At 42.5% G+C, this 57819-nt stretch overlaps 3 protein-coding genes across 6 annotated transcripts; 1 reads left to right on the plus strand and 2 right to left on the minus strand.

Moving 5' to 3' along the window:
* Nucleotides 1–9692: 9692 nt before the first annotated feature.
* On the minus strand, nt 9693–11204 carry foxl1 (forkhead box L1). The gene has a single exon (XM_034132907.1). The coding sequence runs from the start codon at nt 11056–11058 to the stop codon at nt 9910–9912; it is 1149 nt and encodes a 382-aa protein (XP_033988798.1). The 5' UTR covers nt 11059–11204; the 3' UTR covers nt 9693–9909.
* A 6834-nt stretch (nt 11205–18038) lies between these two features.
* On the minus strand, nt 18039–20401 carry acd (ACD shelterin complex subunit and telomerase recruitment factor). The gene has a single exon (XM_034132853.1). It carries the CDS (start codon nt 20090–20092, stop codon nt 18281–18283), a length of 1812 nt encoding a protein of 603 aa, XP_033988744.1. The 5' UTR covers nt 20093–20401; the 3' UTR covers nt 18039–18280.
* Nucleotides 20402–20815: 414 nt separating this feature from the next.
* gan (gigaxonin) lies at nt 20816–37001 on the plus strand. 4 transcript variants are annotated; one of them, XM_034132937.1, is made up of 13 exons: nt 20816–20967; nt 22072–22268; nt 22435–22549; nt 22672–23022; nt 25697–25765; nt 25929–26080; nt 26969–27090; nt 27234–27346; nt 27858–28007; nt 32207–32343; nt 34863–34997; nt 35586–35695; nt 35794–37001. In XM_034132937.1, exons 2-13 carry the CDS (start codon nt 22084–22086, stop codon nt 35964–35966), a joined length of 1812 nt encoding a protein of 603 aa, XP_033988828.1. In that variant the 5' UTR covers nt 20816–20967; nt 22072–22083; the 3' UTR covers nt 35967–37001. The 4 variants fall into 4 exon arrangements, with proteins under 4 accessions (XP_033988828.1, XP_033988832.1, XP_033988831.1 ...); XM_034132941.1 differs by having other exon boundaries at nt 20817–20967; nt 22120–22268; XM_034132940.1 differs by lacking the exon at nt 20816–20967 and adding an exon at nt 20984–21092 and having other exon boundaries at nt 22120–22268.
* Nucleotides 37002–57819: the final 20818 nt, after the last annotated feature.

Consider the following 57819-nt stretch of genomic DNA (forward strand, 5'->3'; position numbering starts at 1 on the left):
CCTGTGGTGCAGCTCCACTTCCTCCTGGATTAAGTGTTAATTTCAGGGTGGTCCCAGTGTGGGGGTGGTAATCCTGCTGCTGTGTACAAGTCCTTCTGCCAGTGTTCGTATACACGCATACATATACACACAAGCCTCATGAGACTGAGTATTTATTTACAGTTCGTGAAAGCAAAGCAGCAGAATGTTGAAAAGTTTGATGAGAGCAGAGTTTGAGGGGGGAGTCGCCTCGTTAGTCCAGCATGACGCCATCGTCTGCAGGATGGACAACGTTTGGTCTTTAGGGTTTAGTTTCCAGCTTTGACTGCAACACACTTGAAATGAAATAAATACTTGTTTCTGTGTATTGCACTACGACCAGGGGTGGAATGTAATAAAGTTAATTTACTCAAGTGAACTTCGAGGAACTTGTACTTTGATTGTATGCTACTGTACAGTATACTTTAACTCCACTACATTTGAAAAAGTCAATATTGTAATTGTAGTCCTTCACATGTATTTAACAGCCTTAGTTATAAGTTACTTTACAGATGCAGATTATTAGCTAAAACCAAATATAAACCACTAATAAAGAAACATTGTCATATCATTACTGGTTCAAATATCAAGCAGCAATATATCAAGTAATTAAAATGAACTCCACCTTTACCAGCTGTGATGAACACATTAATGCATCATTAAATATAATGCAGTAATTTAATATATATGATATAAAGGTACTTTTTTATGGTTTATGCTGATACTTTTTTACTTTTACTTAAGTAAGATTTTGTATGCAGGACATTTACTTATCACAGAATGTTTTTTTAAAAGTGGTATACTTTACTTAAAGGAAACCTATCATGCTATATTTAAATGATATATTGTAGGGCCATACCTATATAAGGTATATTTATACGTTTCTGTTTTCAAAATACCAAACAGATCATGCATTTTAGCCATGCCTCATTTCGCTCTATGTGCTGTTTGCTGTCTACGGGTCTGATTCTGCTGACCACGCCCCCCTGCAGGAGAGGGGAGACGTGCTCTGATCAGCTGCTGGGCTGTCAGAAGAGGGGGAGAAAAAGAGATCTCCGTCCTCCGTGTTTTATTATATAGAGTCGTTATTCATTTGTTTTAAAGCTCAATAAATAACAAAGAAGACCTTTGACCGGCACTTTTCTAATTTTGTCCGGAAGATTTAAACTTTAACGGACATCTTGACCGGCGAAAGAAACTGAAACTCTGCCGCACGGTCCCCTCGTTCCTTGGAAGAGGCGGAGAGGTGGGTGTTTGTCATCTGCTGGTGGACTAACTGGAGAGAATTACAGTGCTTGCCTCGACGGGGAGGGATTGCATTGAATTAAAGCAGCAGGAGCAAACGCTTGCCTCGGGGAGGGAGAAAGAAAGCCACAGCGGAGAATAAACAGAAGGGTAACCATGGTAACCATGCGCTGGAAGTCTTCTTCGCTGCTTTTGTGGCAGACTACAGCGCCACTTACAGGCCTGGCATATGTACTACAGCGTCTCCAGCGCTTCCGAGCGGCAATGGCCGGCCGTGGCCCAACCCCACATTCCCCTGATAGGTGGAGAGTTGGCCCAATAGCCGTAGCGCCACCGTCCTGACGTCAGGACAGTGTTCAAATCTGGATCAGTTTTTATCAGATCCGTTGCAGCCCCTTTTTTAGAGATTTGGGTATGGAGGAAAATAGAGAGGGTTGTGTTTTCTGACACTTGGTGAGTTCCCTGGAACACCGGGGACACATATTCATGTATAAAAGACGTACAAAAGTGCATTTTGCATGATAGGTCCCCTTTAAAGAAAAGTAATTTTTCGATTGCTGACTTTGACCATGTGTGTGTGTATTGAATATGCAGGTATAAAATATAATTAACAGTTTCGCCTAACAGGCGGAAAAAAAGACAACAGCTAGAGACTGCAAGTAAACTAACCATCAAATATGAGAGACAAAGCACGATGAATAAACTGACATATATTGTTTATATATGGTGATGACTAGAGGTCATCTTGGGATCCCACCAGCCAAAACACCATAGGGGGGGGGCAATGGCTTCCTCCCCAATTACTGCCCCCTTTGTCCTGCGCTCAGGTGACACTCATGGTGGAACTTCTTTTTGATCTTTTGATGGGACACAGTAATAAAGAGACCTAGGGGGGGGGGTCGGTCAGCTCACCTGTCTGTCTGACTGTAGGCTTCCTGCACAGCTTCATCCTGTTTGTTTTCTCCTCTAGCAGTAAACAGATGTTCAGTCACAGCTCCATGTGTGGTCTTCCCTCGGTTCAGTCTGACCCACATTTGGACCAATCTTAAAGGATTCCTAAAATAACTAATGAGAGGGAAAGACATGAATGTCCATGTCAATTGTTGCTCTTTTTAAGGTGTAAATTGTCATGTGATCAGTTCAAAAAGGATAAAACATCTACATTAATTGATATAGCGCTTTTTTAAAGACACACAAAGATGATTTAGTCTTATTTAAATGAATGTAAAAACGAATGATGTTTTCCTCTCCATGATATTGAAGGCCACGTTAATGTAGCTGTGAGGGGTTGACTAATATCTTCTCAAGCTAAACCCTGTGTAAAGCTGTTTTGTTGTTTCTTTCTTATCTATCAAATCATTCAACTATTTTAATCATATTCTTTGTTAGTCTGCATTGTTTCCTTCTCCTTTTAATAATCAGTCACATTTAAGTTGAAAACATCATATTTTGTTAATTAAGATGTTTTTGACCATTTTGAACTTGATGGGTCAGCTGGTAGAAAGCATAACTTGAAGTAACTCTCCCACCTCTACTCAGCCCCCGACCATCAGCTCACAGACATCTCTCACACCAGCTCCTGTTTCTTCTCCCCCCGCAACCCCCCCACCCGCTGACGACACCTTGTCCCTCACAACCAACCAGGTGAGGAGAAAGCTGCAGAAGTGTAAGGCGAGGAAGGCGGCGGGTCCAGATGGCATCAGCTCGAGGCTCCTCAAATCCTGTGCGGACCAGCTGTGTGGGATTGTGGAGCTTCTATTCAACCTGAGCCTGAAGCAAGGGAGGGTACCTCAACTGTGGAAGACGTCCTGTGTGGTACCTGTGCCAAAGACCCCTCACCCCAAGGACTTCAACAGCTACCGGCCGGTGGCGCTGACATCACAGCTGATGAAGGCCCTGGAGAGGCTGGTCCTTGGGCACCTTCGGCCCCTTGGGAGCCCATCGATGGACCCGCTGCAGTTCGCCTACCAGCCTGCCATCGGGGTGGATGATCTAGCATCTACCTGCTGCAGAGGTCCCTCTCCCACCTGGAGACGGCTGGGGGCACTGTGAGGATCATGCTCTTCGATTTCTCCAGTGCCTTCAACACCATCCAGCCCCCGCTCCTGGGAGACAAGATGCAGCTCTTGGGGGTGGATCACCAGCTTACCTCCTGGATCCTGGACTACCTCACCAACCGCCCACAGTACGTGAGGACCCGGGAGTGTCAGTGTCAGCGCCATCGTTGACTTCATCTCCAACGAGGACGATAGGGAGTACAGGGAACTGACGCAGGACTTCACCCTCTGGTGCCAGAGGTCCACCTCCAGAGAAACCACCTCCAGCTCAACACAGGGAAGACCAAGGAGCTAGTGGTGGACTTCAGAAGGCGCCAACACTACACCAGTGAACATCCAGGGAGCGGACATAGAGATTGTGAAATCGTACAAATACCTGGGTGTTCATCTGAACAATAAACTGGACTGGACTGATCATTCTGCTGCTCTATACAAGAAGGGACAGAGCAGACTGTACCTGCTGAGGAGACTGAGGGCTTTTGGGGTGAGGGGGCCCTCCTGCAGACCTTCTATGACTCTGTGGTGGTCTCACCCATCTTCTATGGTGTGGTCTGCTGGGGCAGCAGCATCTCTGCTGCTGACAGGAAGAGACTGAACAGACTGGTAAGGAAGGCCAGCTCTGTCCTGGGGAGTGCTCTGGACACTGTGGAGGTGGTGGGAGACAGGAGTCCTCTGGACACTGTGGAGGTGGTGGGAGACAGGAGTCCTCTGGACACTGTGGAGGTGGTGGGAGACAGGAGTCCTCTGGACACTGTGGAGGTGGTGGGAGACAGGAGAGTGGCCGCCAAGCTGTCCTCCCTGCTGGACAATGTGCCCCCCCCCCCTCCAGGACACCCTGTCCTCACTGTGCAGCTCCTTCAGCGACAGGCTGCTGCACCCCACCTGTCGCACGGAGAGATACCGCAGGTCCTTCCTTCCTGCAGCGGTCAGACTATATAACCAGCACAGCCCCTGGTAGACCCCCACACTCACAACACCACAGACTATGCAAACACCCCTTGTTGTTAAATACCAATGTGCAATATGTGCAATATGTATATATATATATATATATATATATATATATATGTATATGTATATATATATATATATATGTATATATATATATATGTATATATATATATATATATATATATATATATATATATATATATATATATATATATATGCTGTTAATAACTGTGCAATATATACCTGGCTGCTATATCTTTAATATTTTGTTATGCATGCTTCTTAGTTAACATTAAGCTGTCTTTGGCTGTTTTCCTCTCCGTGGGACGAATAAAGGTATTCTGATTCTGATTCTGAAGAACATTAAAGTACTGATGTTTGTTTCATAGGGGCTTTAGTTTAACAGACGTAATTAGTTTCATTTTTTAAATGTTTCTTACAAGAGCAACTGTGACTTTAAGCCAAACCATAATTGACATATACAGATTGGTAACAAATGAAAGAAGCTGCAGGATGATGCAGCCTCAGAAACAGCATACTGTGTGAAGATCCTTTTTATTTAATGTCATGATACGTTACAGATGTTCATGCTCTGTATGCATGTCTCTGTGTGAGGTTGTGAACAGCATCAGTCCTGATCTGCAGGAAATGTGAGGCACATAATGATGTATAGAGCTCTGTGCCAGGAAACCTAACTTGATTAGCAGCTAATGTGGCCTGAACCGAGCCCATCAATCTCCATCAAGGCCCTGCCCTCCCTCTGTGCTGAGTGTGTATTTGGACAAGTGCAGCCGGTTTATGTAGAGAGTGAAAAAATATAATAAACACATGGATTAGGAGGCCTTTTGAACCATTGAGACTGTTATGCAGCTTTGAGCCGGCAATGACACTTTCCAAAGTTTAACTCTGTGGCAGAGAGGCTCTGTCATGATGAAGGTGTTCAGCTCAGAACAGAACTGCAGGTTCCCAAAGGAGCTCCACACAGGATGTAGAGGAGATCACTTACTCTGTCTTCCCTCTTAACAGCACTGAACTTTAAGTTTTATAAGCAAAACACAGCAAAAAAACTATCAGCTATCGATTTTTGCTAAAGCTTTTAAGTAATTAATACAAGTTGAATCATACTGGTAAGTTTTCAAACTACAAGTGTGATATTTAAACTTGTAGTACTGGAACTTCAAGTCATAAGCACACACTTTATTTTTAAAGTAAAGAAAAATAAGACTGAAGTTTAATCAAGAGAATACAGCAATGCAACTGTTTTATGGATTTTTTGTTCGGAAAACAAACAATTGAGATCCAGACAGTCAGCGAGATGCAGGCAGCTAGAAATACAGCAACGTTTAACATTTAAAGGGGCCAGAGATATAAAATACATAGCTAGCCAGATTACAAATGACATAATGATGAGAGACATTTGTACCAAAAAAGGAACGGCGAAGGGGAAAACACACAACACAGATTTGCATACAAATGAGTGCATACAAATTGGTCAAAATAGGCCTTAGAACTGTTTCAATTAGGAAAATACATTTTGGACCAATAGCAGTTAAATAAAAATGTCACTTGCTTTGGAAGATGTCTTAAATCTAACAGGCGAAACGATAAGAAACTACATTAAGAAGAGATTTGCTCTAATTAATAAACTGAGCATACTCCAGAATGTCTCTGCAGCCGGCTGTGTTGCTGCTGCATGTTACAGATCTGTGATCAGTTTGTTTTCAGATTACAAATAAAAGTGAGAGGATTTCCCTTTTGTCTGAGTTGCTTTCCCATGAGGATTTGTTACTGTTCCAACAGAAACCATCAGATGACTAACATTTATTAACTCACTTAGCTTTGAGAAGACTTCAGAGATCACTGGAGGATGAAGAGCCAGTGGAGCCAATTAGAGAGCTTCATGTATTCAAATGAAATGCTCCGGAATCCCAGAGACAAAGTGTTCCGTTAAACTGATCCTTCTTTCTCCTTCCTCGCCTCCATTCCTTCCCTTCAGATGTTTTATTTACACGTCTGAACAAAAGAATCCTATACACAGGAAATGCTTGTGATTGTGAGTTCCTCTGCTCAAATGTGGGGAAGTTTATTTATTTCAACAAACATTCCTGATTTGCAGAGCTTGGGCCCCGCACAGTCCAGCTTTTTCAGGAGACGTGTGTGGAAGCTAGAGGCCTATATTTAGACATGGCTGCTCTGTTTGTAATGATGCTGTCAGCAGAGCCCTCTGATTTCATGCAGGTGTCATTCTTCAACAAATGAAAGCTCAGAAAGGCTCATTTAGGACTGTAAAAGCCATCAGACCGTATAAGATTAGAAAAATAGAAACATAAAAAGACACTAAGGCTTTTTCAAACTTGACTGGATTTAGAGGGGGAACGTTTATTTTTGACCTTCAGAACTGTCTGATATAAAATAATTTGCATCTGTTGGTCTATCTCCTATGCAGTAAACTCCAACCAAGGAACAACACAACATGTGGTTAAACACTGAAGCAGAGCTAGTTCGTGGACCTTTAGATTTCCTTCTGGGTCAGACGAAGCATTGCCGCTCTCAACATGGTAAGAGTCAGTATTGCCAGTATTAAAATACATTATATGTGAGGTGCACCTCAGTTATAGTGCAGATATAATACAGATTAATTGACATTGAAACAGGTTATTTATGGGAATGACTGAAACGTGTGAATCCAACCGTTCACATTTGACAACTGAACGCAGCACTCCTTCAGGGAGGATTCATGAGAGTCACAACTGTCCTCCATGTTCTGAACTGTCTTCATCTTTGAATGTTTGCTCATATTGAATTTGGGTACCACTTTACAATAAGACTACCCTTATAAGGCAAGATGACTAAGCCTTATATTGGCTACCTAGCTTACTTCGTCTTCTTCATCAGCCAACATCCTTGGTATCTGTTGTTCACTGAGTTGATTCTCCCCCCATCCATCTTGATGTTTCTTGGCATCTCTTTATGACCATTTATTTACGAGTTACTAACATTTATAATTGGTAAAAGGGAGCCTTGTAAAGTGTAAAACACATTCCCATTTATTAATGAGTTACAACCATGTATAATTGGAAAAAGGGAGCCTTATTGTAAAGTGTTAAACAAATCACCATTTATTAATGAGTTACTACCATTTATAATTTGTTTAAGTTATATTAAGCCTTAAAGTTATGCTGTTGTTAACTTCCTGTCGATCTGCTAGCAGCTCCGTGATGCTACAGGGACTCAGCCTGCTCAACTCATCCGGGGAACATAACTTGAACTCGGCCGTGTTTGTTGTGCTGGTGCCTTGTGGACTATTCTTCATGCTTATGCATCGCTAAGGTTAATTTAAATTTGCTATGATCGATTATGTAGACAAGCTAACGTCAAAGTAGTGTTGAAGAGTGGCGTAGTGTATGTGAAATCAACCTCACAATAAGATGTGTGTATATTACAATTATTAATGTCATATTTCCAGATGATTACTTAGATATTACAATATGGTTGGTTGAGCTGGAGTTCATTATTGAGCTTACACGTTAACGTCACAGTCATCTGAAGAACGAACCCAAACCGTGTTCTTTTTATTAATTGTATTACCAAATTGGTAATAAATAGTAATACCAATGCTGATAAAGTAAACTATTTTATTTGAGTATTTGTGTCTGGGAGAAGGTACTGTACCCAGTTCCTATGTTCGGCAGTTATAGACTGGGCTTTCTTGTACAAGAGAATACAATTTTTTTTTTTTAAATCAATATGTACCATTACTGTATAATTATCCTTAAATGATGTTATACAATGCACCTCATAAACAAGTATGGCATTTTGAAACATAATGTGCAACAATTTTTACTGTAACTTGTGTGCATTTTGCTGTTAACTAAGATGATGTTATGATTTACTTTTTGTTAGTATGCATGTGGACGCTTTGGACATACCTGGAGAAGGAAGAAATGGGTCTTCGGAATGATGGGAGTTAAAGACAAAAGGCGGAGACTAGTGTTGAAACTAGTGGAGAAAGGATCAAGATGCCACCTTGTCCCTCTGATTAGACGGCATGTTAAGTCAGGAAGTAGCATTATTAGTGATGAGTGCAGGGCATACAGGAGAGTGCTGAGTAACATGGGGTACAACCACTACACCGTAAACCACAGCAGGTGGTGTGTGAACCCCCAGACTGGCAGTCATACCCAACATAATGAAAGAGCTTGGTCGACCGTCAAAGGACATGTCCGTAGACTGAGAGGAGACCGTACAGAGAGTTTGTTGGAGGAACACCTCAAGGGTCTTGAATGGTCATCTTGGCTTGGCTCAGCTCACCCTGATGGACTGCTTGGACGCTTGTTCAAGGATATACACAAAGCCTTTCCAGTCTGAGTACCATTATGTCCAAGTCTTTCACTTATATCTGAGAAAAGCTTTTATGTTTAAATATGTGTATCAGTCATACTAAACACAGTCATTACTTTGAGTCCTGATTTTCTTCATGTGTGAATACAATGTTTTGCTTGGTTCTGTTGCATCTTACTTTGCATTTCATGTGAAAAATTAGGTAAGCGTGAATGTTATAACTCATTCATAAATGGACATGTGTATTAAACTTAAAAACAACGCACCCTTTCAGTAGTTATAAATGTTAGTGACTCATCAATAGATGGTGATGTGTTTCACACTTTACAATAAGGCTCCCTTTTACCAATGATATGGTAGTAACTCATTAATAAATGGGAATGTGTTTTACACTTTACAATAAGGCTCCCTCTTGGCAGTTATAAATGTTAGTAACTCATTCATAGATGGTCATAAGAGATGCCAAGAAACATCAAGATAGATGGGGGGAGAATCAACTCGGTGAACAACAGATACCAAGGATGCTGGCTGATGAAGAAGACGAAGTAAGCTAAGTAGCCAAAGCTTAGCAGTACAGATAAATGTGGGCTCACTATTTAGCAAGCAACCGGTCACAGTTGCCCTGTTTATCTCATGTCTTATAAAAGCTTATTAATGATTTATAAAGTGTTCACAACCTAATTCATAAATGAATTACAAACTATTTGTAAGCCCTTTATAAGGGTAGTCTTATTGTAAAGTGGTACCTGAATTGGTGACCCGTGACTTTATTTATGTAATGATGATTCTGATTATGTTAATTTGAAGATTAGACAACTACACAAAAAGATTATGTGAACAAACTTCTATTTCTTTTCAAACCCTTCTGATAAATGTTATTATTTAAATAATAAGTAAATCTATGCCAAACTGAACAAGGCTCAGTCTAGACAAGGCCTGGCATTCTTTAAAACATTATGGGATGAAAAAAAGATGAAGAAATGTGAAGGTTATCTGTTTTATAAAAACAACTTTTAATCATAAGACAAATTCAATTCAAATAGCAACAAATATTATCGTAGCAAATTATTTGTACTCAAATCTTTAAATAAATCTTTTTTTTTTAACTATCCTAAACGTTGTGGCACATGGAATTCAAAGCAAAGCAGTATGATGAAAAACTATATCTGAATATTAAATGTTATTCTCACATTGTGCTGAGTGCATCACAGGCCCAGTCCTAACGCTCAATATTCTTTACTGATTGTCAGAAAAACCCACAAAATGTTTTCATCATCATTAATGAAAAGAGAAATATTCATTTCAGATGCAGCACTTTGTCGGGGTATGTGAGTGACAGGTAGGAGCAGAAGGGGAATCCCATGTGGTACAGCTGATGTGGTCGCGTGCCGAGCACAACGGAAGAACTGAACGCGGGACTTCCACGCTCTGCGCACGTGTCCGCGGACAAATCGAGGATGCTTCCGCGCGCTTGGTCTTCACTTTTCGATAAGATGCTCTCGATGCTGAAACCTTTCGATTTGTCCCTGCTCGGTACCGTTTCTCTGGGTCTGTGCTGTGCTACTGCAGCCGGGACTGTGGTGCCTGCGCTCCAGACGGCGCAGATCGGGCTCCTCTCCTCTCCTCTCCCGCTGACCGCTGACAGGCTTCCCTCTGGCTCGCCGTACATCCACCAGGCAGAATGTCTTGGAGCGGGACATGTCCCAGGCTGAGGGGCGTCCAGCTTCCTTCCGGTGCATGCAAGAGCGTCTCTGTTGGGGGACCCATTAGGTCTCAGTTTGGGGGGGTGCTGTGACAGCTCAGCCTGGTTCAGCTCGACCAGCACCGCTTTTGTGTCAGGTTGTGTCTCCACTCTCTCTGCATGGTGCCTCGCTGGATCCTCCGCTATCCCCGGGCCAGTCCGGTGCTTATGGGAGGACTGGGGGTCCCTGGATGGCCCCGGGCCCTTGGTACGTTTGTGTCCACCGGCTTTGGATTCCATGGCATCCTGCTGACTCTTCGCCTTCCTCTTCCTCCGACGGTAGTTGCCATTCTCAAACATATCCAGGCACTTGGTGTCCAGAGTCCAGTAGCTGCCTTTCCCCGGCCGGCCTTTCTCCCTGGGTACCTTGATGAAGCAGTCATTCAGCGACAGGTTGTGCCGGATGGAGTTCTGCCAGCCCTGCTTGTTGTCGTGGTAAAAGGGGAAGCGGTCCATGATGAAGTGGTAGATGCCGCTGAGCGTGGCGCGCTGCTCCGGCGCGCTCTTGATGGCCATGGCGATGAGCGCGATGTAGCTGTAGGGGGGCTTCTGCGGGGGCTCCTGGCGGGCCGGCAGGAAACTCAAGGCAGCGGGCACGACCCCTGCGCTGTCCCCTCCATAGAGATAAATGAGCGAAGCACCGGAGAGACTCAGAGCCGAAGATGGCACTCCTAGAGAGGGCAGGCGGCCGTGGTAGAGCGTCATGACGCCGGGGAGGCTGGAGTGTGTCCTGGGTAAAGTTGAGCCGTCTCCCGGAGCTGCTCTCCTCCACCGACTGACTCCCCAGCCTCATGAGGACCCCAGAAAATGTTAATAATTGTTTTACGTTTGCTGTGTTGTGTTGACTTTGCACTGGGAAATAAATTGTCCATCATAAACAGTCGGTGGTGTTCTCAGCCCACCCACATTAATTAAAATTTCATTGCACTGAAACTCCCTTATGTTCCCCCTCTTTTCCTAACAACCAATGAGGTGGCGGGTTATTTCCTCATCTGTTTATAGAATTAGTCGCTTGATAAGTCTGCCCACCCAGGTCGAATCAAGCTGTGTTTATTTGGAAAAAATTCCGGGCACCCAATACATAAACGCACTGATGTGCTGTTTGAAATATCACGTCCACCCTGACGCTGAGAGTTGCTCACACAGAGAGAACAAGCAAACACTGCGGAGTCTTTATGGGAGTTGCTTTGGGTTTGCTCAAATGAAAATAAAGTGTATAAAAGTGAAAATAACTTTAACAATTTCTTTTACCTCGTGTCAGGCCCCAAAACACTTGTATCCAAAGAACTGAGGACACAGTCATTGATGACTGACGGGATATTATCACAAGTCGATGCCACAACCTCAGCTGGTTTATATGCATTTTTCATCATTATCCTATTATTTTTATTATAGCTTTTCTTTGTTCATACGCCATGAAGTTTTGTAAAATGTTAGATTTTCCTTTCAGATTTGTATTGAACGATTCACTTATAATTTCCATTACCGGTATATCTTAGTCATACATGAGGGATTTAAAATATAATTTAGACTCAAATCAAATGTATCATCAGCAACGGTGGACTGTAAAACTTCGACATGGTCATGCAATATTAAACATCACTTTGATCTTGCAGTCCCTGGGCAGGGCACGATTAAAACGTACACAAGGACAGAGCTCAGCTATACAGGCGATGACACATAAAACACATAATGCTAAATTACACAAAGCAATACGTATCTAAAAGGTTCTGGTGTACCTTTATCTTCTTTTATCTTTCAAAAATAAAAAAGGCCTCTGTTGTAGAGCAGAAATAGCCAACATTTCACTCTGTGGTCATTGTTTTAAAAAATAAGAGTAATGGAAATTGAAACAATTATCAGCTCAAACACCATCCGGATCAATAACTAATATATATATATTTTTACCCCCATCATAATTTTTGCACCATGCATAATAATGTATTGGCCAGCAGCACAAACTCAATATGAACTGAACACACATCTCAACCAGAAACTGGACATCATTAGCTTCATAAAGGCCATATGAACATGTTTGTTATTGATGGCCCCTCTGTTCTTATGACTTTTTGATCTAAGTTGAATAATAAGCATAAAGAGCATACAGTCAACATACAGTCCAAAAAGAGCATGTGAGGAGATTGGGTGGTTGGATGGTCCCCTGAAAACATGTTGTCATCAAAATTAAAAAAACCACACTGATCACACACACAGAATGTATGAGCTGCTGGGCTGCATGTTGTAGATTTTGGCTCTATTTGTATCACAGCTGAGCTAAATGAAATGTGTTTTGATGCCCATTGGGAAGCTGCAGAAAGGCACTAAGAAAGGTATTGCCTTACAAGGACAACATGGACAGTGTTATTTGTAGTTTCAGCATGATGCTTTATATTATGTATTTTCCTGTTTATAGGTCAAAGGAGGATTATAACAACTTTACAAGTGCGCACAGCTGGCCCCTGCTTACATTAGGGGTTTGAAGCTTTCAGTGGATAAACTCAGAAGTTGGTCTTTTCTCTGTTTCTCTCAGCAAATGGTGATTCATTAGCACAAAAAACCCAGAAACTAACATGTAACGGGTATCAGACGTGTACAGGATTTTAACCCATTTCCTGGGCAGCTGCTGGGAAGACCTTTCTGTAGAATGTAGAAGACACATGTTAAGTGATATTAATACAAGAGCGCATCAGCTGTATTGGAGCATAATGTGAGCAGCTTTGGAGCGGCTGATAAACACCAAGGCTGTAGCACACATGCACTCAGGTCAAGAGTTTTCATTTACCAAGCTCCATGTTTTTTTTAAAATGTTGGACACCATACAACTAACAACACTGACTTGTGCACATCATGATTAACATTTAAACCCCTTAATGATTCAAATTAATTAACGATAGATTACTGTTTTTCATGTTTTAATTCAGCGTCACAGCTCACTGTACTCTTAAAGGATGTGCAAAGGGTCAGCCTGTGACCTAACAGTTCTAACTAATCATGACCTTAGAGGGGGAGCTCATCATTTCTTTCGAAAATGTCAACGATCTTGCAAATGTATTCCCCACTTTGCATGCTCCAAGTTTATTCATGCTTCGCTGTGTGACGTGCTCATCTCAGTCTATCGTTAGTTTCCCTCCAGGCGTGTTTTACAAAAAAAATTCCGATTTTAATAATAAATTGTCTTATTTGTTTTTTCTATTTTGTTTCGAATAATCTGGCTAAAATTAATCAAATTGACAGCTAATGCCCCTGCAGTTAAATTCCAAAATGTACGAATATGCAAATATTTTCCTTTTTATGAACAACATGTTTTTCTTCACAGAAAGGTCCTTCCTCATTTCATGGTGGAAGGGGAGTTCTCCCTTCACACTTGTATATGTTGCTTCCAAAGTTGTCACAACATCATGTTTGTACATTTAATGTGTGAGAAGACAGACATTCCCTCTTAGCAGATGAATGTGACATCATTGTTACATGCATCATTATGCAGAGTGAAGCTCCAACATGCAAGGAAGGAACAACAAGCAAAAACAGAGGATGACTTTAGGAATCCTTATCAATAAAGTTTCATACACCTCAGTGCAAACTATTTAACCATGAAGGACATTATTTTACCAGTGGTCTCTGTCCACAATAGGCTTGTACAATTATGACAATATATTGTTGTCAGAAATGTCCAATTTCAGTCAGACAACTCACGTGTTTCTTAATATGTTTATTAGAAGCAGCATATAGTTTGAGTGTGGCGTCTAGGCTCGGGCCTCATCACTCCACAGATTTACAAATAACATTGAGTGATGATTAGATAACTATCCCCCGAGCCTACAGGTGGAAGCTGGGGTGGAAGCTGGGGTGGTGGGGGGGGGGCAGGCGAGCAGCAGCAACATGAACACAGTGGCAGCATTAGCGAGGCAGAGGCAGCAGACCTGGCAGCTTAAATAGAGCGGCATGTTTAGGAGAATGTGTTTGGTTGGTTGTAAGAGGGACGAGGCGCGTCACATGTTAATGTATCATTGGTGCTCGAGTTGACTGCCTGAACTAGCTCGGAGCCTTCGCTTTGTTATTACAACAGTCACAGTGTGTATCAGAATAAAGATGAACTAGCGTTCTATTATTAAATTCATTATATATTAACATTACATGTATTATATATATATATATATATAAATATATATTATGTGTTGTTTTTTGTTTTTTTTAAATGAACAGCTACTTCTTGTATTAGTATTTGAGGTATTTGCTGACATCTTCTGGAGGAATAGAAAACTGCTTTACTCTCCAGTGATAATGCAAAGTTATATGATAACAGTTCCATCATGTGGACATTTGGTAGAATCGATATTTTTATCTTTATTGTCATATAAAAAATAACTTAAAACTTAAATCTAAAAAATCCTGTTCAGAACCATTTCTCCTGACTTCTTCAGAGAGAGACTTGTGGCCTGCATTAATAAGTCAAATAAATGTCATGCTGAGTGTTCAGTAAACTCTTCATAACATCTTTCAAAGGATCTATAGATTATACATTAGCATAATTCCCAGCATGCATTGAGTGCTAGCCTTCTATTCTTCTACTCTGAATAGCAACAGTACAGGATGGGAATCTGTGATTTAATCGTTTTTTCGTTTTTCTTAAATATAAAATGAAGTGTCCAGCTTGTTTTACCTTTGAAGCACTCATCAATATTTTCATTGACAATGGATCAGGTGACTGTGATCAACGCACACTCAACACTATCTGCCTAACAGCAAGCAGCAGACTGACAAAGATAGCAACTAGCTGGTTGTGTAGGACTATGTTTGATATTAAGATCTCCATATGAAAGCCAAAGGGGTGTTATGTTGTTATGTTATACACACAATTTGACAAATAATAATCAATGCAACTATTTTGTTCTGAAGTTAAGTAAAAGAGCTTCAAATATTCGAGACAAATGTACAATTTCATCTGAGAAAACATCTGTGTTTTTTAGTATTAGAGTTTAGACACCCACTAAACCCATTTATGGCCTGTACTACGAAGCAGGATTTGCAGTTAGCGAGGTAACTTCAGGATTAACTCGGTCCTACGATGCGGGTTCACTTCTTACCGGGGTAGATCTCCATATGGTAACTTATGCTGAACACCTAACCTGCTCCGGAGCTGGTTCCAGATAAGAGATCAACTCAGTGAAAGCACCGCCTGCTGACCAATCAGAGCTCAGTGTGCGGAGTTTAAAGCTATCAAGTCATATTACAGGAGAAAGGAAATACAGTTTAAACTGCCGTTGCAGGAAAGAGGTCCGGCAAAAATCACCGACTGTTTGAACATGAACATTCCAAACTCACATTGGTTTCTCATACAGCATCTCTGTATAGTATGCATATTCACCAGGTATTCACTCTCTGTCCTAAACGGCTTGTTGGAGCTCCCGCCACCCCCTCCCTGTGAGCCCAGTGTGCTCTGATTGGTCGGGACGTTGCGAGGCTCGTTGCGAGGCTCGTTGCGAGGCTCGTTGTTGCTTGCCGCTGCTGCGAGCTGCTGCTGCGAGGAGCGGACACGTTTCCGGGTCGGCGATACAGCGAGAACAAGCGAAACTCATCCTGAGCACACACAAACACTCACAGCCGAAGTAAAAACAATAAGTGTGGCTTGATATTGAGTAAGAAAAAGGTTTATAACGCTGTGAGAATGGGTCTGCGGAGAGCATTTCTCCGCGATCCCAACTCGTCTATTACCAGCGTTCAGGGAGCTCTATGCAAGTCAATGGGGACTCCCTGTTAGTTAGCCAAGGGATCCTGGTGTGTGAGGTGCTCCGCGGATTGTTCCATTTGTTGTTGATCTGGGTGTTCACACGTCACAGAACCCAGGAAGAAAACAATGGAAAAAGAGAAATCTCCAACGAGGCGTTCTGGGGCAGCATAGACAGGTATTTTCTGTGTTAAGAGTTTTACTCGCTACAGGGTGTACTTTGAGGGTTTGTGACTCTGCAGACCGTTTACATGCAGAAAAACCTTCATAACACACAAGGGGACGGGTAATAACCGGAAAAGCATGACATGGGCCCTTTAAGACTATCATAGTTAACGTTAGCTAATCACACTTGATTTTAAGACACCGGAATTGTTATTAATGTTAAACAAATAAAACTTTAAAAGCACTTCACTCTGTGCGTTGTCGTTCATATTCATATCTCCTACTCGCTAGGTGGCAGTGTCACGAAAAACTAGGGTCCTAGGAGTGCGGTCCTGAAACTGCAGTCTCCGACGCTGCAGCTTCATGCTACTCCCTATGCGCTGCAGGAAGGAAGGACCTGCGGTATCTCTCTGGCTCGTTGCGGATACGTAATTTCACATTCTAGCACAGTTTATTGCTCTTATACCGCGATTGTTGCCAACTACGATGCTCTACAGCTCGCTTAACGGAACTTTGACGCTTGTATCAGTTTTGTTTACCACCAATCACGGGAGTATTGTGTATAGAAAGTGTTGAGTTTTATTTCTCGCGCTACCTAATATCCATGAAGGCAACATGACAGAGGGAGGGCTGTCACTCAGGATGCCAAAGTACTCTTTGGTAAGCCCCGCCCCCAAGCAACATCAGGGCCACAAGTTTGAAAGCGAAAAAAAAGATCTGAAAGTGAAAAAATGTCTGAAGGCGAAAAAATATGTGAAACTGAATAAATTATTGTTTTGAATCTGATATTGATTAAATATGTATAAAAGTGAAATATGAAAATAAATATTTTATCCAAAATAATTGCTGAACTGAATCAAAATAATATTCAACCTGAAAAATTATTTCAAATACTTATTTTAATTTTAAATACATTATTGTATTTTTCAAAGTTAAAAGATAAAAACTTGAACTTTCAAATAAATTTGTATTTTTTTGAATGATCAAAACTTATGACCCTGATAATAGCTCCATACGACATAGGAAAGTACTGATTTGCGCTCTTATTTTGTAAACAGCAACTTCCGGTAGCAGAATATGAAAAAACTGGCGTTTTTTTGTTTCTGTTTTCTAGTAATTTTATTTTTTGTTTTGAGAGGTAGAACATAAAAATCATCCCGTTTTTTAAGTTTAGTTAATACCTTTTTGACCATGATAAAGAACAAAGCCTTGTATTTCAAGTTTATTTTTTAAATTTTAAAACGAAAATCAAATATCCACTCGTATTTTGTTTTTTGATATCTTTTTGTGAAAAGAAAATCCAATTACCAAAACATATACTGACCGCAACAGTACCCTACATCATCTTAAAGCTGGGAATCTGAAGATGGATTTGAGATGCAGCTCAGCTCTGTGTATTAATATTGGTCATAAACATTGTGTTTTGGTGAGATGCCCATTCAAATTTGATTTAGAATGTGTGAGGGCTTGGAATATTATGAGGGAATGATATGATGCCAGGCTCTATTATTTCTCATAACGTGTTGCATGATTTGTTACAGGGTTTTGGTGCTACATTTAAAAAATGTTTACCACTCAAGAATGAACAAAAATGCTCAGAAATTCCTTTACAGTAAGACTTCAAAAAGGCTTTGATTTAACCCTAACCCTAACCCTAACCCATTAATGTCAATATACATAATCCCTCAGGCTGCAGTTAGTGGTTGTAAAGTGTGCGATCATCTTATATCTTTTTTATATTTCTTTATACAGCCTCACTATATTGCAATGGCTATATGAGGACTACTTTTATCACATGTGAATTAGAGTCTCAGCTATGCAGTCATATCAAATTCATGCAATTCCAAGACTGTTTAGTTTGCGGAAGTATCCAAATACACCATTTCAGAAAAGGTGATAACACATGTATACTGCATGGAAAGAAACTGTATGATTTCTGCCCAAATCTGCATGGGATAGCATAAAGTTGGCATGTGGGTCTTCATTCAGATATCTTTATTTATTTTTATCTTTTTGACAATTTACATACTTAGAACTTCAGATGACATTTGATTGAGAGGATACTGATGTGTTGGGAGGAGGATCCGTCTGCTTTGAAACCACAAGATATTTCACGGCCCAGTGCAGATGGGCCTCTGCGACGCTGAATCCACGGAAATCCTGCTGATTCTGTCCAGACACTTGGTAAGAGTAAGAGAAAAGCCTGCCGTCACTGTGAACAGTGGGACTCTTTGTCTTTCTGGAAACAGTCCCTACAGTTTGAGCCGGCTGGTGACTGCCCCCCTCTTCAGCCCCAGAGCCTGTCTGAGCGTCAAAGAGCCAAGATGGAGGGCTGCCACTGATCCGAGTCTTCTGCTCCACTAAGGTGGTCAGGGCTTCTGCTGTGGGCTCTCTTCTCTTTCTCTCTGCATTTCTATATACTATCTCATTTGTCCCCTTAATGTTTTTGAACAAAATCTGACTTTCTTTGTCCAAAGCTGGGAGATTTTGTTGTGCTGTGTCTGTGTGTGTGTGCTGTTTGTCTGTGGCAGAAATAAGGTGTGACAGTGGTGGACTCACAGAAGTGGAAGTTGAAGGAGTCGCAGTGGCATGGAGGCTGGTTGAGTGTGGATCTTTCTGGTATGGAGGGAGGAAGCTGTGCTCTTCTTTGTTGAGCTCTGATGCATCCTTTAAACTGTGGAGAGGCTGTTGCATGCTGGTTAAGATTACACCATCATCAGACTGAAATTCAGTAGCAGTGGGATTTTGTGGCAAATGGTTTGGTGTTGCTTCTGTTGACACATCAGAGGATGATGAGGTGTCACATGGTGGAGGAAAAATGTCCCAAGGGTTGGACAAAGGCCTGTCGCTATCAATAAACACTGTGATTCCGTCCTCATGTAACATGCTGTCCTCCACAGGACAAGGTGAGTTGTCATTGGCGTCTCTCTCTACAACTTCCGGCTTGGCTATAGCCCACTCTGCATCATCGTCACCAGAAGGCTGCGTGGTCTGCAGAGTTTTAAAGACTTGAGGTAAATCTCTCTTTCTGTCCTCAGAGGCAGCACACACTCCACCGGTTGTCCTGCTTCCAACAGGTAACTGTGTGTGCAGCTGCTCAGCATCTTGTTCTGGAAAGCGAAGACACTTAATGGGGAAAGGTTTCACTCCTTTAAATCGGACCCTGTCAACACTCCAGCGTGTGGCAGTGACTGTGTCTGGGGGGGTCAGCAGTGGGTTGTAAGTTGAGGTGGAGGGCTGCTGGCTCTTAGAGCGGCTGCTGGCTGCTATCAGTCTCTCTCGAACATCCCCAAGCACAGCATGCAGACAGTCATGCTGCCATTCCCCCAGCAGCTCCGACAGATCACCCCACTGGCTCATCTGAGAGTCCTGTGTCTTCTGATGAGCCAGCAGGGCCCTCCATGTCTGGCAGATCTTCAGCCTGATGGAGGGCTGGCTGGTGCTGGCAGGGGGGGTGTTTTTTACTTGACCGGCAGCAGTTGTAGCCAGCTCTCCAACTAATAAGAAGAAGCTGCATTTAGTCAGTTCCGGGGCCATGTGAAACTGCAGCTGGTAGTCGTGGATGCGAACTGTGGTGTTCACAAGGCTGGTGAAATATTCAAGATCGTCCTGTTCCTGGACATGCTCCCAGGCTGATGCTGTGAGGATGGCAGGAATCTGCAGCTCCTCGTCGGACAGGAAGAGCAGCCTCGTGGGGCCCTCGGAGCCCTGGGCCTGGGACTGAGACATCTCACCCACCCCGATGACATGCGCCTTCAGCTGCCCGCCGCTGCCCCCCTCCTCCCTGCCATAGCTGAGGACCAGACTCTCTATCCACGGAGGCAGTCTGCTGCGAGCACCTCGATTCATGTCTGTAGTTTCAAACAGAGTGTCCCCAGCTTTGTTCCGTTGGCAACATATCCGATGCTCATTGGTTCCTCCATCAAAGCATCACCACATCGCTAGAATATCTGCATGAGCTATATGCAGTGAATAATTATTAACTATTTTATCATTGCATAGTCATTTTATTTAGAGTGTGTACATTACCAAGTTAAGGAGATTTGACTGCCAGCGGAAATTGCATTGGCGTGTGTAACGTTGTTCTCGGTGGCTTTGTGTTGGTGGGTTCGTCTGATGGTCCCGTTCCGCTTATTTTATTTGCCACTTCGCACATCCATTTGAGATCTAGAAAATGATCAAAGGAAAACATGTTTGGTCTTAGTTTGCAAAAACATGTTATAAAAGGCCACTCATATCACTTAACTAATATAAATTGTGCATACAATAAATTAATCTGCAATTATGCTGGCACACAAGTAGACGTGTATGTATTGGAACGTCACTCGTCAATACACTTTCCGCCTAGCTGATGTTGCATTCATGTTCCACGACAATCGAAATCTCTGTGAGAATAAAAGGCGTGTTACTACCATTGACTGTATAAAATAGGTTGTTAGCTAACTTGTTAACATGTATACATCAATAGGTTGTCTTAGGCCACAACATGGTATCTTGTGTGAATATATTTCTTGATATGTTTTTGTTTGTTTGGACAGATCACCCATTTAACTATGTGTCATAGGAATGTATTCGTATTTTCCGAATGATCTTGAACGCAGCACAGTACTTGGTTTCACGTCCAGTTATAACATTATTTACTGGAGTGATTCATGTCGTCCTAAAGGCAGCGTGGACCAGCCGGTACCCATAGAACAAGTAAATTCAACATTTATTGCCATAAGGTAAGAAACCTAAAACCAAAGTGTAATTAATCCAAAGAAAAACACAACAGTGTGAACCAGTGTAAACCTACAGGGCATGAGTCTCACCGACGTGAATGAGCATGTTTGTCTTCCCATGTTTGCCAGTAAGTAAGCAAACCGAATAAGACGTTAGCTAAGTTACCTTTCAGCTGTTAAACTGGACATGGTTTTACCAACGACATGATATGGTCTTTGACAGTCAACTGTTATCATCGACATGTCGGTTGTTTTGCTACTAGCCTAGCCTTTACTACAGTGTTAAGCCGATAAAGTGAACATGCAGCAGACAGACTGAATGTGTCTGTGTCAGCGAGACTAACATTCCTTACCAATATTTGGTAAGTGATTCTCTTAACTCAGAATGATCAGAGCTAGATTCTAACAATTCTACTCCCACAGCTCACTGCTGTCCGCTGGGGTGTGTACAGCAGAGGTGCAAAGTCATTATTTACGTGTACTGTCTTTTACATACAATTTTGAGGTACTGGATTATTTCCCTTTTCTGCTAGTTTGTACTTCTACTCCACTACAATTCAGAGGTAAAAAGTTAACTTTTACACTCCTACATTTATTTAATGTCTTTAGTTACTTTGCATAATGGATTGATGATATACAACATAATCAACACTTAAATAAAACTTTAGTTACACCTGGAGTAAATTCACAAACTACCCAAAAGTTAATAAAAGAATAAAACCTAGTTCCAGCTTTACCAGCTGTGATAACACTTAGATGCATACATAATTAATCAAAACATATGGAATATATATCAATCCGAAATGGGCCAATCTGCATAATGAGTACTTTAACTAAGTGTATTTAGATGCCAATACTTGTGTACTTTACTTGAGTAACATTTAGATGGCAGGACTTTTACTTGTAACACAGTATTCCTACACTCTGGTTCTTCTCCTTTTACAAGTACAAGCTGAGTACTTCTCCCCGCTCTGGTGTTCATGTAGAGAACCGTTTAATGAGTAACGTTTGGCTACTAACCGATTGTTACAAATGATTGTTATCCACAAAAGTGTAATCCTTCATGCAAGCCGAATAAAAAATTGTCCCCTGTTCATTTGTTAAAAGTCAAGTCTAGACATGCCCGATTCCTTATCAAGTGAACCTGGTTCGAAGGTTTCGGACCCACAACATTCCCAGAAACTCCTCCGAGTCCTCCGCCTGTTCTGGCAGGAGCAAAGTTTCCATGATGCGCTGCTGGTGGTGGATGGCGAGGAGCTTCCTGTCCAGAAGAACATCCTGGCTGCTGCCAGCCCTTATGTCAGGTGAGCAGGTCTGCCAGACCATCAGTCTGTCAGAACATCAGTCAGTCAGCCCAGACACTTAGTTACAGCATGGGCACTCCCAAAATAGAAATTGATGAAAGATCATCAGGTGTATAGTTTATTTTCATGTTTGTCATAATATGTTCTGTTAATGGTTTTCTGTTAGGACCAAGCTGAACTACAATCCTCCAAAAGAAGATGGGTCTACATACAGAATCGAGCTACAGGGGGTCTCCATGCCCATCATGAAACAAATCCTGGACTACATTTTCAGCGGAGAAGTGAGTGCGTAGGCTTAAAAAGAAGCACAGTGACATGCTTAGGACTAGTAAACATTAGTAATTGTTTCCTGCCTGTCCTGGTATATTGTTGTATATCCAATTGACCTGTCCTTCACACACAGATCACTCTGAATGAAGAGACCATCCAGGACATGGTTCAGGCGTCTGACCTGCTCCTCCTGACCGACCTGAAGGCCCTGTGCTGCCAGTTCCTAGAGAGCTGCATCACTGCAGAGAACTGTCTCGGAATCCGGCTCTTTTCTTTGCACTACTGCCTTAACCATGTCCACTTTGTCGCCACGGAGTTCCTGCAGACACATTTTGGCGATGTGGCCCTCACTGAGGAGTTCAGGGAGCTGCCCGCGGACCGCCTCTGCGAGGCGCTGGCCATGGAGAAACTGAATGTGGGCAACGAAAGGCACGTCCTGGAGGCTGTGGTGCGATGGTTCGGACATGACTCAGAGGATCGCAAGGTTTGTGATGTGCTCTTGAGGTTCGATGGGGAGATAAGAGAGATAAGATAAGAAGTACTTTATTGATCCCAATTTGGGACATTTTTGCGAGGTTATCATGTGTAATCATCCACCTTGTTTGCAGCAGAATAACGCAGCTGTTTAAAGATTAAAACCCTACTCTAAACTACCTACTCAGCACAAATAGCAGATGGACACATATAGTGACTAGCTTTTATAGGGCTAACACTGGGGGGCTGCTTCATCAGCAAAGAGCCGATATTTTTGTAAAAAGGAGCAGAAAAGGAGAATGAATATTTTACTTTATTAACCAGGTGGAGACATGTGACTCCATTATATGCTAATATGTCTCTTTGTCTGCAAGATGTGGCAATAGGCAACTTTTTTCCAACATGATCACTTTATAAAAAAAATGTAGGCGCTTAATGTTATATTATGGGCTTGTTCCAGAGGCCTGTACTACGAAGCCAGTTCAACATACCCTGGATATGTTTGAGTTAGCTGGCTTACCTAATCCAAAACAAACGCGCTCTCGCTAAGCGGTCCTACGACGCTGGTTATCAACTCGGTAACTCAAGCCAGGGTTTCTCTGTCCGGCTGAGTGCGCGTTCACATGAAAGGGGCGGGGTTAGCAACATTTGACCAATCACAAACAGGGACAAGCGTACTGACAGCGCAGCGTCATACTTCCTGAATGAAAGTGAACTATAATATTAGACAAATATGAAGAAGTTAAACTTTAAACATCCATGACTTAAACACTTTATCCAGGATAAAAGCCACATAGCTGCACCTGCAAGGTGAATACAGCTGGTAAAAGAAAAAGTGTTTGAATGCGTACATTAACAGGTTTATGATATCACTGCCCCGTCCAAGACACGAGTGGATCTGACTTTAATTACATTTGACTCGAGTGTTTCGTCAACTTAATGTGTTGCTTAAAATAATACTTCTGCATACAGTATGTGACACTGTGAGTATTGCACGGCCAGATACGGCTCAGCTGACTCAGATAAGGAAATATATGATACATTATGATGTGATATGATATGAATGATAATGGGACACATCGACATCTGCACTCACAGTGCCGTGGACTGTACTTAATGTTACTCTGATCCGGTTACTTATGTTGTGGCAGATATGTAAGTAAGCTTTCTTAACGCTAATGTTATATTAGTCAGATTGCTCTGAAGATGGGAGGGGATATTCTATTAATTTTCACATTCACACAGTCAGTTGATTTTTGCCGGCCGTCTTTCCTGCAACGGCAGTTTTTCTGTATTTCCTCTATCCTGTAATATGACTTGATCGCTTTAAACTCCGCACACGGAGCTCTGATTGGTCAGCAGGCGGTGCTTTCACTGAGTTGATCTCTTATCCTGGAACCTAACCAGGGGGGTATACTACGAAGCAAGATTTTCGTTTAGCAAGCTAACTTCAGGGGTTTCCGGTCCTACGAAGCTGGTTCACTTTTTAGTGGGCTCGATAACTTATTCTGAACGGCTATTCTCCGGAGCAGGATAGGTTCCAGGATGAAAGCACTGCCTGCTGACCAATCAGAGCTCAGTGTGCGGAGTTTAAAGCGATCAATTCATATGACAGGAGGAGAAAGGAAATACAGTTTAAACTGCCGTTGCAGGAAAGACGACCGGCCAAAATCACCGACTGTGTGAACGTGAAAATGAATAGAATATCCCCTCCCATCTTCAGAGCAATCTGACTATTATAACATTAGCGTTAAGAAAGCTTACTTAAATATCTGCCACAACATAAGTAACCGGATCAGAGTAACATTAAGTACAGTCCACGGCACTGTGAGTGCAGACGTCGATGTGTCCCATTATCATTCATATCATATCACATCATAATGTATCATATATTTCCTTATCTGAGTCAGCTTCTTGAGCCGTATCTGGCCGTGCAACACTCACAGTGTCACATACTGTATGCAGAAGTATTATTTTAAGCAACACATTAAGTTGACGAAACACTCGAGTCAAATGTAATTAAAGTCAGATCCACTCGTGTCTTGGACGGGGCAGTGATATCATAAACCTGTTAATGTACGCATTCAAACGCTTTTTCTTTTACCAGCTGTATTCACCTTGCAGGTGCAGCTATGTGGCTTTTATCCTGGATAAAGTGTTTAAGTCATGGATGTTTAAAGTTTAACTTCTTCATATTTGTCTAATATTAGTTGACTTTTCATTCAGGAAATATATGACGCGCTGCGCTGTCAGTACGCTTGTCCATGTTTGAGATTGGTCGAATGCTCCAAATACCACCCCTTTTATGTGTACGCGCACCTAACTAGATAGGACACGGCTGGCTTGAGCATCGAGTTGATAGCCAGCGTCGTAGGACCGTTTAGCGAGAGCGTTTTTTTTTTTGGATTTAGTCAACCGGATAACTCAAAACATATCCAGGATATGTTGAACTAGATTCGTAGTATACCCCCCTGGTTAGCCGTTCAGCATAAGTTACCATGGAGATCTAGCCCGGTAAAAAGAGAACCAGCGTCGTAGGACCGGAAAGCCAGAGTTTTCCCTGAAGTTAGCTCGCTAAGCGAAAATCTGGCTTCGTAGTACAGGCCTCAGGTGGCCAAAATGAATTAATTTAGCTTGTGTTTATTTAATAAACCAAACCTTGAGTCTTCCATCTGTATTTGCAGGTACACATGAAGCAAGTGATGTCTGCAGTGTGGCAGCAGGGTCTGGATGCAAGCTACCTGAAAGAGCAGGTAGAACTGTCCAGATTTAAATGTTTGCTCTTTAGTATTACCCACAGTGTAACAGCACACCCTATGTGTAATTGTTTCACATTGCGTTTGCTGTTTTTGAGGCAATACTCTTCTGGGCTAACTCTTTAGCTAACCTTGTTGTGCGTGCACGGTATTCCATCAGGCCATGGGAGAGCCGCTGATGAGGGAGGTGATCAGAGAGTACTGCCAGCAGGTGCTGGGCGTCGGCCCCCTGCAGGGTGAGGCTATGCTCGCCGCCTTCAAACCCAGAGGTTACTCAGAATGTATTGTCATAGCCGGAGGAGAGGATCGCAAGTAAGTCACTGTTCACCATTTTAGTTTTTTTTATCAATTTATCTTATCGGACTTAGCAGAACCCTCAGGCTCCCAGGCTAATGTAGGCAGGACCACAGAGCGCCAGGGATGTGGGGATGCAGCTAGTGCGGACATTTCTTTTATATGTGTATACATATAATGATTAGGGTGGTCCTTTGTGCCATGTCAATTTTCGAATTCATTTATTTTAAGCTCCAACCACCGGAATTTGTTATGATAGTCAAGAAAACTCTCCTGGTGAATTTTATTCAAATTCCAACAACATGTACCCCTCCCTCATCAACCTTGAAGTTTAGCCTCAGTAGGGTGGTCCTTAAAATTGAAAGTCGGAAAGTCTAAGCTCCAACCCCCAGAATTCATTCTATTAGTCAAGAAAACTCTCCTGGTGAATTTTTTCCTCAATCTGACAACATGTACCCCCCCCTCATCAACCTTGAAGTTTAGCCTCAGTTGCAGCACCGTGGCTGCTGGTGTGGCAGCCCAGGTTGATGAGGGGGGGGTACATGTTGTCAGATTGAGGAAAAAATTCACCAGGAGAGTTTTCTTGACTAATAGAATGAATTCTGGGGGTTGGAGCTTAGACTTTCCCACTTTCAATTTTAAGGACCACCCTAATGATATATACTGTCTATCTCCACCATAACTGTAATAATAATAAGCTTTGATGTTTGGTGGATAGGTTTAGTGTTCATTTATGAGCTACAAAGAAGCTCTTCACTCCACACATTTTTTTAGGAAAAGATAATGATATAATTATGACAGATAAATAATGTTATTTTACACTGAAATTTGGTTGAATTAGTCATGAGTTCCCAAAATCACATGTTCTGCTAACATGCTACCACCTGATGGATTTGTCCTGTACAGAACCAGGAAGCCGACCTCTGAGACGCGCTGCATGTGTCCGCTCTACGACTCCAGCAGGCAGGCCTGGATTACGCTGCAGCCCATGAGCGCCCCCCGCCTGGGCCACGGGGTCGTCACTGCCGGTCAGTGCGGCCCAGCCATAACCTGAAGTCCTGCAGGAAACATATCTGTAGCTAGTCATCACCTGAATGAATGATCATCATTAAGAATTAAGATAAATTGTACTATCTAAGTATAATGATCCTACTCTGCTTCTGTCTATTAGAGGGTTTTCTGTTTGCGATCGGCGGAGCAGATGAACACAACACAGTCCTAGACAGTGGAGAAAAATATGACCCTGACACCAACACCTGGAGCCCTATACCCCCAATGCTACAGGTACGACTGCACTTCTCCTGAGAGAAGCACCACTCATCCCTCCACTAAACTATTTAAACGGCTGATCTTTACTGTACAATTCTTTCTGACAATTTCTCTGCCCTTTTTCTTTTCTTTTACTACACTGAGTGATTTGAAGAAAACTAAACAATTGTAATTGGAATCTGCTGGTGTGCCACTAGGTGTCAGCAGTAACAGCAGAATTGACACAGACAAATCAACCCCTTGTCCCTAATGCCGCTTTATAGGAAAAGTCATTCACATTATATTTTTGAATATTTCTTGTTGTACACATCAATACTTATGGATGCAAATCAGACTAAGATATATTGTTCGAGATGTTATTGTTTTGATGAATAATAATATCAGATTAATTTCATATACTGTAAACCATTATCTAAATTGTTGCTTAAAAGAGCTGTGGAAGACATAACAGCAGTCTTGCGTCACGTGTGTGGAGCTTCTGTGTGATTGAGTGTGTGTCTCATTGCTGCTTTTGATCTCGACACAGCCGCGTCAGAACTTTGGCGTGGTGGAGCTGGACGGTCTGATCTACGTCCTCGGAGGAGAGACCAAAGAATCAGAGCTGATCACTGTGGAGGTGTTCGACCCTCACTGCAGTGCCTGGAAAATGCTGACCAGTATGACCATGATCCGCAAGGTAACAACACACATATTAATATCACATTGACAAGATAGTAGGACATGTAACTCAGTTTATGACTGGGCCAAATATGATCACAACAGCAGTAACCTCTGTATCCCAAATGTACTGTTAAGATAATGTTGCAAAATAAATTCTAGAATATCAGAAATAAAGCAGGGAATGGTAATATCGCTATGAATTATCATATCGAACCTAGGTAAAAAATCAGAACACACTATTTGCCATGGAAATTCACGCTTGTGACGTCAACTCCAACTGTTGCAGACTGCAAACACAGCACCCTAATGCCCTCATCCTAATCTCTGGAGAATTCAATCATGCCTCTCTCAAAAACTCTGCCCACATTCAAATAATATGTCCCCTGCACCACCGGAGACAATAAAACACTGGACCTACTGTATGCCAACACCAAGGAGGCATGCAGCTCATCTCCCCTTCCTCTCCTGGGCAGATCTGATCACAACCTGGTTCACCTCCTGCCTGTGTATCAACCTCTGGTCCACAGACAGCCGGTGTCCACACACACCGTGAAGAAGTGGTCTGAGGAGGCCCTGAAGGACTGATTTGACACTACTGCATGGGATGTGTTCACTGACTCTCATGGGGAGGACATCAACGGCCTAACTGACTGTATAACTGATTAAATTAACTTCTGTGAGGAAAACGTACTACCCAAGAGGACTGTACGGTGTTTTGCAAACAACAAACCCTGGATTACCCCTGAGATAAAGGCTTTCCTGAAGGACAAAAAGAGGGCCTTTAGATCGTGAAACAGAGAGGATTATATAGAGGGAGCTGAGGTGGAAGATCAGAGAGGGGAAGAACAGTTACAGGAAGAGGATGGAGGAACAGCTGGAGAGGCCTGAAGACCATCTCTGGCTACAAAGAGCCAGACTCCCAGGTCCGGGGGGACCAGCAGTGGGCAAACGACCTGAACATTTTCTTTAACAGATTTGACCAGTCTGGTGCCCCTCCCCATTCCCCCTGCTGCACCCCACATTGTCCCCACGGCCTGGAAATGGCCCTGTCCCCTCTCCCACCTCTACTCACCCCCCGACCATCAGCTCACAGTCACTCTTAACAACCATCGTGTCTCCTGTTTATCACCAACCCCACCCGCTGACCGCACCTTGTCCCTCACAACCAACCAGGTGAGGAGAGAGCTCCAGCTGGCACCGTTTCTCTTCACCCTCTACACTGCAGACTTCACCCTCTTCACTGCTTCCTGTCACCTGCAGAAGTTCTCTGATGACTCTACCATCGTTGGCCTCATCTCTAATGAGTGACTCAGTGGGATAGTGAACTGATCTTCGGATCAGGGGAGAGGCTGATTGCCCACAGAACTGAGTGTGTGTAAGTCGTTTTGGATAAAATCCTCGAACAAGTGACATGTAACGTAACGTTCCCCCTCTGGTGCCAGAGGAACCACCTCCAGCTCAACACAGGGAAGACCAAGGAGCTAGTGGTGGACTTCAGAAGGCGCCAACAATACACCAGTGAACATCCAGGGAGCGGACATAGAGATTGTGAAATCGTACAAATACCTGGGTGTTCATCTGAACAATAAACTGGACTGGACTGATCATTCTGCTGCTCTATACAAGAAGGGACAGAGCAGACTGTACCTGCTGAGGAGACTGAGGTCTTTTGGGGTGAGGGGGCCCTCCTGCAGACCTTCTAATGGCGCATTTCCACTACAGCGCGGTTTAAGCGTGCTGTGCACGGTTGCGTTTCCACTTAGCGTAGTACCGGCTAGCGGGTACTATTTCACAGTTTTTCTGGCCCCATAAAATCGAGGTTCTTTCCGGGCCAACAACCGGGCTGAGTCGGGCTGAGTATGCTAAACTAGAGAGAGAATCGCTGGCAAGGGGGCTACAACTACAACAAGATGAACATATTTGACCGTGATTTAATTGTAATACACGTTTCAAAATGATGCCAAAGTAACAACATACTGATACCGGTTAGTAAAAACCATGAATTAATGCTTTGACAAGTCTGCAGACAGACGGCAGGGGAAAAACCTTTTAAAATGCGTGTTTTCTGAATGGAGATCGGCTAAGCTAACGCAGTATATGCTCCGACCGTCCACACTCACAACAACGGCCTATACAGACATAAATAAACCAGCGACTGTATTCACCATGACACAGACAGTCTGTGGTTTGTACTTGTTTAACTTTTGTCTAGTTTCTGAACATATATAAGGAGCTGTGAGCTCTGAGTGCTAACAGCTAACGGCTGATTTTTTTGGGGTTCGCATTGATGATGACGTCACGGCTCCGCCTACACTGCGTTACTATAGTTACTGCCCCAGCAACTAAACTGTAATGGAAACGCAGCATAAAGTGTGCCAGTCCTAACAAGGCCTAACTATACCGTACTAAGCCGAGCGAGGCCCTGCAATGGAAATACGCCATTAGACTCTGTGACTCACCCATCTTCTATGGTGTGGTCTGCTGGGGCAGCAGCATCTCGGCTGCTGACAGGAAGAGACTGAACAGACTGTTAGAGAAGGTCCTGGACACTGTGGAGGTGGTGGACAACATTTTATATTTCTGTGCATGCCCTTTTATCTAATAGTGTTTTATTTTATATATTTTTGTCTCTAGCCTAACTTTTGCTGTAACAATGTAAATGTCCCCTCTGTGGGATAAAGAAAGGTATTCTGATTCTGATAAACAATATCTTATCAAACTAAATTGGTATGTTTAACATTCAGGTCTACTCAACTCTATTGTATGTATTAATAAAGCACCTTTAATACTGACATCCAACCAAAATTGCTTCATGTAAAATAAGGATTATGAAGAAGCAAGAAACAATATATAAATTTGTGCTAAATGTATTAATAATGAAACATTAAAATGTTAATAATTAATAAACATATGTCAATAGAATAAACACTAAGGATAACCGTAAAGAAACTACTGATTACAGCTTAAAAACTAATGTTATTACTTTAAAATCAAGAACACCTAAGAGTTTTACTGCTGAAATAATACATTAAAACACATCAGTTGTGACTATCAAAATAGTTCATGTCATAGATAGTTTGGATTCTGATCACTTTTACGGCTCATGTTATTTAGTTATATCAGTAAAATGTTTAACTAGGGCTCTCTGAAATAATCTCACTCAGAAGGTCCGTCTCCCCCTCAGACTGAGATCTGGGAGCACAGCAGCTCTGTTAGTAAATCCAACTGCTGCTAAACAAACCTCAGGAGGAGCTGCAGCATTTATTTTCTCATGTCTGTCGACTTTTGTACCAGCTCTTTCCCATCTGCCCCTGCTGCTTGTCTCCAACACTTGTTGTGTGTCCACTAGCTCCACTGGACACACATAATACATTGCTTACTGCTGGTGGAACAATGCCGACTGGACTTTTGAGATGATCCCATACAGCAGATAATGAGGAAGGTTTAAGGTCCTGAAGCAATATGGTAACATTGTTATTATTTTAAAAATATCGCCCCAAATCATTGCCATATTCCATTTAAATCATTAGGGCTCTGCCTGAATGACAAAAAGGCCACCACTTTAACTGATAGATTAAGCAAGCAATGTAATGTTATCTGTAAGTGACAAGTGGCCAAGATATCAGTTCCAGCTACTTTATGAATAATACCCGGCCCTTACCAATAGATAATGTTCCGTTCCGTTTTGTTTTTTAAGTGGGTCAGTATTAAAAAGCCATTGATAAACTTAACTAATAAAAGTAATCACTGAACCCTGTACATTTTTCTATTAGCACCATCAGGTTAAAGTTATACACGCAACAAAAATAAGTATCTTAAGACAATATCTTAAGATACTGACTGTGTTATTGCAGAAGCTCTGGTTTGGCTGTGGATGTTGAATGTCATCCCTCTTCTCTGTCCCTTATGTCATGCATCTCTCAAAATAAAAGTAAAAAAATGTTCTGTACATTTTTCGTTTCAGTGCTAATCAAAACCTTCTCTCAACCCAACTATATAGACTTGTATGGAAAAATAGTTCCATACAACATAAAAACGGACTTTTCCTGCCTCTTATTTTTTAGCTCGCTATCTTACACAATGTTACTGAAATGACTGAAAAAAGTAAAGAATGGGCCCAGGGCCAATACAACACTCAGACCAAGTGATGCATTTTCCACCGTGAACACTTCCAAACATGCTGTGACTCGTACGGCTGTTTTTCTGCTCCTTCAGGTGGGTTGCTACGCCTCCATGAATAAGAAGATCTATGCCATCGGCGGGGGCTCCTACGGGAAGCTGTTTGACTCCGTTGAATGCTACGACCCGAAAACCCTGCAGTGGACGGGCCTCTGTCCTCTGAAGGAGAGAAGGTAAACACAATCCTGTAGCATTAGCTGCTGTGGTCAGGACAAAAGAATCTTACATTAAAATGCAATATTTGTTTATTTTCTTTCCATGTTATTGTGTATTTTCTGTCCAGTGCAGACATTTCTGTCACATAATACGTGACAGAAATGTCTGGGACTCCCAGCAGCTTCTACTGAAGCCTTCCGAGTAAATCGCCAGAACGCCGACACCTCCTCATCTCCACCGCTCCCATGTTTTCTTTTGTGTTGCCATAAGTTAGTATCTCTGCGTTTGTGCGCTGGGCTAATGCTAATGCTAATAATGCTAATGCGAGGATAATAAAATGGCGGCTTCACAAAACCTTTTGGGAGTTTTACGGGGCGTGGTTTGCAATCCGCCCAGCCAATCAGAAATAGGAACCTTTTTCTCCCACGAAAGTCCCTGCTCTCTAGCAGGGACGGAAAAGGGGGTAAAAAAGGTTCTCATGAACTCATTTTAGTTCCGGATTTTTTTGGTGTGAACGCAACATTTCAAGAACTATATCGGAATTATACTGGGAAAAGTACTGCGGTGTGAACGCGCCTATTGGAGAACCCGTCATCCTTAAGGCTAGTGTCACACTGTCCCGAATTTGACACCAGATGGACACACGAATATGGAATTGTGAATTTCGCACGAAGATGGCCCCCGAACTTGGTCAACAGCCAAGCAACAGCCGAAGCAAGTACGATGCCTACAGAAGGCCACACGATGGCACCCGAACCACACACGAAGGCATGTTGTTTCCATAGCAACAACAACTTCCTGTCAACAGCGTAAACTCGCCTTCAAAATAAAAGCATCTAAATAAAACAGGAAGTTAACCTAAATTACATTTAAGACATACAACTGCAATGAAAGTAACAAAAACAATGTCATATCCTTTTCAGTTTCACAGAACACAAATTGGGTTATTTACATAATATGTTTACATGATTTTGTTGTGCAATAAAACAACCAGAGAAGCGATCTGCAAGGAAACATAGCACACTGTGTCCTCATGCTCCTGTTTCACCTGCTTAATACAGGTATCATCACTGCTACTGATTTCGATAGAGCAGGTCACAAATAGCAAGAAATGACAAAGTGAAATAAGACCATTTTTACCTGTAAGAGGAGGTGCTGGTACATGGGAAACGCTAAAATGCCAGATGGCACCGATGATACCGATGATCACACGAAGTAAAGACGAAGATGACACGATTTGACAAGATGCCCTCACGAGTGCCTTACGAAGGGCAAAATGGACACACAAATTCAACACACAAATGAACCTTCGCAAGGTCTTTCTGCAATTTTTTGGCATGCCAAAGATTTTTCCACCGCTCACGAAGTTGCTGCCGAAGCCTGAGAAACTCCACCGGCGGTCATACGATGGCTTAAGATGCCCTCACGAATGGCCCGATGTTACGATCAGAGCCGAATTTGAACTTTTCCTTTATCGTGTGTCCATCTGGTGTCAATTTCGGGACAGTGTGAGACAGGCTTTAAGGTGAAGACATATTTAAGATGGACATTTATTAATCCCTGTAGGGAAATGTTGGATTTAAAGCAGCAACAGACTAGGCATGAAATACAGCACAGTACAGACAAGAGTTCACACAAGGATAATAACGTTTAAAATAAAATGATTTAAAGGGGACCTATCATGCAAAATGCACTTTGGTACGTCTTTTATACATGAATATGTGTCCCCGGTGTTCCAGGGAACTCACCAAGTGTCAGAAAACACAACCCTCTCTATTTTCCTCCATACCCAAATCTCTAAAAAAGGGGCTGCAACGGATCTGATAAAAACTGATCCAGATTTGAACACTGTCCTGACGTCAGGACAGTGGCGCTACGGCTATTGGGCCAACTCCACCAATCAGGAGGAGACAGCCACGGCCATTGCCGTTCGAAAGCGCTGGAGACGCTGTAGTACATATGCCAGGCCAGTAGATGGTGCTGTTCTGCCCTTATCTGCATGATCTGTTTGGTATTTTGCAAAAAAAAAAGTATAAATATGCCTTATATAGGTATGGTCCTACACTATATTATTCAAATATAGCATGATAGGTCCACTTTAAGTAACTGTGAAAACAAGATATCACAACAACAAGGTAAAAACGTTATATTCAGTCTTTGGCTTTGATTCGTACTACCATTTATGTATACGGGTGATGATTTGAAACAAGCAAATACTAGCCCAAAGTTCAACTTCTTAAGGAAAGATTAGCCCCCCACATAACTTATCTTTTGTCTTTTAAAAATTGTTGCTATAGTCAGATCACTCTAGTCTTGTTCTTTGGCTGAAGGAATTTATATTACCTTTTATCCAACCATGATTGCATCTTTCACATTAACTAGTTTGTCCATGATTAACTTCTGCGCTGTGAAACCTTTGATCATAGGGTCCTATCTATGTCAATACTGGTCTCTTGTCAGTTGATAACTTTTGTCTCAAGATTTGTCAGGAATTAGCCAATAGGAGACATTCACTCCCAATCATTTCCCTGGCCAGGTTTGGGTCGGTGGCGTGTGGCGTTGGCAAGGAGCTCTACGTGTTTGGCGGAGTGAGAAGCAAAGAGCAAGAAAACCCCGAGCAAAGGCAGATGATGACCTGCAAGTCTGAGTTCTACCATGACGAGATGAGGAGGTCAGTATGGGAACAGTGCGTCTAGGAGGGTTTTAAAGCTACTTTTATACCACATTTAAAAAAACTTTTATTAGATTCTTTAATACATTTTGACTCAAAGTTCCATTTAGCCTTGGAAACAACAGCTGAGTCTTTTTGGAAATGTTGACTTCATTGCATGATCTTGATTAGCAGGACTTTCTACATTTTTATTCTTTAATGGATTCCCATCAGTTACATTAATGAACAAAATACAGTTCCTGGTACTAAATATAGCATTTATATCATATAATCAAATATATGTATTTCCAGATGAAATTGCAAAACAGCTATTGTCTGTCTTTGTTGTCCCCCCCTTATATGGGCTAATGATAAATCAACAATTTTTTTCATTTCAATTGTGAAGTTAATTTGGTGGGGACACGAGACATAAATAGAGAATGCATTGTACAGTGTGCAATCATATACACTTGACTGTCGTACAAAATGGAACAGAATATTCAACTATCAATTTCCTACATATTTCCTAATATGAAAATAAGAAAGTTTTCAATAAAAAATACAGAACCAATTGTTTTGATACCAATATGTGTGTAATGCTGAGTACAGGTGGATTTTCCTGGATGACCAGACCCTGTGTATCCAGACCAGCTCCTCCTTCGTTTATGGCGCTGTGCCCATCGGAGCCAGCATCTATGTGGTTGGAGACCTGGACACCGGTCAGTAAGAGAAACCAGGTCCAACAACCACAGTTTTCTGATCAGGTTACAGTCCGCTCAATATTTAGATGTGTGAGTTTGCTGTTTCTGACCTACAGGAACCAGTTTCGACTACATCAGGGAGTTTCGCCGCAGTACTGGGACGTGGCAGCGCACCAGACCCATGTTACCCAGCGATCTCTCCAAAACAGCGTGCGCAGGCCTGCGCATCGCCAACTGTCGACTGTTCCGCCTGCAGTGGAGCCAGGACATGTTCCGGGTCCGAGTTTGACCCTGTGGGCGCCACACTCCACTTTTGCACACTGCTTCTGTCTACCTGGGTTTGGGGATTTTAAGAACACTAAAGTATTATATTGGCTAGAGTTGAGGGTTGTGACTCTCAGTTCACGGGCTTATACGAGAATGAGACACAGGATAAAAGTTCATCTTTTTGACATCATAGGTTTAATGGCTTTTTTTATAAACCTTTAATATTTGTTGCTTTTTACTGTGGGAATTGCTTCATATTGTAATGGACATTCCTCATCAGTAATGTTAACTGGTGAACTGTTGCTTGGTGAGGGATCAAACTACAAACAATTATTGATAAACTGCTACTTTATTACACAAGGGACTTTAAAATAAATTATAAAAGTGCTGTGTTACAATTTGAGTTTTAGGATGTATTATGTTTATTATTTTTTTAGTCTTGTATTGTCCATCTTTCTGGTCAATCATTAACATACATAATCATTTGACCTAATATTTCTTACAGCTGCAGTGGAGGTGTAAATACTATAGTAATATAAATCTTTAAGGGGAAGGCAGACTTTGGTGTCGGGCCCTGACAATTAGAGAGAACTGTGGTCTTCTATGTAAAATAACAATGATTTTGTGGGTTTGTAGCATGGCACACTGTGCGAGTTGGCTCTAATAAAATATTGGTCGTAATCTGTGTCAGACTACACTGTATCACGTTGAGGACCAACTTTTTCATTTACATTGTAGAACTACCATGTCAATATTTCAATAAGTGCTCAAATGTTCACATTTGCAAGGGTATCCAGCGTGACTTCATGTCCTCTTGATTTGAAGGCCAGTGGGGTGGGTGGGTCAACAAAATGTCTGACTTTGAGACATCAATTATTGAGACATTTCCGTTTCCTGGCAACAGTCAACATTACCAAGGATTTATTGTAGCAATGACAACCGAATGCAATGTAGTCATTTTGAATCAAACCAAGATCCCTCAGAGCATTACTTTACAAATACTTGTTGTCCAACAAATGATGTCATTCTGCCAATAAAGTCTTCAGGTCAGAAAGTTGACAATGTTTTGCCACATTTCTCACAATTGTCAGTTTGGGGGCAGACAGCCCAAAATAACAGTGTAAGGACCTTTAGTGCCATGATGAATGAATTATGTGTGACAGTGTAGATACACTTACTGCAGCAGATGATGAAGGTTGATGGAAAATGAAGACATTAATAAGTCACAAACTAATCCCAGACTGGTCTTGCATCAATAGAATGGATGAAGGTGTATTCTGAGAGACGGTGAAATGCAATAACAACATTCACTTCACTGACAACATCCTAGAAAGATGACTTCCACAGTTTCCACACACTAACTGAATGTTAGCATGTTGGAGCACAAGCGCTTGACTTAAGATTTTATCTTTGACCAAGCTCTCTGTGCCCAGCCTGTTCAGAAATAGACGTTGCTCTGAGTCACTCTCTTGAGTTGCTGGATGTGTTGCTGACCTCTGGCTTTCCAGTCAGAGCAGTTTTGGCATCCCTTGACCCCATTTGTTCTGTGTGAGTTACAGCTGCTGCTGTCTGTCCTCCGCTCAGGGGCAGCACATAAAGTGACACGCGCTCAGTGGAGCTCATGGACTGTTGATACAAACACACATCATAATGTCAGAAAGGCAATCCAACACACACATTCGGCACAACCAGGGTGAACCATAGCTCTAGTAGAAGCAGTCTTTAAATAGGAAGTAATCATTAAACATGAGATGATCATTCACAATGACTTTATATTCAAGTTTACCAACACCTCTATACTAATGATGAAATAAATATTTTTTTGAGTGTTATGTTAAGATACGTTAAAACATAATTTGGATCAGAATCTCAACACAGTCAACAATACAAGCCATTACAGCAAAAACGTTGTTTGATCATAATGATCAGCTGATCAACAAGCAAAAGGAATTATTATTTCAATATTGTGTAAGATATGGGAATGTAAGTATTGCCCCTGTGTTAAACCCCAGTGTAAAAATGTCAGAAACAGGAAGGCTCTCTGACAGCAGCTGAAATAAAGTTGTTCCTGAAGCTGAAGTCTGTCTGGAAATAGTGCTTCCTTATTTTGGACACTTCCACTATGTCTATAACAGTTTTACAATGACAGTAAATACTTTATCAGGTTTCCAAGCGGCTCTGTATCCTAAACAACATTTATTCTCCCGTGACCTATAACTGTTGTCAAGGCAGTGTGAACGACGGGCAGGACTTCTGTGACTGATGCATGACGACATTTTGGAAGATGTTCCCGATGAGTACACCAGTGTGCTCGACTTTACTGTGTGTCTTAACCCATTTCTATGTTTTTCTTCTGATGGAACCAAACAAGTGCTTGTGGCGTCCTTTTCCCGCAGGAAAACTAAATCTCTTTGTGATTCTCCATTGTTAATGTGAAGATGAGTTGGTTTGTTCTGTTTGGTAGCATTGTTGGATATAACAGCAGGGCCGCCCCTCCCTACAGGCCGATCACGCAGACTGCATGGGGCCTCACCTCGCGGAGGGGGCCTCATCTTGCGGAGGGGGCCTCAGATCTGAGACACAGATCTGGGCCTCATCATATAACTTTGCATGGGGCCACAAGTTGGCCAGGGGCGGCCCTGTATAACAGCATAAAGTAACGGGCCAGGCAGTAGCACATCATTGTTTCATCAATTTCTGTAGTTGATGTTAGTTTTGAAAACGGATGATTTTGCTGCTCTTAGTCTATCCAGCAATGAGGCAGTTTGACCTGATGGTGCTGGTAATGTAACTGATATGGGATCATTACAATTTTATTTAATGAAGTTATCATCTTTTAACCAGTTACCTGTCATTTGTTTACTCAATGCTACTATATTTACAAGGAATAAGTTAGCATCTTTCTTTTAGATTTTTTCTGGATTTTTCCCAAGTATTAATAAAAGTGGGTGTTGGAAGAAATCACAAGTCTCTCCCCTCTCAACCTGCATCATCACCTCTGTCAATCAAGTGTAGACCACTCCCCCACCAAAGTCTTTAAAGCTCCGCCCTTCAGGCCAGTCACTCAGTCTCACTTCCTTCCCACCAGAGACTGAAGAACAAAGGAACTGTGAGTTGGCACATGGAGCTGAATTGTTTGTACTTAAATCAGTTGATGAACTGTTTAGCTTTACTTTAACAGACTGTTTTGTTTATGTTAGATCCACCTTCTAGATTCGCTTTGACCCATACCTATGTTAAAGAAAAGAGTTTAATCCTGTGGATGCATGAAATGATTTAAGTGGAATACTGAACCTTATTTATCATTATGATTATTGTGGTTATTGTAAGACTGCTAATAGTTTGTAAATATTCCTTTTTATTTAGATAAAATCATCCACAGCAGCGAAACCTTTGTCAACTATCATTTGAGAATAAAACGTTAAAACGGCCTGCTGGATCCAGTGTTTAAATGTGCACACCACATGGGATGTTCGATGAACCACCACTCCAACAAATTATAGTTTCTTCAGTGGGTTTTTATTTAGAGGGGTAATACAAATAGTTGACATTTTTATATAAATGTTTCCCAGAAGCCACTTAAAACTTTACAAGACCACTGTTTATGACTATGGTTTGTCGTCTGCTCTCCGCATTCTCTCCAACAATACATTTGAATCTTTCATGTGTATTCTTTCCAGTAGTTAGATTTTTTTGCATAACGAATGTTTTTGCACATCTGTTGATGGTATAGTGCAGGAAAGTTCATTTTCCCCTTTAATTTTTTACATTCATAATAATTTGTTTATCTTGATGGTTAACTTGGAGTTTAATTTCATCAATAGGCCTCTTTTTTAAACATCAGGACGATGATTACTCACTTGGAAGAACTTCAATAAATGAGAATTGGGTAATCCATATTGTGAAGGGAGTTGTTCAAAATATTTCATTTCTTTGTCCAAATGTACTTATACCCTTACGGGCCGTCTTCACAGCAGCGTTAAAAAAATCTTGGAGGTGGGCGTATCTGAAGCTTGAGGATTTTTTGCGAGCAACCAATCACATGAATCTCCCGCCCGCGACATACGAAGCAAAAAAGCCCGAAGTAAACTGGATATAAACTCCCCAAAACAGGCGAAAACCTACCACTGTCTCTGCCACCTCCCTCCATGCCTGGCTCCTCCGGTTTATATCCCGGTAGGTCTGGTCATAAAGCACCGGGTGATTGATTCGCTACCGCTAATTTCTCCTCCATTTTTTGGAATATGAGGAAATGACCTGCGGTATTTCTCTCCCAGCATACACGCCGTTTGATTGGCTAGAGCTTGAACTGTCAGATTTGCGTACACGGGATTTGATTGGCTGACGCTTCCACCTCAGCCTCAAAAGTTGAACATTGTTCAACTTTGAATCCTCAAAATCCTGAAAATCTCCGCTCGCCTGCCCACAAAGCATTTCGGCGAAAAGTGAGGGAAAGTGACGTCACCCCATTCAAAGTGAATGGGCAGAAGCGTTTCAAGATTTTTTAACGCTGCTGTGGAGACGGCCCGTTATGGCGCATTTCCACTACACGGCCTCGCTCGGTATGGCTAAGCCTCGTTAGGACTGGCTCACTTTATGGCGCATTTCCATTACAGTTTAGGAACTGGGGTAGTATCTATAGTAACGCAGTGTAGGCGGAGCCGTGACGTCATCTTCAATGAGAACCCCAGAAAAACAACACAGCCGTTAGCTGTTAGCACTCAGAGCTCACAGCTCCTCATATATGTTCAGAAACTAGACAAAAGTTAAACAAGTACAAACCACAGACTGCCTGTGTCATGGCGAATACAGTTGCTGCTTTATTTATGTCTGTATAGGCCGTTGTTGTGAGTGTGGACGGTCGGAGCATATACTGCATTAGCTTAGCCAATCTCCATTTAGAAAACACGCATTTTAAAAGGTTTTTCCCCTGCCGTCTGTCTGCAGACTTGTCAAAGCATTAATTCATGGTTTTTACTAACCGGTATCAGTATGTTGTTACTTCGGCATCATTTTGAAACGTGTATTACAATTAAATCACGGTCAAATATGTCCATCTTGTTGTAGTTGTAGCCCCCTTGCCAGCGATTCTCTCTCTAGTTTAGCATACTCAGCCCGACTCAGCCTCGTTGTTCCTGGCCCTAGAACCACGATTTTATGGGGCCAGAAAAACTGTGAATTAGGACCCGCTAGCCGGTACTAGGCCAAGTGGAAACGCAACCAAAGACGGGCCGCTGACGTCACAGCTCTCTTAAACGGGGCTCCGCGCTGTAGTGGAAACGCGCCATTAGATGCTCAAAACCTCAAGATGTGATCCGCTTAGTTACATTTCTTTAAGAGGTTGGTCTGGGTCATTTCTCTTTTCTTTCATGAAAAATAAATGTCGTTTTTGATTCTGGCAGACTTCCCATTTGTTCAACAACATTGCCCTCTTATTGTCAGGCTGATACACTTGTTACCAGTGAACAAAGTCAAAGAGTGTTCTGTGTTAATTGAGTGTTCCGCCAGGTTTGAGTTACATACGCGTGTTGGTCATGAAGTCTAGACGGGAGATTAACAACAGGACTGTAGCAGGACCGGGGGGTTACATTGAGATGAGGAGCAGAACCGGTTCATAGCTGCACTGTTTGTCTCTGAGTGTACGGCTGTTCAGATATGGTCAGCTGTGAAGTGCATCATTTGGTCAGATGATGAATGTCACTACAGAAAAAGAAACCTTTGCTTTCAGTCCTTGCATGCGTCACAAGCTCTATCGGCATGGGACTAGTATTACCAGGGACCTCGTGTGATTTAAACCCCCATCCAACTACCTCTGTGTTTCGAGCACGTGAGAAATGGAGTGACTACCCCTTTATCAAAGCTATTCTTAAATTCCAATTATTTAAAAGAAATGTAGGCTTAAAGGCTTATTTTTGTCGACCAATGCTAACAAACCTTATAGCAATTTCAATAACTTTTTGAGTGTTCTCTGTTTGCGCTTCTGTTCCGCTACATATTTATTATTATACACATTTACCGTTATAATTCTGTCATGTGACCTCAGATGGGGCTGTAACAAAAAAAGTTAAAAAGGCTCTCTTTTAAAAACCTCAATTCATGATAATGAAGCTAGAGCGTATCACTAACATGTCTTTTTGAAAAGGATCTTTGATGGAGGATCGGAGCAACGCGTTTCACTCATCAGCTCATAAAGGACCACATGCTTTCATGAAAACAGTTTGTATATTAATTGATGATGGCATAATCAAACATACCATAACAAAATAGTCAAAGGAAAACACTGATAAAATTCAACAAACAAAATGAGTCAATGAAGAAATTGGATTAAGAAATATAAACAAAAGATGAATAACAATTTTTTGAACTAAAATAACTGAAAAATCCATATTTCAATCCAGTCTGTTAGTGCAAAGACAAGCCTGTGGCTGTAGGGCAGGGGTGAACTTTTTTCACCGAGGGCCACATACAGAATACACATACACCTCACTAGAGGTGTATGTGTATATTGCCTCATAATTTGAGTTATAAATTAGCAAAATGAATCAAATGTAGGTAAATTATGCTTGATACTTGATAATGACTTAAGAAAAAAAAAAGCCAATATCACATTTATTGTGTTGGCAGCTCAACCTTCAAAACGGAAGCCTCAGTTTGATTATAATAAGAGGATATATGAAGGGTATATTTCAAGCTTGTAAGGTAAATAAGTTATTGGGCCTTTTTTCTTATCAACTAAGATTTGTTAGAAAATGTTTCCAACTTTAATTGACTGAATATATTTGAAAAGTGGGCTTATGAATACATGAATACTACTGTGTAATATATTTTTACATATATATTTAAGAAGTACAATATAAGACAAGCAGACGTTTAATTTGTGGGCCATATTCCTTTATACTTTTTTAATTTACTGAGGGCCAATTCAAAATGGTCCGCGGGCCGCAGTTTGGACACCCCTGCTGTAGGGACTTGGCTTGGGAAACAAAGGGTCCCCGGTTCGAGTCCTGGTCAGACTAAAAATACGGAATGTGTTCTGGTAGCTAGATATGTGCTGTTCAGCTCCTGGGCCCTGCCGAGGGGCCCTTCAGCAAGGCACCGAACCCCCAACTGCTCCCTGGTGCCGGACAGCCTCTCGCTCACCCACCTCTTCACCAGTGCATGTCTATGGGTCCTGGGTCATTGATGCTGAAACAACAGCACAGTGTTGTTCTGCTCGCCGGGTTCGGACACGTCAGAGCCTGACTGCGAGATGTGGCGGCAGGAAGCGCACGCAGAAGGTTGTTTGTGGGCGAAAGAAGCTTTAGGAGAATCTGATGGGGACAGGGAAACCTCAGAGCGGACACTGAGGTGTTGTGAGTCAGGACCCTGGTGGCTGGGGGGGCTGCTCATTGCTGCTCGGCCCTAACACTCAACTGGTCCCTCCGGAGTTTCAAACAGTGAAGTCATCTTGCTATTTTCTTCCACCTGAATATATCGTCCCCTATGTGTATCAAATATAAGCCATGTCTGATTTGCAGTTTGCTGTTTGTATTAAAAGGATGCTAATATACCACATCTCCAGATCCAGCTGCCACTACTTCAATACATTAAATGGAACTTAGATTGTGGTGCGCACCACACTGTTCTCTTTCGATATATGTAACAAATGAAATGAAACTGGGATGTTAATATTTCTGTTATTTTTTTTAAGTTATTATTCTTGGGCCTACACAACTAGACATTATAGTAGTTGAATAATATCAAGTTACTCCAAAAATATAGCAGCAAAAACACAAGGTTAGATGGAGACTGATGATGTACTGTTTCATCTGTTTCAGAGGAGATTCAGTTTTCCTATTTAGTTTTTGGCTCTTGATGAGAAAGAGCCCTGGTCAATAGTCACTTTACAATAAAGCTAATATTTTCTTTCAGGATACTGTATGTTATGGCTACATCATCAATAAGCTATATTTCTGAACTGCTATACCTGCTTATGTTTAAGCATCTGGTATCAACCGGAAGACAGAGAAGAACAGACTGATATAAACAAACAAATAGTGTGTGCGTTCCATTTTCACTCTCGTCCATCGAAAACATGTTTTAGAATATAAAAATACATGAATGATGAAATGAGCACATAAAGTGCAGACATACTATAAAATCACAGTTAATAGACCTGCATCTGATGATCGCAGTGTTCTGGCGGGTGTGTAGTTTATTGAGTCAGCAATGTAATAATGGCCACTTCTTGCTAAATTTACGATGAGATGAAAAACCGGACTTGACCAAACAAATCACGGAGCTCTCAGCAGAGGACAGCCGGGGACGCTCCCGCCGATATCAGAGATGTCCCTGCTATGTGTGGGAGGTAAGAGAGGACATTTAAGGGCTATGTTTGATGTCTTTAAGTATCACCTGCTGGGGTTTAGCTGCTGTCCTGTGCCTTAAATCGTTTGTTTACGTCCCTCACTTCCGTTTCGCTTCTCATTTGCTAGCTGAACAGCTGATCAGAGTGGTTTCTTGGCCCGATAGCTTGTGTCCGACACCCGGCCGATTCAACATGTTGAATCGGCCGGGTGTCGACCGTGAAAGGCCAAATAAGGCGTGTCACGGCCGAGGGTTTGGGACACACCAAATTGACTTTGGGCGACAAGGAACCCGTTGTCGCCAAACAACGCAAGACGGCCGATATCGGCCTGGTGTGTAGGGGCCTTAAGTCTCGAGGATAGGAGTCGAGGAGGGGAGTCGAGGAGGGACATTTTAATGAAATGAGAACGGGCCCATGTCTATGACATGCCTTTAAATCTTCATGTTTACTTAAAAAAGGTTATGTTGTGTTGCTTTGTTAATCATAATTAAAATCATGGCCAGCAGAGACCTGGGCCGTATCTCATTTCTGGGATTTCCCCTCCTCGACTCCTCGAATCCTCGGTCCTCCGGTAGTGACCCGGAAATGAATTTCAGCGGGGCATGTTGAAGGACATCTAATTTCTCTAAATGCACATCAAGGACAGAGGATTGAGCGTTGAGGAGGCTCTCTGGAGGAGCTATAATCGAGGATACACTGATGGGTCCTCCACGGCTCCTCCGCGGATGCATTTCCGGCAACAGATGTTTCAAAGAGTCGTGACACACGGCCGGACTTATCTCAGCCAATGACAGCTCTGCATGCATCCCCTGGATATTATTTTATTAACTGCTTTCATCGCGACGCGATGTTTCCAGAGAGAACAGCTGTGAGGTCCGTGCAGAAAGCAGAGCAGTGTGTATAATATATATCACTCAGTATAACAGGCCTACTCTCTTTATTTGCTTTAGTTTAGTAGATATCTACAAAGAGTCGATATTTTTCTAAAACCATTTAGTGCTCACATAATAACGTTGTTGATAGCCGTTGTGTATTTACACAACGGCTGTAGCCTGATGATATGCTTTAGGAGCTGTAGGTGTGTGTGTGTGTGTGCGTAGATGCGGCGGACAGACAGGTCTCAGTTGGTTTGGTGTCCTCTGCTTACTTTTAAAGGGCCCATGTCATGGCCATTTCCACTGATCATAATTACATTGTTGAGGTATACTAAAATAGATTTATACTGTGCAATTTTCCAAACTCACATTGGTTTCGCATACAGCATCTCTGTAAAGTATGTGTATTCAGCAGTATTCACTCTCTCCACTAAACGACTCGTTGGAGCTCTTGCCCCCCCCTCCCTGTGAGCCTAGTGTGCTCCGATTGGTCAGCTCGGCCACTCTGTTCTGATTAGTCAACCACCAGAGAGGCTCCGCCCATGTCTAACAGTGCTTTTTTCGGCTCGCTCTCAGAACATCAGTCTTATAATGGCGTCGGTACAGCCATATATTTTATACGCTAACTAACTGAACTGTACCTACAACTGTTGTTATAGAAGAGTGTGACGGCCCCAGGGCCTTTGTGCAGGTGTGTTGCAGGTCTTACGATGGGGTGGAGCTGAAGAGGCTAATCAGTGCGATCACGGACACCTGGCCGGAGCCGAGGTGCTATTAAGCCCAGCTGCCCGGAGTCACACGGCGGCCCCTGTCTCTCTCCAAAGCGGCTGCAGAAGGACGAACTCGGCGATCCTCTCCCCTCGACCACCTATCTCTGCATTTACCACAATAAATGTGCCGTGGTTTTGTAAACTCGTGTATGTCTCCTTGTCTTTCCGTTGTGGCCTACGAGCCGGTCATAACAAAGAGTAAGTTATTTTTACCTGTAATAAACTACTACTGTTTGATGAGAAATCAAATCATGGTTTGCTATATATGAATGATATGTTATAGGAGCAAATAATTCAGGGAAGAAAGGATAGGCCTACTAAGTATTTCCATCAAACTTTATTTTTAGAAATGTACAAAATGAACATAAATATACATATATACACGGTATATCATCAATTCCTCCCCGTTGTCGGCATCTTGCCTGGGCGCAGCCGGGGCTTTTTAGGACGAGGCCTCAGTGTGGTAGTCCCGTCATGTATTGTCCGGCAGGATCTGGCTGGACGAAATCAAATGCAAATCACAAAATATTAGAGAAACTTAGTTGTTTTAGATTCGTTAGTAGTAGTTGTGGTAGGAGTGTGGAGTAAGCTTGCCAGCTAATATGCTAACCTAGCTTTGTTTACTTTGATAGCTAACAGAATATGAACGCTAGCTCGGAGGAACGGCAACTATAATGTAGAGTAATAAAACTACTATGAACAAAAGCTAGTGGTTCATATTAGGCTAGCAATAACGTGTTTATAATTGCAATCTTATACGGGTAGTCTGCTACATTCGGTCATACAATGTTTCTATATAATCAACACAGTAAGCTTGCCAGCTAATATGCTAACCTAGCTTTCTTGTTTACCTTGATAGCAAACACGATATGAACGTTAGCTCGGAGGAACGGCAACTATAATGGAGTGTAATAAAACTACTATGAACAAAAGCTAGTGGTTCATATTAGGCTAGCAATAACGTGTTTATAATTGCAATCTTATACGGGTAGTCTGCGACGTTCGGTCATACAATGTTTCCCGCTAGCATGTATAGCTGGCCTCGTTAGCTATACATGCTATCAGCGTCGGAGGAAAGCTAACTGTAATGTACAGTCCTTTGGGGGTCTGTGAGCGGGCAAAGTGAGGGGATTTCCCCGTTGTCTCTGCTGGAAGTGTGAAATAAACTTAGTTGTTTGATGTTCGTCAGTTTGCCAGCTGGATTACAATGCTAATCTACGTTTGCTAATTGTTCAGTTGTTCAATATGCTATACTATACTATGAACAACAGATAGTGGTTCATATTAGGCTATCAAGCACATGTTTACAATTGAAATCTTATATGGGTAGTCTGCTACATTCATTGTAGCTGGCATAAAAAAAATGTTTTTCCGAGCAAACTCATGTCTAGCTCTTAGTAGCCTTGTTGTTTAGCTCGGTAGCATACACGCTACGCCAGCTATAATGTAATTACGTTTCGCGACTGACCGTACGGTAAATCACCCGGAGTATACTGTCTATGAGTATTTCCTGTGTGAATTGCAGACATTCTCCTGCTATGAGATACATGTATGTAAGGCCATCTGCTGATATTAGAGTTGATATGGAAACGCTAGCAACTTAGTTAGCACAGTTAGCACTGGCTTAGCAGTCCGAAACATGTTTACACATTTAAACAGTCGTGGTAGATACCTTGTTTGATAAATACACAAATAACAATGCAAACTTACAGGTTGTGTACCCGAATCTTCCCCTGCTCCAAACGGTCCAAACAAACTAGGAATAGCATCGTCCTTCAGTTTCAAATGCTGTGCATATCCGGCCTCAAACTGGGCAATGTTTTGGAAGCTTTCGTCTGTGAAATGCCGGTTCTTCGAACCTCTGAAGGAACAGTGTTAAAAAGAAATTTCAACCACTGACTTCGTCGTGGTTCTTCCGTCGGTAGGACAAACAGCTCAGATTTCTCCTCACATTTCAGGAAACAGGTCCTTGGCATTGGCATGACTGGATCGATTGTGAACTGAACCAGAGCTTCCAACAGTAAATGTTAGGCTGGCAGAGGGTGCGGCCAGCGCCGCTGGGTGTGGCCATAGCTCTTCGGGATTGGTCCATTTCGTTCCGGGTACCGCATGACATCATGCCGTACCCGGAACTAAATGGAAGACTGAAATGGGCAGTGACGTATCTCCAACGAGGCGTTTTGGGGAGGTATTTTCTGTGTTAGAGTTTTACTCGCTACAGGGTGTACTTTGAGGGTTTTGACTTTGCACACCGTTTACATGCACCGGAAAAGCATGACATGGGAGCTTTAATACTTGTAAATAAAACTTTTGGCCCGTAATTTCATTTCCTCATTGTAGCGACCAGAGAGGGGAGAGGGGGGGGGGGGATATCCAGTCTCTGATAGTGTTACGTTATTATGAGAGTGCTCTCATACTTGTTTGATTCTGAAATTGTATATATTTATATAAATATATATGTGTGTGTGTGTATATGTCCGCATCTGTAGCCTGTTATTATCTCATTATACCGCACTGTGAATGAATTAAAAATAAATATATAAGTCGTCATGAACACATCTGTCCATCAGACAGAGTGCTGCTGTGCCTCCTGTCATCATTAATGGACGTCTCTTTAAAATGACCGCTCTAACCGCCTGCTGCTTCCCCTCCTCTCTCCTCGGTTCCCCTCCTCGACTCCTCCGCTCGCATCTCCTGTGGGCGGGACTAAGACACGAGGATAGGAGTCGAGGAGGGGAGTCGAGGAGGGGAAATCCCAGAAATGAGATACGGCCCTGGTCATGGCTATCAAAGTGAGGCAGGGTCAAAGTCATAGAAGTAAAGATGAAGACTAGCTGTTGAAAAGGAAGAGGAGTGAAGCATAGCGTTCTAGTCAGTACAAAGGCCCTTTTCTGTACAGAATAAACCCAATCTGAGTGTTAAACATTCAAAATGCTGTTTGAGAGTAAATACTTGCTTTTAATAATAATAATACATTTAATTTATATAGCGAGTTTCAAGATACACAACGAAGCTTTGCAAAAGTCACACTTAACAAACAGTCGCACAATTTAAAATTCAGATTTGGCCGAGTTATGACGTGGGGTGTGGGAGTTCCAAGGGAACAGCAAGTATGGAGAGCTGGGTTTTGAGGGCTTGTTTGGAGGATGGTGGTTGACTGTCAAATGGGGCTGGGGAAGGCATTCCAGAGGGAGGGTACAGCAGCAGAGAACAAACCCCAACAAACCTTTAGAGTTAGGCTTTGATGAACATGTTTTCAGACATTAGGTTGCCTACTGAATAAGACTTTGTTTGTTAAGCTCTGTTTCAAAGACCTTGCTTTTCTCTTGTTTACATATAACATTTAGTTTGCTTTCATTTTAAGAATGTGTCTGCTCCACCACGTTCTCCTCTGTCCTGGGGTTCAGAGGGTGATGCAGGTGGAGGATGTAGGAAGCTCTACCTTCTTGTGTTTGTACTTCTGACTCCTCTCAGATCCTCGTTCTGCAGCCTCATCATCCTCTCATTAGATCGGCGCTCCTCCGCCCCTGTGAGAGGGCCGGTCACTTCCTCCACCTGTGTGCAGGTGTCATGAGGAAGCTGTCTTCTGTTCAACTTCTGTACTTAACTAGGCTTTTGAGGTCATTCCATTGAGTTTTCCACCTGACTGCTTAACATGTGTAGTCCACTATATTTCAGAGGTGCTCCACGTGCTCCACAGCGCTAGCAGTGCTCCCTCCCACAGCCAAAACTGAAGAAGTTGCCCTACACTGTTAATCATGGAAAAGCAAGGTGCTTCTCATCGAGGTGGTATGAAGATTGAATACAGTAAGTAGGGACGCGCTTTTCTGTAAAATGTGCAGACATTTCCCCAGCCCGGGAGCTGAAGGAGCATTTACGAGGGATGGATATGTAGACTGGAAGCACCTGCGTAACTCGTTGGAGAGACATAAAAAAAGCGAGGACCACTGCAAGTCCATGAGCAGGTTTGAATGCTACAACCTATTGTTGCTGTTACCTAGTGCAATAAAAGAGTTACCTAATGATTGTAAATAACCCAATTTGTGTTCTGTGAAACTGAAAAGGATATTACATTGTTTTTGTTACTTTCGTTGCAGTTGTATGTCTTAAAGGTCCCATGTCATGGCCATTTCTACTGATCATAATTCCATTGTTGAGGTATACTAAAATAGATTTATACTGTGCAATTTTCCAAACTCACATTGGTTTCTCATACAGCATCTCTGTAAAGTATGTGTATTCACCGGTATTCACTCTCTGTCCTAAACGGCTTGTTGGAGCTCCTGCCCCCCACTCCCTGAGAGCCCAGTGTGCTCTGATTGGTCGGGAAGTTGCGAGGCTCGTTGCTGCGATCTGGTGCGAGGAGCGGACAGGCTTCCGGGTCTGCGATACAGCGAGAACAAGCGAAACTCATCCTGAGCACACACAAACACTCACAGCCGAAGTAAAAACAATAAGTGTGGCTTGATATTGAGTAAGTGTATAACGCTGTGAGAATGGGTCTGCGGAGAGCATTTCTCCGCGAACCCAACATAGCAACCCGAAAAACGTTTACCCATTTCAACAGTCGTGGTAGATACCTTGTTTGTTTTAAACATCATAAATACACAAACAACAATGGATACTTACAGGTTGTGTACCCGAATCTCCCGCTGGTCCAAACAAAGTAGGAACAGCATCGTTCTTCAGTGCCCTACGCTGTACATATCCGGCATGAATCGCTGAAAGGTTTGGGAAGCTTTGTTTCGTGAAATGCTGGCAGAGGGTGTGGCCTCTGGGTATTCACACGTCACAGTACCCAGGAAGTAAACAATAGAAAATGAGAAATCTCCAACGAGACGTTTTGGGGCAGCATAGACTGTGTTAGAGTTTTACTCGCTACAGGGTGTACTTTGAGGGTTTTTGACTCTGCAGACCATTTACATGCATAAAAACCTTCATAACACACAAGGGGACGGGTAATAACCCGGAAAAGCATTACATGGGCCCTTTAAATGTAATTTAGGTTAACTTCCTGTTTTATTTAGATGCCTTTATTTTGAAGGCGAGTTTACGCTGTTGACAGGAAGTTGTTGTTGCTATGGAAACAACGTGACGGAGAAAAGGAGCGGAGATTAACGGAGAAAAGTAATATCTACATATAAAGACGGCGAAAGTAAAGGATAAAGTTTATGTTTAAGTTTAGCACCCCCCGACGAGGCACAAGGTTGGTATTAACTATAATATAAAAATGTGGGTTGTGTCCTAATTCGTTTGTAGGCTATGCTGTTTTGTAGCTTTGCTGTCTGTTTACAGTTAACATTTGGTAGTATGCCTATGCTAAAGTGATTCTAATGCGGATGGAGCCTAAATGTATTTGTTATTTTTGTGTCTTTATAGCTCTTACGTTGATATTGGAGATTTCAATAAATTCATATCATCAGTCAAGTCTTCGACCATTATTCGGAGGGAAATGCTACAACGATGCTTGGCAATGGGCATTATTATATATTATTATTATAGGCCAGGCCTACCAAGTCATTTTTCCCCCTGGAAAAAGCTGGCCCACCCTATTTTATACAGGCCCGCCCTAAAATAAATCTCTGCCTACGCTACTGAGGCTAGTGCTAAATGCTGTCGGAGTGCCCCGGAACAAACGCCACTATCATAATATCTTCTGAAAGCAAATGCCCACACACACACACACACAGACACAGACACACAGACATACACACACACACACGCCCTGGCGACCGGACATCTTCATAAAACGAATAATATGGCGTAATAATCGGGCAGTTCGATGTGTCTAACCATAAGAAAGTATCTCGTGCGCACAAATTAATAAAACGTGGCCTCGTTTTATTTAAATTGAGGCCACGAATTACATCTTGTGCGCACAAATTAATAAAACGTGGCCTCGTTTCATTTTTTTTTCTCTCTCTATGAACCCTCCAGGGCTCCGTACATAATAACTTAGTTCAGGATGGATTTTCAGCCCTCCCTCTAAACTGATTTTGGAAGATGTGGGGTCTAAAGTCTGGCATATAGAATTGGAGGGATGAAACCCTCTTTAATGGTCACACATGTTCATGCACACAGCACACACACAGTGAAATGTGTTATCTGCTTTCAACCCATCCTAGTAGTAGGAGCCATCAAACTTTTCTCATTGAGTATACTGGCAGCGTACAAACACACCAAGATCCTGGGACAAATAGCTGTGTGTTTGTGCTGTTGATGAACAGGTAGCACGTTTTCAGAGCTTCTTCATATAAAAAAATCTCCCTGCTGGGAGTGAACACGAGGTTCCTGACACACAAATAATATAGCAAAATAACTTTGAAGGACCCGCTCATATTTTTGAGTGAATGGAAACATGAACTGACATGAGTTTTGGGATGGTTCTTTAGGTGGAAGGCATGACTTTGGGCCTTGTATTGTTCAACATCCACCCTGCCGAAGTATCCATGACCAAGGCAACACATCTCTATCAAGGTGTGGCAAGGCCTACTCAGTCCACACTTTATCTGGTGGACTGTATCATAAAGACAGGTATAAAGCCCTAGAGGCTGTCATTTTACACACTACAAGTTATGAAATGTTGAGCAAAAAAATAACATATTGAGAGACAAATAGAGGAAAGGTCCTCCAAAATCATCCCAAACGTGTTCAGACTAAATGCAAAGCAACTTTTTTGATACTTTTTAGCTATGTACAGCAGTACTGACTGCAGGACTTTCTGTTGAAGTTTCAGCTTCCTGAGGGAGGTACATTGTTCAAATGGTGACTGTACCAGCTGATGTCATTACAGTCACATCTAATGTGTTTTATTTGATGACATCTAGGCAAACATCATAATTAGTAAATAGAAGCTGTTCTGGAGTAGCATAGTGTGGAGAAGACTGTCAAACCCTGTAGACCTTCCCTTTGGTAAATGTACAAGCATACCTAAATGATCAGTCATTCTAAATACATTCCATTAATGTTGACGTACAACATTATCTTGTAGGCTACAGGTCAATACAAAGTAGGTTCAAATAGCTCCAATCGGTGGTGGTTAAAAGCAGTGGTGGCTGGTGCATTTTTCTCCAGGGGGGGCTCTACCAAACTTTAAAGGAAACCTATCATGCTATATTTAAATGATATATTGTAGGGCCATACCTATATAAGGTATATTTATACGTTTCTGTTTTCGAAATACCAAACAGATCATGCATTTTAGCCATGCCTCATTTCGCTCTATGTGTTGTTTGCTGTCTACGGGTCTGATTCTGCTGACCACGCCCCCCTGCAGGAGAGGGGAGACGTGCTCTGATCAGCTGCTGGGCTGTCAGAAGAGGGGGAGAAAAAGAGATCTCCGTCCTCCGTGTTTTATTATATAGAGTCGTTATTCATTTGTTTTAAAGCTCAATAAATAACAAAGAAGACCTTTGACCGGCACTTTTCTAATTTTGTCCGGAAGATTTCAACTTTACGGACATCTTGACCGGCGAAAGTAACTGAAACTGAAACTCTGCCGCACGGTCCCCTCGTTCCTTGGAAGAGGCGGAGAGGTGGGTGTTTGTCATCTGCTGGTGGACTAACCGGAGAGAATTACAGTGCTTGCCTCGACGGGGAGGGATTGCATTGCAGCGGGAGCAAACGCTTGCCTCGGGGAGGGAGAAAGAAAGCCACAGCGGAGAATAAGCAGAAGGGTAACCATGGTAACCAAGTCTTCTTCGCTGCTTTTGTGGCAGACTACAGCGCCACTTACAGGCCTGGCATATGTACTACAGCGTCTCCAGCACTTTCGAACGGCAATGGCCGTGGCTGTCTCCTCCTGATTGGTGGAGTTGGCCCAATAGCCGTAGCGCCACTTTCCTGACGTCAGTAAAGTGTTCAAATCTGGATCAGTTTTTATCAGATCCGTTGCAGCCCCTTTTTTAGAGATTTGGGTATGGAGGAAAATAGAGAGGGTTGTGTTTTCTGACACTTGGTGAGTTCCCTGGAACACCGGGGACACATATTCATGTATAAAAGACGTACAAAAGTGCATTTTGCATGATAGGTCCCCTTTTAAGCAAACGTATACAGAAACTCAAAACACATGTCATATTACAACGCAGGGCTAGCTCAAAGCCCTTTTAGTTTTTTCTGATATGTGCTTTAAGTCACTTATGGCGCATTTCCACTACACGGCCTCGCTCGGCCTCGCTCGGTATGGCTAGGCCTTGTTAGGACTGGCTCACTTTATGGCGCATTTCCATTACAGTTTAGTAACTGGGGCAGTATCTATAGTAACGCAGTGCAGACGGAGCCAGGGGCGGACTGGCCATCGGGACGTTCGGGACGAATCCCGATGGGCCGGTACTGAAGTGGGCCGGTCGGACGATGTGGGCCGGTCGGATAAGTCACTAGCATCCCCACCCCGTTGATAATTTACTAGCGGTAATTACTTGCGGTACCGAGGTGGGCCCGCGGTACCGAAGTGGGCCGGTCGAGAGTCCCGGGCTGATTTGTAGTCCCAGTCCGCCCCTGGAGGAGCCGTGACGTCATCTTCAATGCGAAACACAAAACCAACATCAGCTCACAGCTCCTCATATCTGTTCAGAAACTAGACAAAAGTTAAACAAGTACAAACCACAGACTGTCTGTGTCATGGCGAATACAGTCGCTGGTTTATTTATGTCTGTATAGGCCGTTGTTGTGAGTGTGGACAGTCGGAGCATGTACTGCGTTAGCTTAGCCGATCTCCATTTAGACAACATGCATTTTAAAAGGTTTTTCGCCTGCCGTCTGTCTGCAGACTTGTCAAAGCATTAATTCATGGTTTTTACTAACCGGTATCAGTATGTTGTTACTTCGGCATCATTTTGAAACGTGTATTACAATTAAATCACGGTCAAATATGTTCATCTTGTTGTAGTTGTAGCCCCCTTGCCAGCGATTCTCTCTCTAGTTTAGCATACTCAGCCCGATTTAGCCTGATTGTTCCTGGCCCTAGAACCACGATTTTATGGGGCCAGAAAAACTGTGAATTAGGACCCGCTAGCCGGTACTAGGCCAAGTGGAAACGCAACCAAAAACGGGCCCCGCACGGCTCGGCACGCTTAAAGCGAGCTCCGCGCTGCAGTGGAAATGCGCCATTACATCTGTCTGGATCCATGCTGGGTCTGGTCCATAGACTGGTCTGATCCTGACGTTTGAGAAGCGAGGCAGGGGATGCAAAATATAGCACTGGTGTTGCTACAGGTAGTTAGCCAAGCCTTCTTGCTAAACCAGCTCCTTGAAAAAGAGCACCTATACTGCCTTCCTCTGTCCTTAACTCCTGCCTATGTCAGGCTGATCAGGTCTGAGCTCTTTTACTTTCAGCTTTCCCGCCAGTGTCCTCCTCTCAAAGGGTGTTTCTTTAAGTGATTAAACATCATTTTCCTTCTCTATATTCGCTATCTAGTTTTGTTTACACTCTGTCTCCGTCTAACTCTAAACGTCAATCACTCACTCTGGCGCTCCTGTTGCCCCTAGTTGTTGGCGGGGTCAACAGCTGCTTTGGGCGCGGTTTGGTGCGCCCCGAGCTGCTCCTATCTGTTGCATTGAAGAGGTGCGGACTGCGCATGCACCACTTATAATGAGAGTCAATAGAGTGGTGCAGTGACGAGTCCTAAAACCAGGAAGTGAGTTAGCATTTTACCACTACCGGTTCCCTCGTCTCAGAGTCAATAGCCGCTTTCACACCAAGTACTTTGCCGTACTTAGTTCCCAGCACTTAGTTCCCCCAGAGCAGATCGCGTTCACACCGTAATAAGTCCCTGAGAGAAGATTATGCAAATGAAGCCGCTGACGTCACTTCTTCTTCTTTTGCTTTGGGTTTACTGGCAGGCCGCAAACAACTTCACGGCGTATACTGCCACCCGAAGTCCCTGGCCCGGAAGTCCCCGGAGTTGTGGTTGACACAAATTTAAGAGACGGATCACATTTTTTTCGTGGCGAGCCGTCAGGGCCCTCTAGGATATTCTAAAAAAAAATATTTGAAAACATAAAAAAAATAACATTTAAAAAAAAAAATAACATTTCCAAAGAAATAAATCCTTCGAATCTGCCTGTTCAGTTTCTGTTTGAATGTGAAGGGTTAAATGAAAAAAGCTCCTTCTCTGCGAGTTATGTGAAGACAGGAGCTGATTGGTGGTCCTGCTGTAAATTCACAGAGGGCCCGCTATAGAGAGGCGAAGTCCCGCCAATCTACTTCCGACCCATGGGACCTTATTTCGGAAAAATTATGTATTGAAGTCAATGGAGAGAGAAAACGTATCTTTCGATCCCGTTTGAATTGTGCCATGAATTACACATATGATGTTTGTCAATCTTAAAAAATCATTTCCATGTCAAAAAAGTCACAGTTTGTCGTAAAACTGTTGAAATATAAGACTATGAAAAATACGCAACTAGAAAGACTACAAACCCCAGAGTGAGTGGGTGATGTCACTCATAACTGATGTCACAATTGTTTTCCTCCACTAAAATAGAGATAGCTAAGATAAGATAACTTTAACAAGATGCCTGTGTGCTTAGTACCAGGTTGTTATCATACCAGCAATGGGTCTTGCTCGTTCTTTCGCTTCCCGTCTGATGATAGGACCAGGAGTGGCTGGATCAAGTTAGCTACCTAGCTAATAGCAAGCACGTTAGTTAGCATTACAGCCGGCTTAGCCTTGTCATTTGTATTAGCCTTAATGAAGTAACATTAAGTAACCCAAAATGTTAAACAGTACGTAAGAGTAGTAGTCATATTTCGTGAACCCTTTGAAGAGTACTGTCACACCGGTGTGATCATTCTATAATACACCATTTAAGCCCGGGGGAGAAATGCTAACGCTAACGCTACATTAGCATCGGCGATCTTTTTTACTTCATGCTATCTGCACAAATGGTTGACATTAAACATTAAAAGATCAGGCAGTTCAGAGAGAATCAAAGGAAGGCAGGCAGGCAGGCAGCTTTGCATGACATTCTTCTGGACGTGTTTCATTGTGATGATAGTGAGGGTAGTCAATCCCTTTTTTGAGAAGACAGTAGTGACGGCCATCTTGGTGACGTGTGTTGTTGTGCAAGAGATGTAGTTCATTGAGCGTTTCACACAAAAACTTCACAGTTTTACGACACATCTTTTTTTTTTTGACTTGCAAAATTATCTTTTAAATTGACAAACATCATATGTGTAATTCGTGGCACAATTCAAACGGGATCGAAAGATAATCTTTCTCTCTCCATTGACTTCAATACATATTTTTTCCGAAATAAGGTCCCATGGAGGTCCACCGGAAAGGGAGGGACTTCGCCACTCTATTGTAACTCAATGAGAGAGTAATGTCAAATGGCAGTACAATTGACCAATCATATCTTCCCTCTAAATGGGTGGGCTTTATTTACGCAGACTTTATGACAAGTTCCGCCCGCTGTGAAGTTTATGCATGTGTATGAAGTGGTGCAGTGACGCGTCCTAAAACCTGGAAGTAAGCTGCGCTCAGGTTCCCTCGACAAAAAAGCAATGGGATTTCTCCATAGGATTTTGGGAAATAGCTCGAAAAATAAGGTCTGTGGAAAACGAACCTGTTAGATAAATGCACGTTTTGTTCAGCCGGATAATATCCACATTACCCTACTTTTATAATTTTCTAATCATAAATCTAATCGATAGATTTATGATTGATAGATTTATGATTAGCATAAGTTCGTTCATGATGGCTCATGTCAGTGATAGTGATGACATCGTTGCGAAATTATTAACCGAGTAATTTTCAAGATTGAGTTACAATGATAAATTGGAGTGGCAAAGGATCAGCTGCATGACCCCGCCATCAAGTGCTTCATCCAAAAGGACAGGAGGATGGACTTTGTGTTTAAGTGATTTGATCATCAAAGGTA

This window comes from Trematomus bernacchii, unplaced genomic scaffold (assembly GCF_902827165.1).
Source record: "Trematomus bernacchii unplaced genomic scaffold, fTreBer1.1, whole genome shotgun sequence".
NCBI classification, from domain to species: domain Eukaryota; kingdom Metazoa; phylum Chordata; class Actinopteri; order Perciformes; family Nototheniidae; genus Trematomus; species Trematomus bernacchii.

What these genes read in the sequence shown, in the direction of transcription:
- foxl1 (XM_034132907.1), bottom strand. Translation starts at nt 11,058, where the DNA reads ATGACGCTCTACCACGGCCGCCTGCCCTCTCTAGGAGTGCCATCTTCG.
- acd (XM_034132853.1), bottom strand. Translation starts at nt 20,092, where the DNA reads ATGAATCGAGGTGCTCGCAGCAGACTGCCTCCGTGGATAGAGAGTCTG.
- gan (XM_034132937.1), top strand. Translation starts at nt 22,084, where the DNA reads ATGCCCGATTCCTTATCAAGTGAACCTGGTTCGAAGGTTTCGGACCCA. An exon ending in CCACGGGGTCGTCACTGCCG is followed by an intron (nt 27,091 to 27,233) that starts GTCAGTGCGGCC and finishes TCTGTCTATTAG; the next exon opens with AGGGTTTTCTGTTTGCGATC. An exon ending in GGTTGGAGACCTGGACACCG is followed by an intron (nt 35,696 to 35,793) that starts GTCAGTAAGAGA and finishes TCTGACCTACAG; the next exon opens with GAACCAGTTTCGACTACATC.